Below are 60,948 nucleotides of genomic sequence, written 5' to 3' on the forward strand. Positions count from 1 at the left end.
TTTTGCTAAATAAGCTTGGGTTTCATTGTATATTTACCTGCTATTCTGCTTTCCTTCTTTCAGTAGCATTTTTTTTTTCCTGTTTCTGAGCTTCTGATTGTTTTGAAGCTATTATCATGACAATGGGAAGGAAAATGAAAACCATAAAGAAATAAGAGTGAGAGCTTTTGTGTTTCAAGATAGCAGCAAAAATGAGTGCCTTGTTCCTTCCTTTTCCTTTTGGTTGGATTATGCAAAAGGCAGAAAAGAAGGATTTTTTTAAAAGGCAGACATTTGCTCCAAAAGGTAGCTCCTATGCAGGATTTCAGACAGGTAGGGCCATGCCCTTTTACTGATGTCCAAAAAACTCAACATCTACCAGTAACAGAGTTACTGAAGGATTAGGGTTTCAACAAGTGCTGCTGCATATATTCAGATTGCAGCTGGGATTAAGCAATAGCTTGTGTAGGGTAAAATCGGGAAGGGGAATGACCTTGTCACATTGTCCAGGTCTCAAGCAACACAGCTCCTGAACCTCACTTGTGGGAAAACTAGTCTTTTGGGGTATCCACAGACAGTGGGGAGGCTTGCACTAATCAACACAGGTGCAGGGGACAAGGTCTGACTGGTTTATTGAAGAACATGCTCAGGAATAATCAAGGGAGGGTGTTTTCTTCTGGTGGGGATTCTTTTGAGGGCAGCCTGCCAAGCATTTCAACAGCTAATTATATCAGAAGTTTATTTTTTGAAGTGTTTATAAGTGATCCAAAAACAGGGAGGTTTGATTCTTCCACTTGACATGTGCCAAGTATAATTGGAATGATCACACACTGGTCAATCTGTGAACAAATTGGATTTGCAATTTTGGCAATCACCCGGCTTTTGAAAGGCCCTCTGGAAATGAGGATGGTTTGTCTCATGTAATGCTGACAGTCTGTGCGCACACACACACACACAAAAGAATAGAAAAACAAGCTCCTTCTTGCTAGATAAATAAGATCTAGGATGAAATCTTACTCTTTTGAAGTTCATGGCAAAATTCCCATTGGCCATGATTTCACCCCAAATCTTTCAGCAATGCTGAACACCTAGCAGTTCCTAGGAGATCTGCAGAAAAAAAAAAACTCTATGAAAAGTAACCTGATAAAGTTGTCTCTCCTCCTAGCAAGTATTTCCATAAACACTGTGTATGATCAAGTTGAAAATGTTCTACCTGTAAAAAAAACTTAATTTATAAAAATTAATGTGAGGGTAGTCAGTACTTTCTTTAGGTTTATACCACAGTGGCAGGAAAATACATAAATAAATAAGTCTTAAGGGACTTAAAATAAAGGCTGATGACTTCCTTGGTCTTATCTTCAGTATTTCTTCCAGTTCAACATTCTTGTCCATCTGGTCCCTTAAATTTATCAAGATGTCATTCTGAAGAACCAGTACAAGTCAGCTGTTTTTGGTAATTTATTTGCTTTTTGCTTGCAAACCTTATGAACTCTTCTGAATTGTTTTCATCCTTCTTGTTTTCAAAATCTACGGTGCCTACCTTTTAAAAGCTAAAGGGAGAAATTGAAAACAGGCAGTGATTTCTTGTTCTAAATTTTGCCATTTTTCTCTTCTCCCTGTTTCTCTTTTAAGTATTTTGTGTGTGTGTATTTTTCCCATATTGCCATTAGAGATGAAAAAATATCAAGACTAGGAAAGAGTCTTTTTTTCTTTATAAAACTACTTTGCTTAGGTCCTGGTTCATCAAAGAAACTGAAGTACCCTATAAAATAAAATATTTGTTGAATTCCACTGTGACTTAAGCACACATTAAATATATTTCTAATGAGAAATATTATATATCTATGCATCTTTCACCTATAAAGAATGAGATTGTGTGTTTTCAGCTGACGCTGTCAGTGTCTAGCAACCTTCACTCTGCTATCAACCTTGCTTTTTTGATTCCAGTGTCAACAAGACACACTTCTTTAGTTACTTCTCCCTGTTTCAGATGCTAGGTGTTAGCACTCAGGACATAATCTTAAGATCAAGAGAGTTCATTGTCTTGTAAACCTCTCTCTTTGATGCGTATTTACCTTTGTGACAAAAAAGCAAAAACTTAACAATTAATTAATCGTCTTAAAACATTTCATGTTTTGAACATGGTATGTTCAAAAGTAAAGAAATATTACAAACGTTTGTTCAAAGAAAATGAAAGGAATCCAAAACAAAACACTCTATTTTAAATGTAATGTATGAATACAAAAATGAAGATGCAATATTCTTTTCTAATTCAAACTTTCAATGATGGCAAGTATTGTCAATGTAAAAGGGAATAAAAAAATCATTTCAAAACTGTTTATTAATCCAACTGGCTAACGAGAACCTCCATCTATCAAAAGACGAGTTAGCTATTGCTCTGCTGGCTGCCACTGATCACAAAGTTTAGACTGTCTGAGAACAAGGCTCCCACTGAAATGAACTGAGCCATCAGAATTCTGCATTTTTGAATGGAAGCCAAACTATACTCAAAATATATTTCTTTTATGAAGACTTTATCCCTTCTGCATATTATTTCATTTGTAAATTTTATTCCACATTGTAAAGCCCAGATACTCAGCTAATGATGTGATAAAAAAAAATTAAAAGCATATTAAAATCTCTGAAGCTTACACCAACATCATCATTGTGACATCACATAAATTTAAACACATGTATTTAAATATTTGTATCAATTTTCTGTGTCTTAAGAATCATCTGAGATTGTGAGATAGTCTTTGTGCTTTTCCTTAAAACAAACAAACAAGCAAGCAAACAAAAAACTAATTATCTGGGTATGTTTCCTGTAATCATAGCTGTCCTGTGCTGCAGAAGTATCTAAGAAGAAAAGTGACAATAAATGTATCTTTCTGTCTCTTGCCTATGTGATGAATCTTGTATTGAGCTTAAAGCCCATTTTTCTTTGATTGTGCAAGGAAGAAACCTGGTGTATCAAAAGCAAGGGGAAAAAAATCCAATCCAGGACAGCAAACATGAAGAAATATTTTTTTTTATTTAGTTCAGATGAAGTCTGGAAATCACACATATTAGGGATATATGTGTGAAAGTCAAAAGGAGAACTGATTCATTGAGATTTCTACAGCCCATTGCTTGCATGTTTGCTCACACTCGAATGCTGTCTATTTATTGTTCATTCTGATATCATGGCAGGCTCACCCTAACCAGCAATTGAGGCAGCCACTAATAATCTGTGGGAGGGAAAGTTTTGCTATCAAAAATTACAAACAAACACATGTGAGTTGTCATTTTTCTTGACAGGGCTTCCGAGTTTTAATCATTTTGTCTTCATGGATTTCTTTGTAGTCCTTGCATGGAGGCAATGTTAATCTCTGTATTGTACCAAATTTAGTGTATATGCTTTTGGCTTTATGGGAAGGTGATGAGGAGAAATAAAAAAAGAAAATATTTAATATCACTAGAAACTCCATAAAACAGGCTTGCAGTTTATCCTTCGTTTATGGAAGAAGATAGACTTTTCAGTTCTTTTGTTGTTTTCCTCCTAGATCCAAAAGACAACTCCCAAAATAAAATGAGGCTGACACAACAACTGCAAAATATTGGGACACATTTTTGGTGTAAATCTTCTGATACAATCTTTTTTTTTTTTTTTTTTTTTTTTTTCTCCTCTTTATTCTACAGTTGGTTCCCAAGTTCAGCTCCTCATTTCCTCACAAGTCCCAGTGACGTCTGACAGTAAGACAGCAGCTCCTTGGCAGCAGACCAGACTGAAGCAGACCAGTAAAACTGTGTTAGCTACTTAGATACTATTTATCTTCTCTGTTTGTCTGGAATCACAGGAACTTCTTCCAGTAGTGCCATATTCCTTACCCCTTTCCCATTGTCCCACACAGCTTTGGCTTTGCCTCCTCCTGCTCAATGTGCATGAGGAAACTAGCACTTTGGGAAGTAGTGTCTTGTATGTCTTGCAAAAATATCTCAAGAAGCTTCCCACACTGTACCAATGATATTGATTTAATTTAGAACATTTAAAGAATTAAGCAAACAAACAACAGAACAAACAAAGAAGCAAAGAAACAAACAACAACAAAAAAACACCACGCCACCAACAGCAGAAGATAAGTGGATGGTTAATATGGGTACAACCTATGCTCTTGAGCTAACAGAGTCCACCACTGTTCTTGCTGACATTGATGGTATCTTTTCATCTGTGATTTGCCTGGGGCTGTGAATGTTCTAACTCTATGGATGTTAACACATTAGCCAACAGCTCTGTAAATTAAATGCCCTTTACTTTACCCCAAACTCTTCAAATAAGTTCAGTGAGGCAGCTCATTTCTTAAAAGAAAAAATGTCCTTAGGCATTCAATATAAAGTTAATGAAAAGATTCCTAGTGATTTCAAGAGCAATTTTATCAAACCTTTTCAGTGTATAAACTATTCTAGTTTCCCTTTTTTTTATATATAATTTTTTTTTTTTTTTTTTGCATTTCAGTATTCACTAAAAGACTTCTAAGGGCCACAATGGAAAAGGAATAAAAGTGAGCTGCTTTTTTTTTGTTGTTGTTGCTGGTTTTTTGTTGTTGTTGGTTTTTTTTTGTTGTTGTTGTTTTGTTTTCTTAGAACCTCCAGTCTAGATTTCACATTCGTGTAATACTTGATTCATGTAATAATCTGCTTTCCACAGATGTTTCAGGATAGGTCTCTCTAAGCTCAAAGATAGGATGCTTTTGTGTAACAACAATAAGAATTTTTGCCTCCAGCAAACAGTCAGCACCCAAGCTTGCTGAAGTATAAGGTGTATTTGCGTGGTTTGGCCTTCTGTTGGCCTTGGACTCAGTAATCACTAAATTATGGTCATTTTTGGAGTCTCTAAGAAAGACCTATTTTTGTAGCTCCTGTTGTCTTTCACATAAGCCAGGTGATGTTGCCTTTCATAACAAAATCATCACGTACATGACACAATTTCACACAGCACTCAGTGCTGCTGTGGACGAGATCTATTGCCTTCACTACTATTCCCCTACCATGTTCCCACAGTTCCAATGCTTATTTTAAACTTATTTTTCCTTTCCCATGTTCTTACTTCTTTTTTATAACATTCATATAATTATGAAAATATAAAGGGGCCAAAGGGTTGCTTTTGGAGTGATGGACAGCTGGGGTTTACCCAAGATGGCAAGTCTTCTCTAGGATAGAATATCAATTATTCTGTGGGTGCATAGTAAGATAACAACTTCTGTAACTTTGAAATTAACTTCCTGTGAAACTTAGGTCTGCTCAGTTAGTGCAGCGGTAAGAACAGTACTCCTGTACCACTTTTGGTAGATGTCCTTTAAGTTTTGAAGTTCAGTGTCAAAGTTACTTCCATAACCTGATTGCACAGAACAACTTAGAATAGACTCATTTGTTTCTATTTTTGTCAACGGCATGGAGACTAAAAGGAGCTCATCATGTTACTGCCCTGTGCCCTAAAGAAGTTACTAGCACAGAACCACCTGTGAAAGCACTGCACTCAAGTATTAAGTTGACCATTACTGCCAAGTTACTAACACAGTGAATGTAGAAGAGTGTCAACACAAGAGTGTTGTAGAAATAGATTTCTATATTTTAAATATGCCTATACTCAATATCTTTCATGTATTAGTCCTTGAAGTGTTTGAAAAACAGCATGTTCCCAACATTGTTTTTGGAGAAGACTGAGTAACAAGGTTGGCTGAAACAAGGGATTGTATCTAACAAATGGCAGATTCATGAACTGGACACAAATTTCCAGACTTTTGTCTCTCCCTGATGCTTTGCCATTTTCTCAGCCTTGGCTTTCTGGTTCTTGATCACTTCTGTTTATGAAAAAGGTGTCATTAGAACTTGAAGAGATTACACTTAATCTCGTACCATTATCTTCGATGTGAATGCTGCATATAAAACCTGAATTCGGTAGATGAAAAGGACAGGTTGGCAATCTTTGAGAACAACTTACTTACCATTTGCCCATGGAAGATACAAGTTTAACAGGGTTTACATCTTTCTGTGTTGATCTTACCAAATCACCGTTCTTAAAGGGACAATTCTTCTGTACCAATTCAGTCTTTGGCTTTCTTGCTGTGTACAGTAACCTGGAAGTTTGTTTCAGTTATGGGCATATACACTGTTTTATAATTGAAAGCAATATTGTTTTGGTTCTATTTTGGATTTGTGGGGTAACATCAGTGAAGGAATCACACCCAGGCGCTCAAATTAAAATCAGGCCTAAATCATATCTGCACCCTGTGTTATATTTGGCAATGTGCAAGTATCTTGAAAGTCATGGGAAATGAACAGATTGAAAAAATATGGATATTCCAAATGTTGATATCATTGCTGTAAACTTTTTCATTGCTCTGGTATTTGGAGTACTCTACACTGTTTAATTTGGGCTATTAACATTCCAAATGAAACTAGCAAGAACTCCACCATGAGTTTATCTTTCTTTGACTAATCTTAACATGCACCCAAGTCTCTGTCAAGAACCCCATGGCATGGTTATATTTCACAAGTACATTATCTACCTTGTCTTCTTTAGCCATTTTACTAACACTATCTAAGTGGCCCTCCCTGGAAGCACTTACCCATCTCCAGTGACTATGTAGGGATGTTGGTCTTCTAATTTTTCCCTTTAGAATCAAAGCAAAATTAGATCTTACAGCAGACAAAACCAAATGATGCCAAGATGTCCAACAGCATCAAGTTAGAGCTTTGATCCTTTAGATATTATTCATGCAAGCAAATCATGCTTGTGGAGTGCAAGGGAAGAGAAGCTATGTTATTAAAGGTCACAGGACCTGAGTTTCACAATGTCTATGGCTTTCGATTCTCTCAGCCTTAGAATTCCCATGCTCAGCCCCTTCCCTCTTCTGTTGTATTTCAGCCAATTTCTAAGTACTATTCCCAGCACAACATAACCCTGAACTTCAAAGCAGGCTCTTTATTTTATTTAATAATTTATATATTTATTTATTTATTACAGATTTAGTGAAAGAACAGTTATGAAAATAAACATCAGCTAATAATATAATAATGATATAAATGGCAAGACTTGATATAATCCAATGAAGGAGGTTCAGTCCAGCATTACCTCCTCAACACTTACTACATATAGATGCACACACACACAGAGGCACTAATAAAAACTGCTACATAGAATATACCCTTAGCTTGTCCAGTCCTTCCACTTTATTACCTCCTTATGCAGTAAAGCCTTCTGGCACTAATTTAATAAAGTCAAATAATATTTATAATAAAGATACTGAGGAACAGGATTTGAAAAAAAATCTTATTTCTTAGCAATCACAGTTTCAGCTTACTTCAGTGTATTAATATGCAAGACAGATACATCAGCACAATAGTGCATAGGAGAAAGTTAGAATTTTCTTGACTATAAACAATTGCTGGGCTTTTGAACTGTACTGAAATAACAATAATGCCAGGTGAACAAAAAAAAAAGTGAAAGGTCTATAATTATAAAGAGCATGTTTACAGATTTCATGACATACACATTCTGCTGCAGAGATTTCAATCCTTTTTTATACCACTATTTATGTTTCTTTGCTCTGAATGTCCATGAAATGCATAAACGCAAATCTAAAAGCAATATGTAAGAAAATTACTGAATGACTAGGATAACAGAGTTAATTCACAGATGGGAAGTTAAGCTATAAAATGTCGTTGAATTGGGAACAGTAGAAGCAGTCTCAGGGAGCTGGAACATTTGATATACACTTGAAGAATTGTAGAATCATAGAATCGCTGAATGGTTTGGGTTGGAAGGGACCTTAAAAATCACCTAGTTCTAACCCCCTGCCACTAGACCAGGTTGCTCAAAACCCCATCCAACCTGGCCTTGAACACCTCCGGGGATGGGGCATCCACAGCTTCCCTGGGCAGCCTGTGCCAGTGCCTCACCACCCTCTGAGTAAAGAAAAAATTATTTTCCCCCATTTTTATTGAAATTATCCTTCAACCTTTTTTTCACATTTTTGGAAAAAAAAAAAAAAAAAAGTAAATCTAAACACATTCTATTTTATTTAGTTTTAAAAATGGGAAATTCTTGTGAAAGGGAGTAGTTAATGGAACATTTCAGTCTGTTGAAAACTTTTGTAAAAACAAAAATTACAGATCTTAATCAAAGAATCAGAAAAGAACACACACCGAGAAATGGACATATTCCCCTTTCAGGACACAGAAAGTGAGACACTGGCCCCTAAACACTTCTTGGTATTAATGCAAGGATGAGCCCCTTGTTTCCATCATTTTAGCTATTTAGGTCTTCCCATTGTATGCACATAGCTGTAAGTTTGGGATAGAGCTCAAATAAAAATGTGATGTAAGGAAAAAAACCTGTGGATGGTTAATATAAGTGCTTGTAGTATGCTGAATTTATAATTGTATAGCCTTAAACTGAAAATCACAAGCTGGAAAAACTAGATATGAATAAACATTAATTAATATATGCACCTTTCCCACATAAATAGGGGAATTTTATAGGCATTTCACTAACATATATTCACTTGTTTCACAAAACATAGATACCATTGCAGTCCTCCAATGTCCACTGCAATGTGTGCAATACTTCCTTAAGGTCTTGTTGTTCTGGTATGAAGCCTTGCAATAGATTCTTTTCAGTTAAGTTTGCCCATTATTTGAGTGATACTTGGGAAGGTTTCATCTCACTTCACTAAAGGCTGTTTGTTTGTTTTTGTTCCTACTGAAACTTGTATGGGATACCTACAGCTTCCTTGCCCTCAGAGTGTGTGCTGATGTGATCTGCTGAACTAAAGATCCATTTAAAATATATTGACATTAGAACAAAAGTTAAATGTGACACAAAAAGAAAAATATGCAATAAATGTCAATGTACTGTCATAGGCATCTCTAATTTATTGATTTTATTTGGGCTTGGCCATTGAATTCCTTTCAGCAATAGAATGTACTGGGCTGTTCAAAGAATTATTTTACACAGTTATGCAAATTGGAAGATTCTGTAGCAAGAAAAAAACAGTGGCACAATATAAGATAACCTGCTATAGACAACTTAAGACAAAAGTACCAGTGCTCAATTTAAATAAGAAAATGCTGTTTCAGGATGCCAGCTATGTTAAACAGGTATTTTTCCAAGACAGAAACACAAGGGTCAAAAGGATCATATAAAATATTTTGAGGAAAGAAAGGTGAAGTGGATATCTTGTGGTTGTTTGAGATGAAATGGGGAACATATTGAAAGAGAAGGGTGGGGAAAGAAAAAGAAAAGAGGTATGTAGGCAATCTGACAAGCAAAAAAACCCCAATGCTACACAGAATTTACAGAACATATAAATAAAGAATAAAGAGAGATGAATAAAGTTTTTGTTGTTGTTGTTGTTGTTGTTGTTGTTGTTGTTGTTTTTTTAACTTTTTCTGCATTTATCTCTAAATGAATAAGAGACTTTGAAGAAAGCTAATTGTGCATCACTGGTCATAGGTTCACAGATGAAGGGATATTTTTTGCAGTGTCAAATAGAGCTTAGTTAGATGTCTTTCCATCTGGAAACAAAGAAGTGCAACCATGGGAGCAGTTTAAGATTAAAAGAACTGTGACGATATTCCCTGTGACAAAAGTATGAGAGAGCGGATTTACCCTGGAGCCCTGACAAATGTTTTCCACTATTTTCATTATTACATTAAAATGTATATCATTTCCTTAGATTTTAAGGTTCAAGATCACACTCTAGAGGAAGAATTCCCTTTCTTCCTCAGTCAAAAGTTACTAAGGAACATAATATCAATTCAGGAGTCAATGCACCAGGAGGGATGAGCCACATTTTTAATGTTTTCAGTTGATAAGACTCTAATTGTCTTTCATTGCACTGTGTAAGCAAGCATAAATACAGGTTAAAAAGGATTACTTTCTCATGGAATGTCAAATCTATATTCTGTTCTTTAGGCATAAGGACAACACCTGCATAGGAAGAACACGTCTTTGCAGTTTACTAGAGCATGAAGTTCTCTTGTTTTTGAGCACTGCACAGGACAGTTGCAGAAGGGAGATATACACACTTGACAATCCGTTTCCAGGAGGAAATCTGAACGAGCTCTTGAAGAGAACCTATAAATTTTATTTACTTTTGGGAAGTCAATTGGAAATCTTTAACAACTTCAGAAATAAACTTTGTTGTGTTCCACTGTTCAAAGCCATGTTTCCATGGAAGCTAATGTCAATGGTCCTGTATATTTCAGAGGATAAAAAACAAGAAGTGACTGTTAATACAGAAGATAGCGCTATATAAACAATTTTGTTATTAGAGACAACACACCAGATTTGTAAAGATGTTTTAATTACTCAGCTGCCATTGAACTAAGCAGAGGCGGGCACTGTAATAATATTCCTTTGAAAAATCTGAATCAGATTAGAGGACTTAAAGCTGTTCTAAAAATCCCTATGATCAACTAATACTTTAGATCACTTAAACTGATACTGTTCATATTTTTAACTCAAAGAGTAGGCTCAAAAATATAGTGATTTTTTTTCATCCAAGGGTATAGGTTTCTTATCTATCATTACCTATTTTCATTCTTAAACTTTTGCTACCTGAAGTAGACTTCAAAAAATAAACACAGCAAATCTATGTAATTTATGCATTTATTTAAATGTATCAGAATTTTAAGACTTACTCCTCTATTTCTATTAACCTTTACTTATCTCCTAGTCTACATTGTTCTAACATCTACTGTTTTTACACAGCAGCTTAGAAAATACTTTTAGTAAAATCCAGAAAGGAACTCTTCATCTATCATGGAGGTGCATGACTTTAGTTAAAAACAACAGCCTAGGCTTTACTAGGGAAGAATGACTTTTTATCTTTGTGACAGAAATCCTAGTTGACAGCCCTGTTTATGCTGCAGAAAGTAATGACTGCTGACAGTCTCAAGGACCACCCAGTGGGTTATTTACATTTGAAACATTTGAAATCAACTCTGTTTAGATAATGTTTCAGTTTTGCATCTGGCTTGCCTGCACATGTTGCTAGTACACTGTATTAAAGTTAGTACATCTCATTGGAACTGTAATCAATAATGTCCAAGTTTCATAATGTCAGCCAGGATCTATTAATGTGAAACTGCTGAGTTTCATGTTAAACATTTTGTTCATTTGGATTTTAGAGCCCAATTGTTAACAGAAGACTCTTCATGTTTAAAAAACTGGCATTTTAAAAATGCAAGTGAATACCATTCTGGCTTTTTATTCTGACATCACCCTCAGGAGAGAAATATAAATATAGCTTTTTAATATTATAACATGTAAAAGAAAGATATTCCAGGCTACCTGAGTTCCTTAGGCTTAGTATGCACGTTGTTGTTAGATATCTTCAAAACATTGTTAAATTCAGAGACCTAGACTAAGATGATCCATTTAACAACCTATGATTTGAACAGTTTTAAGATATAACTTCTTTTCATGATATTTTTATTTCTTCAGTTCGGGTAGTTCACTTTTCAGCTCACTATTTTCTAGTTCTTAGGTTTACCAATGATATTTCTAAACTATCAGAAGACTAACCCGAAGGGTATTAATCTAAACGAAGGGTTTGGACACAATTCTCTGAATAGGGAAAGACATCAGTTAGATATATATTTTTATCCAGCACTTGTCTTAGTACCAAAAAAGGCAATGATGAACTAAGCAGATAGCTTATATCTGTCAAAAACAGCAACAAAGATTAATATCCCATATTAATTCATATTTCTGAAGTAGATACGAACTGATGTTGCTGTTAATTATATCTTTCCCTTTCTTAGATTTTCCATTCTTCATTCACAGTGGCAATGATCCACAGTTTCAGTTCACATTCCAGTTTGGAAGCTCTAGCTAATAGGATTTGAAATTGTGTCTCCTTGCTTAATTTAGTAGGCCATGGAGAAAAATTCATGCTTACTACTGAAATGCAAGACAAGAATTTTCATGTATGGAGATTATCCTGAAGACTTGTCAGCAAAATGACATAAGAATTACAGTTTTGAGGAACAAGTCAATCTGCTCTACTACAGACTCCAGAAAGCACTCTAGAAGGCATTTCATATAACCTATGTCTCTTGACTGATTGCTTTGAAAAACAAAAATCTAACTAGGAAAGCCTTCTAAACCTACAGGTACCTGAAAATAGTTGGTAAAAATATATGTTCATTTTCCAAAATAAAAATGCTCTATGCGTGATCTGTTGGTTTGTGCTGAATATCTTTCCTCTACACGTTTCTTTGTAACATTTATCAGCAATGAGGCAATGAGCACTTCTCCACAGAAAGGGACCCCTTTGTATTGGTAGAAAAAGCCTTGTTGTAAAATGAAAATTCTTGACATTATGATGGACTCTAACTTAAGCTAAGGTAACATTACAAGCAAGGTAGTGTTACAAGCATTGCAATTACGATTACATTGCAATGAGAAGGCAAAACAAGGAAATTGCTCTAGGATTCTACTTTTTATTTAGAAAATTATTCTGACACTCCCTAAAGAGCAATTGTAATTAGAAATCTCTATAAAGAGAGTCTGCCTCCCTTAGCTGTCATATTCATGACCATACTACTATACCTATCTATTTATCTATGTAACTATATATCTATTTATCTATAAGTAAAGATGCCAAAAACCTGCAGAGGAATCTGCAAAGGTTAGGGCTGCGTCAGAGTTTCAGTTGTAATTGGCTTCAAACCTGTGAGAAGTATGGGATGGCTTTTCAAATGATAGAATCAACTAACCAGAAGAAGACAGAGATGGTAACATAAAAAATAATTAGCATGGACTGACGCAAAATAGGCATCCTATTTGAGCTAATGGAAAGCTAAATTAAGACACAGGCTTGAGGGTGTGATGGAGATGGAGAAAATATTGATTGGATGGTTCTCAGAAGCATATAAATACATCAATAATCTCCATATTACACTGCAATTTGAGCAGCAGCCTGGCTCCCAGTAAAGTCAGTGGAGTAACATAGATTTTCAGTAGGTGTACCATCATTTAACGTTTAAAGACTAGTTCAAAGCTACCAAAAGAAACCCACTTATTTCAAATCAGCTGGGACAGGTTCAAGTATTTTCATCATTGTCACAAGGAAACAAGGGGTTAGCCTGAAAAGCATGAAATCAGATATGCCAAAGAAGTGGTCCAAAACACATCAAATACAATTTAGGCTGTGAAATCTTAAAGCAACTTGTCCTGGTTCTCATTTGTAAGAATCTGATGGCTGACAAGAAACAAATTAGAAAAAGCAACTGGTGTTTTGAATTTCTGGCTTAGCTGTGGCCTTAATTTTGACATCAAATATGAAAGAAGGAAATTGGGAACATGAAAGTACAAGAGACACACTAAAGGGCTGAGAGCAAGTAATAGCCTGAGACAGGTTTTAAAAGGTAATGGGCAGATCTAGTTTCCACAAAATAATGACTACCACAGAACGTATACCTCAAATTAAAGCCAGTATTTTAACAGACATCACAGCTGTTCATTGTGGCCCAAATTTCTGCATTTAGTAAAATCTTACAGAATGGCACCTAGTTATGTGATTTGATACTTAATCAAAAATGTTTCCCAAAGAGCTGGAACTGTCAATTTGTGAGAACAGCTTTGCATCCAGGTACTTTATATATTTCCCTCAATAGCATCATCTACATTTATTGTGAGACATAAATTACATAATTAAATTACATAAAAAATAGAGTCTGAAATTATTAAAAACCATTCAAGAAAATTATTTGACTAGCATTTGCATTTGGAAAATAAAATAAAAATGAATGGAAGCAGAAGTCACTTCAAATATTGTGAAAACAGCGTATTCAGGAACTCAGAATTCTAATAACACTTGCGTTAATACAGTAGCGTTACTGATGTTTACAGAGAATCCACATGAAGTCTAGGCTTAATTGTCCTGGACATTGTCAAACATAAGTCCTCTAGTATTCAGCAAATCAGGTGTTAAAAGGCCATGAATAGCACAGGAATAGTACAAAACTGCAGAAGGATAAACAGGTGGAAAAGAAAAAGTGAGGAGAAACAACTCTTCAAAATTTTATAAAAAATTTTATAAACAGTAAGATTACAGAATCACAGAATCACAGAATTGTCTGGGTTGGAAGAGACCTCCAAGATCACATAGTCCAACCTCTAACCTAACATTAGCCAGTGCTCCACTAAATCATATCACTAAGCTCTACATCTAAACGTCTTTAAAAGACCTCCAGGGATGGTGACTCAACCACTTCCCTGGGCAGCCCATTCCAATGCCTAACAACCCTTTCGCTAAAGGAGTTTTTCCTAATATCCAACCTAAAACTAAGATTGTTTTAACTATGACTATGACCTGTGTGAATGGAACTAACTGTATTTGGTATTTGGTGTATATATTTATATATTTACTATTTTGATATTGTATTGTATTTGATAATTTTATATATACTTAAATTGACCTTCAGACATTAAAATTACAGACAATGTCCTCCTTTCATTCAACAATAAAACAATTGGTTCTTTGAGTATGTAAATCTTCCATGCAGTAGACAGTTACGTTTAGCACATCTAGGCACTTGCCTGGCATTCTTTCTATACCTTTCATATGGACTTTTATATAAAACTATTTCTCAATCAGAAAGCTAGAAACACGCTTAAGTGTGCAAGGAGTCTTTTCCATAAGGTTAGATGGAAGGTGAATTTTGCCAGGTGAAAGGTTCAAAAGTCATTGAAGAGAAAAGCAAAGACAGTACTTAACTGTAAATTTCTATACAGGTAGATCACAAGACTCAGATTAGTGAGGCAGATGGCAGAATTCCTCTGAAGTCTGCAGTTAGAGGAATTTTTATTTCTACTGTAAAAATTATTCCTAGGTAAAGAATTACAAGACAGATTGTATATACAGAAAAGCTATTGAATATGAATTCAGTATTATAGTTAATATGCACTAGTTCATACACTCCTCACATTTAGGGAAGTATTCATCCTTTGGATGAAATGAACTGAAACCTTTTCCAAAGACTGCAGCTTGCTGTTTCTTTATATGTATTTTCTTACAGTAGTTGTGGCATGGGAAAAGACCAAGAAGTTTTCTTTGCAGTATTTCTAATTCAATTAAGGGCAAGAACCAATTAAAAACTTACAAATGGTTTCACATGAACTTTTAGACTGAAGTGTTAGATAAATTTAGATTCTTGAAACAACCAAAATTGATTTCAAAATGTTCTGAGCAAGTTTTCTTTTTTTTTTTTTTTTTTTTTTTTTGAAATAGATGCTTATAGGCAGGCTGTTGAGTCTATATCTAGCAAACACAGAAGAAAGGTCTACATTTCAGAAGTTCTTTGCATCCAATACCTGCAATAAATCAATGTAAGAAGCTGTACTTCAGCTCCCTTTTACAGATCTACTGCAGAGGCTACATATATATGATCATTTTTTCTCCTCTTTATGATCTTATAGACATAAGCAGTTTATAGAATTGGTAGAAATGTATGCAGTATGTTTCTAAGACCATGAAGCTTGACACAATTTCTAAAAATCTGGTTTCAAAAGTTTTACAAGCACAATTAGAACTATTGCAGGAAATTATTGAGCTTTTAAAGGATAAACTCAGTTATTAATCAATGAGATGCCTGTGTTTTCCTGAAGAAGCAGGCAGCCCATGGCTTGGACACCTACACTCTCTGATGGGTTAAAAATTGGCTAGACGGCCGGGCCAAGACAGTGGTGTTAAACAGAGTGAAATCCAGCTGGTGACTGGTCACCAGTGGTGTTCCGCAGGGGTTGGTGTTGGGGCCCATGCTCTTTAATATCTTTACTGATCACATGGATGAGGGAATTGAGTGCACCCTCAGTAAGTTTGCAGTCGACACCAAGTTGGGGGGAAGTATCGATCTGCTGGAGGGTAGGAAGGCCCTGCAGAGGGACCTGGACAGGATGGGTTGATGGTCAGAGGCCAATGGCATGAGGTTCAACATGGCTAAGTGCTGGGTCCTGCACTTTGGCCACAACAACTCCATGCAGTGCTACAGGCTTGGGGCAGAGTGGCTGGAAAGCTGTGCAGAGGAAAAGGATCTGGGGGTGCTGGTTGATGCTCACCTGAACACCAGACAGCAGTGTGCCCAGGTGGCCAAGAAGGCCAACGGCATCCTGGAATAGTGTAGCCAGCAGGACCAGGGAGGTGATCATTCCCCTGTACTCAGCTCTGGAGAGGCTGCACCTTGAGTACTGTGTTCAGCTTTGGACCTCTCAGTACAAGAAGGGCATTGAGGCCCTGGAGCATGTCCAGAGAAGGGCTACAAAGCTGGTGAAGGGCCTGGAACACAAGTCCTGTGAGGAGCAGCTGAGAGAGCTGGGGTTGTTTAGTCTGGAGAAGAGGAGGTTCAGGCTACCTGAAAGGAAGGTGTGGGGAGCTGGGGGTTGGCCTTTTTCTCACAGATAACCAGTGACAGGACTAGAGGGAATGGCCTCAAGTTGTGCCAGGGGAGGTTCAGGTTGGAAATTAGGAGACATTTTTTCTCAGAAATAGGAGTTAGGCATTGAAAGGGGTTGCCCAGGGAGGTGGTGGAGTCACCTTCCCTAGGAGTATTTAAGGGAAAGGTTGGACCTGGTGCTTAGGGACATGGTTTAGTGGATGACATTGGTGGTAGGGGGATGGTTGGACCAGATGATCTTGAAGGTCTTTTCCAACCTTAATGTTTCTATCATTTTATACTCAGTCCTGAGGACCTTCCTCAGGATTTCTGATGGCAGGAATACCTACCATCTGACTCCCACTGTATTAAGGAAAATAGAACAGAAAATCACTAAGGAAGACATTCAATTGAACTGAACTGTTCCTTATCCAAAGTATTCACCCAGTGCACATGCACGTGTGTATATACATGTAGAGAAAAAGTGAAACAGAAGAGTTAATTAGGAAAGACATGTCTGAGCTGTTTTTATGGAACGTTTAATAAACTGGAATGTTTGGTCTGATGTGAAAACTGAGAGTGGGATTACGTATTTATATATTGCTGAAGAACTGGAGATTTCAACTACCGTGGAAATTTACACTCAGACCTAGCAAAAATATCTTTTGGTCAGAAAATAAAAGGGAAAAAAGAAAGGAGGAAAATGTCAGATCAAAAGTTTGCAGTTATTGCCTAAGTTACTTTTTAAAAGACAAGTTAAAATTTAATTACCAGTAAATTAACAGATTTTTGCAAATGGGTATTGTAAAGAGTAAGGTTTGAACATATTGTAATTATGTTTTTTGTCATGCACTTGAAATTATTGCAAATGAACATAAATGGACAAAATCATGTAAGCTGTCGGAGATGTGTTAGGAATAAATGAATAAGGTTTACAAAACATATTTTTAAATTCATGAAAGCAAAGACACCATTTTAAATACTCAATTAAAGGGGATGCCTTAATTAAAATAGAAATGGAAGAAAAGATCTCTTGATAACAGTTACTTGCAGTTTCTGTCTTAACAGCAAGCTGATTAAAAGCCTGCAAGAAAAAAAAATAATAATAAAAAAAGGAACCATAAATGTATTTTTCAGTTTCCCCCTGATTTTTTGTCTTTGGATTGTATCAGGATGAAATGAGTACTTTGTTTTCTATGCTAATCTTAATGGCTTAAAGATAACATTTAAAATTATCCTGTCCCATTACTAAAAGACAAATACTTTTTGTCTTTACATCATTTATTGACAGACAAATTGCTTAAATACTTTGAATACTGAACATTATGGATGCATGGAACAGTCAGATATTATTATTTCACTATTACAAACACTGTATAAAACTTTGCAAATATTTTTTGGTTGAGTGTGTGTGGGGGAAGTTCAATAGATTCTCTTTGCAAAGCTAACATACTTCATAGTCTGCTAATGTAAATCTTGCTAAATACTGATATTAAAACAGGTATCAAACCTTTTGAAATTTTATTTCCTGGAAAGGATGGATTTGAAGAAACTAGTTTTTTGTATGAATTGCAACCACATAAAAAAAAAAAAAAAGGAGAAAAAAAAGGGGTCTTAAGGCTAAAGCTGATGAAGAGATTGTAATCGCTAGGATCTTCCTGTGAGTTGAACTCTTGCTGGATAGACTCAGCATAGTCTTGTTACCACCAATATATGTTCTTTAGCATGCTTTTATTGGGTAAAATAAAATGAAATTTGCTTGGAATTCGTATTGGACTGTAAAAGGTCTCAAGAGAAAAACTTGTATGCACACAGTGAAAAAACTCAGAACAATGGAGAAGCCACATCATCTTAATGTGCCTAGGGCTCTGGAAGAGCCTTCCAGTAGTGATAGAGGGAGCTTAGGAACTGATTCAAAGTCAGGTTTGAAAATATGGGTAGGGTGAAATACTGCTTAGTGGAACTATGGAAACTACTAAAAGAGGAGTGATTGACTTCTCTTTATCTTTCTCCAGTTGTGAGCAGTAAAACCTCACAAATGGATATAGATGGTACGGCTTTCATAGTCCCAGATTTAATTCAAAAAAATTGTTTATATTTCTGAAGTATTATGAGAAACATCTTTGAGTACTCTGGAAACCAAGCAAACCCAAACTCATGCTGAGGGTGAGAAAATAACAGTGAGTTTTCATTCTTTTTGTCCTTCAAGCTGTGACATTTATGCAAGCATCTCAGTCTCTGAAAGGGTAAACCTTAGGCCACAGATAGAAGGAAGATGAATTCAAATGCTCCTAGCAGATAAATCATTTGATATTTTAATAAAGGGCACAGCAGGTGAAAACTTTCTTGAAAAGCTGCCAGAAATATTTGTACATGCATTAGTGAAAATACAGCAGCTAGGCAATTCAGAAGGAAGATTCTTTGTAGCACACCTGTAATACTGTCCCACCAGATTAGTGACCTAGTGACTAGCAATAATATCCAGAGAAAAACTCCTAAAGGTGCTGAGACACAAGACCAAGAGTGACATGAAATCAGGCTGCCATACATAGAACACAGACCTAAAATAAACATGGAAGGTATCTGTGTTATATATAGAGAAATTACTGTTGTATGATTAACTGCTTGAGCAATAAGAATCGTTGCTTTATAAGCTGAAGAGAACTAATTAAATAAGCAAGATGTTGAGTTGGGCCTGCCCAACACCACAAGAGAAGTATGTTGCCTGTAATCTCTGTACCTTTTATTAAGTATCTCCTTGAGAAAACCCCATGGCTCCACAACAATTTTTTCCTCTTCTAGTACAATATACTTACTGATTTGGAGCCACAGACATCTATCCTTCCAATCCCTCACTAAAAGACCAGATACCAGGCACCTCATATGTGGTCTACAAACACTTCTAATACTCTGTGGTAGAGGCACCATCTCCTCCACTATGTTTTCTTTCTTCTGGATCTGGGTCAGGCTTTCTGTAGCAAAGGAACTCATACATGAGCCTTCTTTCATGGAAAACCTTTATTACCAAATACAAGTTTCTCTGCATCCCTCTATATATCCCTTTCTTAAATTTAGTATTTTTTTGTAGACGTCCTGAAGAAAACCTGCTATATAGCTACCTGCCCTTTACAGATCTCTTAGTTTACAAAATTGTGCACACTGCCTTTTCCCATAAAGCCTGTAACTAAAAACACTTTTGGAATTAAGTCTTAGTCCACTGACGTAGGTTGATCTGGCTTGTGTCAAAGGCATATAGAATCAGGCAGTGTAGTCTTGTACCGCTTCAAGAAGTCTTGTTTTTGAAAATTAATGTCATTTCTTGCATTAGATTAACCCACTGAATTTTCTTTCCTATATTATATTTAGAGGACGAAAGAATTTTTCCAGGTATGAGATTAATTTCCATTTAAAATTTCACTTTCACCTTGGATTTAGGATTAATCAGTACTATACTGCAGAGTCTACAGACTGTCATGAACAGTTAGATTAGACAACCCTCATTTTTCCCTAGGCTAAAGCAATCCAAGAAACTGAATTTACATAAACAATAAAAAGATTTTACTGTGCAAGTCCATAAATTCTGTCAGTTTCATGGGAGCAAGCACTTGAGATGAGTTAAGCAGCTTTAACAACCCTATACAAAGGCAAGTATACTGGCTGAAAAAGCAGCCAGCATTCCGGAAATGACTAATGAAGTACTATAGCACAATTCTGCTAGTGGATGCTTCAGCTTGTACTGCATAACTGAAGTGCAGCAACAGGGTATAATAAATGCAAGAGCGATTCTTTGCAAGTATGGGGAATATCTAGTTTCTCGGTCTATGATATTATTAATTCTATTCAATCAGTCTTGATACTGGATGGCTCAGTGTTTCTTTGCTTAGTAAGCAATATATGCAGTCTGTGAAAATAGACAAACACAGAATTAGTTTTTTGGTTTACCTGAGATCGGTAGATGCTACAATAATTCTTCAGAAAATATATACTAAGACTTTCACTACAGTTACGCTAACATATCATTTTTCAGCTGGTTGGAAAATACCTTCTTACAAAAATACCGTAAAGCATACGGGTATTCAGTGGTGGTGTTTGTGTAAAGATGGATCATACACATTTACCTCATCTGTCAGGCAAAGTATAGGGAATACTTTCATTGTAATGTAGTAAACACACTTAATTTTGGTCTTGCTTCTGTCTCGTTTTTGGTTTTCTTTGTCAAAAATGTGTGACTCAGTCTGAAAGAAGTCCAGAAATTTTTGTCAATGGTTGGAACTGAATGATTTTCTAATGATAAGTCTACTGCTATACTAGGCTTAGCCTTGCCCTTCAGGTGGAATGCCTTTAAGCTAAATAGCACCTGATAGATTGGTAGATCATAATAGCAGATCACTGTTATCAGCTGCACTGATCTGTACTGGGGACCAGACCTAAAGTAGTTACTAAGAAAAACTGCAATGACTAAAGTGACTTTTAAAACTTTTAAAGTGAAGGTAATTTCTTCTGCCATACCTGAATAAATAACCGTGTGTTTAGTAAAGAACTCCAACTCAAATAGTTTGATGCAAATTTGACACTATTTTTATTAAGAGACCATAAATCATAATTTAAAAGAAGCTAGTATTTTTCAGCATGTCTAGTTTTAAATTACTTCTAAGTTTTCCCTCATTTAAAAAATACATGTATATAGCATGACAGAATTGAAACTAGATGCAAAGTAGAGTACTTTTCATATAGCAACTTGACCCAAAAGTAAAATTTAATCATAAATTGACCATCACCTAATGGTTATTTAAGAAATAAGTTTAAGGGAAAGCTAAGGCCATTACATGCAGTTGAATTTTGTGTTGAATTTGTCTTGATTAAAAATCGCCTTTTAATAAATTCTGAGAAGTTTAAATATATTTTTTAGTCTAAATATATTTAGCGTCAACATTTTATTCTATACAAGTTTAGTCATTACTCAAGGCAACATAATTGGCTGGAAAGATGCCAGTTTTATCTCCTGTTCTTCCTTCCCACCAATCAAACTGTGAACTTGTTTTGGTTGTGACCTTGATTTTCTCTCCGGCTTTGAAAGTCAGGTCACCTGGCTGTTGTCCTTCAAATGAATAAAGTGCTGTCACTTCTACGGAATTGCTTGAAGAGCTACCTGAAGTGAAAGAAATTAAAGAAAAATTACTAAATTGCACATACATTAAGTCCTTGAATAAAATATTCTTAAGTAACAGTAGAAAACAGTAACAAAGATATCAGACAAATTTATCTGAGTGTATCAACTGCAGATGAAAAAGCCCTTGCTTTCCACTGCATTCTTAGTACAGGACATTTGAAATCTAGCCTATCAACATAACCGAGTTCATAAAGTAGCACTCTGTCCAAAATAAAGATCAGCAGTTTTCTTTGTATGATTCATAATGTTCCATGAAGACAGTAGGAACAAAAGTGGTGTGCTGAGCTGAAGAAAGTGCCAGTACACTGAAAGGTTGCTCAACAGAACAACTTTTGGGTTTTGGTTTTGGACTTTGTTCCCTGTGAGTTTCCTGACACAACATCTGAAACTTACAGCAGCAATCTTGCTTTATTATTATTTTTTTTTTAATCAGTACTTGAGATATAAAATAGTAAAATGCAAAATATTCATAGCACATTCCTTCTCTCTTCTCTTTCTTCTCACTGGGCTTACAGTGTCTAGGATTTCAGCGTATCTTGCATGTTGTTTAACTTTGATTTAGTAAAATGTTAAATCTCTTGCATAAACACATCCAAAAGTGAAAAAAAAAACACCTATGAGGTGCAATGGAAGACTAGTTAAGAGGAAATAATTAAGACTTTTATGTAGCTAATTCAGATAATTCAGGAGGTATTGGCTATATGGTCATGGTGGCTGCACATATGTTCAAACAAAGGTTGAAGGTTTCCAGCATTGACTGCATCTCCAAGTCATGTTTGCTGCCGGAATTCTGCTGCAAAAGCAGAAACTCAAGATCCTCTTGGTTTACATATTTCAAGTTCAGATCAAGAAAGGATGTAGAGAGAAGCACCACTACAACTTTTTTTGTCAGTTTGTCCTCAACAAATGATACCCACAGAATTTTTCTTTTAGTTGCTTTTATCAATTCAAATGACAGAAGAAAAATCTTTTTGTGCCCTCCCCAGCCCAAGTACAAACTTCTCTCAAAAAATAACTGAGAAAACAATGACAATGACTAATACATGCATAAAAAGCATAGCTATTTTTTGCAATGTGTCAATATATATGTTCATTCCATCGACTAGTTTCTTTCCTGTCACGACAACAATTTGTAACAATCACTAAAGACTAATACAAATTTTTTTTGGCCATGGGCTAGGAGAATGTTGATTGAAATGAAGTCAAATGCTGTCTTTCTTCATCACACAACCTTTCTCTCTCTGTCTATATTCATAATTTGAAGTCACACATCACTATTTCTTTTGGTGTGAAAATAAAACCAGACAAGAATGCCTGTGTTTATTAGGTCCCTACCTCCACCAGTTACTTCTACCAAAAAAGGCAGCTTTTCTAAACATCCTTTTTACTTTCTCAGTCGAAGAAGAGAAAGTAAAGGCGAAGTATTCAGGAATTCATAATCTTCCACCAAGAATTCAAGCATAATGGAGTCAGGATGATATGATGTGTTCACATGGAAAGTATGGTTTGAAACCAGATATTATGATGGAGGAAATCATAGGGAAAAAACACAAGATGAGGGATCAGTATCTTCTCATGCCCTAGCACCTAAAGAGGTGCTAAAAATCATGATTTATTTGCATGTATAAAGGAAGATGAGTTGTGGTTTAACCTTATGCCACAAACAGGCAGCAGGTATGGCTATAAGTGCCGAGTTACAATGAAGGCCACAAATTCTTATATTACATATTAACTACAAGCGTTTCCCATTGTCTAAATGTCCAAATGGACAATCACTCAAGGAGAATTAGAGTCACTATCTATTTATTACTGCATAATGTTAATACACTTAGAAAACTAAGATAATGGATAGCACAAAAAAAAAAAAAAAAAAAAAAGACTGAGAGTGGCAATAAGGGAAGTTGACAGCAAGAGCCTCTTTTAATTACATTTAGCAGAAGAACTGTCACCATCACTTTAATATGTTGGACTCATAGCGATGATGGAAGTAGTAGTTACCTCCAGGACTAAACTTGAATTAAGACTATCATTCCTCTTATACAAACTATTGAGTATACTGAGATTGGCTCAACAGAAGTATGAAGAAAAATGAAGGGAACCTAGACAGAAAGCACAAAAATATGGAACAAAAGAAGCACGCGTGAAATGTGCTTTGACGTGTAGGAGAGTATTTGATGCACCACAATCATATCTCCAGTTATTGCTTGCTCTATCACATGAACAGGATTGTTTTACACATTTTGCTTCCCACCTGTTGCTCCCTTGCACGTTTATCTTTCCAAACACGCAGAAACCTCAAAGTGCTACAACTGATTATGAACGACAACTTCCAAATACTTGCCCCAACTGATACATGCTATCTATCATTTAAAAGCATTTTAAATCATATTTTAAATTAATGAATTTTAAATTTAAGCATTACCATCAGGTGTTTTACAACATTTCCAACTTATTTCTCCATAGCAGCTATTTCCCTACTATAGTTTAATTTTATTTCTCACCAATATTCTAATCTCTGTGCATTAATTCTATATCCTGGTGGTATAAACCACATAAAATGCATATTTATTGCCTTCAGATTGCAGCATTCCATACCTTATATGGAACATTCTAACAAAGAGGCATCTTGTGGCATCATGAAAACTGCCATATGTATTATAAGGAGGAGAGGTTTCATGTTCTTGTTTCCTCATATCAGTTTTACATAAACTCAGGTGGATATATCTTATACTGTATTATGATAGATGTGATATTCTGCAGATGAGAAAGTGAATTTTTTCAAATTGCACTGTAATAATTTTTTAGAACGTATTGTTAAAATTTAAATAGTTTTAAATGAAATCGTAGTAGATACACATGAAGATTGCTGAATGCATGTATTGGAAGCACATCTGCAGCTCACACAAGATGGTGCTACAGTGCTACATACAGCATATGATACTGAAATCATCGAAATTTATGAGTAAGCATACTGGAATAAAAACAAATTACATTGTGGAAAGTCCTTAATAATGGTATCTGAATACACAGAGCACAGTTCTACAAACACACTGGTCAAAACAGAAATATAGAAATTCTGGTTGGAGACCTACTATTGCAGGAGCCAGCATTCATATGTATTGTCCTAACATACACAGACATGGTATGTTGTCGACGGAAGGAAGACACAGACGCTCAATATGAGTGAACAATGAACTTCAACTTTAATGGATAGCTCAGTCGCCTTTTATCTAGTTTGAACATAATCAACTCATACATATTGCAAAAACTAAGCTCAGGATTGGCTAACATTTCCCGCTCTTTTCAGGTAGTTCCTCCTTCTTTTAGCCACCGTCCCGCCTTAGGGACTGTCCCCATCGCTCAAGGGCATCGTGTCCTTGAGCCTGATTGGCTCTCAGCCAGCTGTGTACGTGCCAGACTCATGTGAGTTGAGTACGGTACTTCACTAGCCCATTGCCTCTTAACTGCCCAACATCCACGTGTCCTATTTCACTTAACCATTCCTCCACAATTCCCCCGTTTTTATTTTGCGCTACAAATACCTTCTCTGTGAGTTGCTCTAGTTTCTTAGTTAGGCAGTTAAAGATTATACGTGCAGCAACTATAATCAATATAATTATAAGTAGAAAGCGAAGTCCCTCTTTAACTAACAAAACCCATCCACCCATGTTCCCAAAAACAGATTTAAGCCAACCTTCAAACCAACTATCTTGTACTACAATTTTTTGCATATGATCCCTTAACCATTTCAACTGGTCGTGAATTGACTAACCATGGTCGGAAAGATAAAAGCAACACATTCCTTCTACATCTTCACACCCATGTCCCTGAGCCAGCAGTAAGAAATCAATAGCGGCCCTTTTTTGCAATACAGCATGTCTTAGACTCTCCATATATTGTGACATTTCAGAAAGAACTTGTGTTGTTACATTTGATTGTTTAACAGCCCAACAAGCAAGCTTATTAATGTTAGTCAAAGCGTGTGCAGTTCCCACACCAGGCACCAAAGAAGCAAAGAATCTTTCTGCTGGACCCCACAATTCTACATCATCATTACAGTCAGAACCCAAAGTTTTTAGTTCTCGTTTAATTCTTCTGCTCCTTGTCGAGTTCTGCCACGAGTGTAAATCTGGAGTGAAAAGTGTGAGTCGCCCTAGGTAACACGGTCCTCCAAAAGCATTGGCTGGTACTCCTTGCCATGCACGGTCTCCACAGATCAAAAACATGCCAGAGAGAAGCAGCACAGCCGCCGCTGCTTCCATGGTTACGTCAGACAGGCTGCAGGGTCCTGATGTCCGTCCCTCTGCTCTGTGCCGACTCGCCACACGGTGAACTCCAAGCGCAGCGCTGCTCGTGGCGGTGACTGAGGGGGGTGGGGAGGCTCCCATTGCCCCGTAGCCCCAAGGCAGCGTTATCATTCTCTCTGAAGGCGGCAGTGGGCAATGCCCAGCTCCAGCACTTCCCGGCAATCCCAGTCGCTCTGTAGCGGCAACAGCGACTCTCTGCTCAGCCTGATGTGTAGCTAAAGCGCTAGTGACTCTTCTCCAAGGCTTCAATAAATTTTTTAGCAGACTTAATATCATTAATAACATCACCAAACAATTTATCTCCAAATTTACGCCACTCTGTTTGTTCAAAAAACTGTATCAGGATTTGTAAAACAACCCTGCGCTACTGCATATGCTAATAACCCTGGCAAATCTTTTTCTACAATCTATATCTAAAATACTCCGCTTTTCTAAAAAGCATCTGAGCAAATTATACGCCGCTTGTTTTTCATACCTTTATATATACAGTTACAGCCTTTCCAAAGACCTCGGCAGCGCTTTTCCGGCGGGACCCTTTATAGGCTCATCCCGAGTGCGGGGACTCCCTTCCACCTTCTGAGCTGCGGGTGCGGGGACTCCTGTCCCTTTCACCTTTCAGACCTTGGCGACGCGTGACCGTCGGGATCCTCTCCCGGGTGCGGGGACTCCACGTCCCTTTCACCTTCCCGACGCGGGTGCGGGGATTCTTGTCCCTTCCACCTCCTGGGCTGCGTTGCAGGACCAGTTCCTCCCTTATTCCGTCAAACACGTGGCCCAGGATCACTGCCAGCAGTGTCCAAATCCCGTTCAGACTGGTCCCTGTTCGGGCGCCAATTTGTTGTCGACGGAAGGAAGACACAGACGCTCAATATGAGTGAACAATGAACTTCAACTTTAATGGATAGCTCAGTCGCCTTTTATCTAGTTTGAACATAATCAACTCATACATATTGCAAAAACTAAGCTCAGGATTGGCTAACATTTCCCGCTCTTTTCAGGTAGTTCCTCCTTCTTTTAGCCACCATCCCGCCTTAGGGACTGTCCCCATCGCTCAAGGGCATCGTGTCCTTGAGCCTGATTGGCTCTCAGCCAGCTGTGTACGTGCCAGACTCATGTGAGTTGAGTACGGTACTTCACTAGCCCATTGCCTCTTAACTGCCCAACATCCACGTGTCCTATTTCACTTAACCATTCCTCCACAATTCCCCCGTTTTTATTTTGCGCTACAAATACCTTCTCTGTGAGTTGCTCTAGTTTCTTAGTTAGGCAGTTAAAGATTATACGTGCAGCAACTATAATCAATATAATTATAAGTAGAAAGCGAAGTCCCTCTTTAACTAACAAAACCCATCCACCCATGTTCCCAAAAACAGATTTAAGCCAACCTTCAAACCAACTATCTTGTACTACAATTTTTTGCATATGATCCCTTAACCATTTCAACTGGTCGTGAATTGACTAACCATGGTCGGAAAGATAAAAGCAACACATTCCTTCTACATCTTCACACCCATGTCCCTGAGCCAGCAGTAAGAAATCAATAGCGGCCCTTTTTTGCAATACAGCATGTCTTAGACTCTCCATATATTGTGACATTTCAGAAAGAACTTGTGTTGTTACATTTGATTGTTTAACAGCCCAACAAGCAAGCTTATTAATGTTAGTCAAAGCGTGTGCAGTTCCCACACCAGGCACCAAAGAAGCAAAGAATCTTTCTGCTGGACCCCACAATTCTACATCATCATTACAGTCAGAACCCAAAGTTTTTAGTTCTCGTTTAATTCTTCTGCTCCTTGTCGAGTTCTGCCACGAGTGTAAATCTGGAGTGAAAAGTGTGAGTCGCCCTAGGTAACACGGTCCTCCAAAAGCATTGGCTGGTACTCCTTGCCATGCACGGTCTCCACAGATCAAAAACATGCCAGAGAGAAGCAGCACAGCCGCCGCTGCTTCCATGGTTACGTCAGACAGGCTGCAGGGTCCTGATGTCCGTCCCTCTGCTCTGTGCCGACTCGCCACACGGTGAACTCCAAGCGCAGCGCTGCTCGTGGCGGTGACTGAGGGGGGTGGGGAGGCTCCCATTGCCCCGTAGCCCCAAGGCAGCGTTATCATTCTCTCTGAAGGCGGCAGTGGGCAATGCCCAGCTCCAGCACTTCCCGGCAATCCCAGTCGCTCTGTAGCGGCAACAGCGACTCTCTGCTCAGCCTGATGTGTAGCTAAAGCGCTAGTGACTCTTCTCCAAGGCTTCAATAAATTTTTTAGCAGACTTAATATCATTAATAACATCACCAAACAATTTATCTCCAAATTTACGCCACTCTGTTTGTTCAAAAAACTGTATCAGGATTTGTAAAACAACCCTGCGCTACTGCATATGCTAATAACCCTGGCAAATCTTTTTCTACAATCTATATCTAAAATACTCCGCTTTTCTAAAAAGCATCTGAGCAAATTATACGCCGCTTGTTTTTCATACCTTTATATATACAGTTACAGCCTTTCCAAAGACCTCGGCAGCGCTTTTCCGGCGGGACCCTTTATAGGCTCATCCCGAGTGCGGGGACTCCCTTCCACCTTCTGAGCTGCGGGTGCGGGGACTCCTGTCCCTTTCACCTTTCAGACCTTGGCGACGCGTGACCGTCGGGATCCTCTCCCGGGTGCGGGGACTCCACGTCCCTTTCACCTTCCCGACGCGGGTGCGGGGATTCTTGTCCCTTCCACCTCCTGGGCTGCGTTGCAGGACCAGTTCCTCCCTTATTCCGTCAAACACGTGGCCCAGGATCACTGCCAGCAGTGTCCAAATCCCGTTCAGACTGGTCCCTGTTCGGGCGCCAATTTGTTGTCGACGGAAGGAAGACACAGACGCTCAATATGAGTGAACAATGAACTTCAACTTTAATGGATAGCTCAGTCGCCTTTTATCTAGTTTGAACATAATCAACTCATACATATTGCAAAAACTAAGCTCAGGATTGGCTAACATTTCCCGCTCTTTTCAGGTAGTTCCTCCTTCTTTTAGCCACCATCCCGCCTTAGGGACTGTCCCCATCGCTCAAGGGCATCGTGTCCTTGAGCCTGATTGGCTCTCAGCCAGCTGTGTACGTGCCAGACTCATGTGAGTTGAGTACGGTACTTCACTAGCCCATTGCCTCTTAACTGCCCAACATCCACGTGTCCTATTTCACTTAACCATTCCTCCACAATGGTACATACAATATCATTTTCATTCATCTTTATATTCTATAATCACAGAATCACAGAATTTCTAGAATGACACAAACTTTTTGCTAAGGACTTCTGACCACTGGTGTGGATTAAGGACTTGAGACAGTAGGTTCACTCTAGTTTATACCTCATCATGTGTACTCTGCAGTACCAGCCCCACAGCAAATGAGAGAGAAAACTATCCTAAATTACAGTACACTTAGGGCAGAATGAAAGTGTTCTCAAGAAAATTGTTATAGGAAAGGTATACTTGCTACATTTACACTAATTAGTTAAAGAAGCCCTATAACTCAGCTGTCACCTCAGTCAAGTCAACTGATCAAGGGTACTGATGACTGAGATTGTAATCACATTATTGATTGTTCATCTATTATGCACATTTCCCTAAATCTCTGCTTTGAAAAATGGGCTGTGGGTCTGGTTTCTTTTGAAGTTGAAAGGTTGTAAAATTGTTTCCATTGCCATGCAACATAATGTATGAAAATACAATAGTCTAGCTAGGTTTATTTTTCCTTGAAACTGAAGAGCCTGTCTACCTTACTCAAAGTTCTTGTACAACCTTTAAAGCATATGTCTTAAGTTTTTGTCACTTACAAATCAATCTGAATGAGTAGTATGTTCAATGTACTAAATTCTATTTTCTCTATATTTTGTAAAGAAATAGGGAGAAATGACTGGAACTGCCACACAAAATGGTAGAGTTAGATGAATCTCCAGCATTAGACATGACAGAAGTTGTATACTACTGACATAAAAGCTCCACCAAAAAGTATCAGCTTACTGAAAAGCTCCAACAGAATTCTCATTGGTTAGATGGAGACCTAGAAAACTAAGCAACCACATGAACCCTGTTTGTGCAGCAGAAGTAACAGAAAATCAACAAACAGACAAAACGATGGAAAACAATTAAGGGATTGAGATGGATACAAACATCTATGCTTTGAAAAACAAATATATCAAGTATCACAAAGTTTTATTATCACTAGTATATAGTGTTAACAGGGACTGAAAGCCTCAGTTACTGCTCATGAGTTTAGGATGAGTGCTGTATCTAACAGTGAACAGACAGAAATGTTAGTTGTTTACCTGTCATAGGACACTGCACTTTTGTTTGGAAAGGATTAGTATTGAGTTTAAAGTTCAAGAAGAAACGTAAAATAGGCTGAAGAACTAGGTTGCTTGGTCCTGCAACTGGTGCCAGCAGCAGTGAAGAGTTTATAATAAGGTTTTAATGGCCAACTTTAGCAAACGGTTTGGACAAAACCACCAGCAAAGATACAATTGTACGTATGAATACTACATGTATGCATAGATTAAATACACTAAACTGTCTGAAGCATGTTTACACCAAACTACCACGTTAAAAAAGAAGACTATTGTCAGTTCCCAACAGGACATGTTAAAGAGGAACACAAGCATTTGCTCAATGGAACAGTAACAGATAATCCTCAAGAAGACTTTTGAAACTAAGTCACTTTAATAAGTATAAAAGCAGCATGAAAATTTGCAGTTGTGGGGAGAGAGTCTGGACTGGAAACAGCAGTAGTCAAAACCCGACTTGATACCACTACAAGTTACCCTGCTGGAATCGCCTATGCCCAGGCCAGGCAGAGCAACCTCCCCACCAGGCACTGTGACCAATCTGCACCTATTTACAGGAGTGACAACATGGGGTGTAAGTAGTAAAGACATCTCTTCATGCACATGTGGCTTTGTGGTGGGGCTTTCTTGCCAGCTTATGGATCATTGGGTTGTGAGAGCACACAGAGCTGGAGTACCCACATCTCCAACAAGAGGTGTGTGCAAGTAGAACAACATGCACTGCCAGAATAGATGGTGTGTGTTTGTGTTCGCAGCTTACACTGCCTGTGAGGCTGGATGTGCATGAATGGAAAACTGCACATTTGATATGCATGCATGCCTGTAAGTGCCATTACAATTACACGTAACATGAAGTGTATGCATGCCTATAAGTGCAATTAAAAATGTGGAGGATTAGTTATAAAGAGCACTCAGAAAGTTGAGGTGTTTATTAACATTTTGCAGTTACCTAATATTTTGGTTTACTTGCTGTAACACTGATATTGATCACATACTACCAGCACATTATCTGTAACTAGCGAATTAACAAACCACTTTGATCCTGGTTAGGTTTCAGCTAAGTGAACTAAGCAGTATTTCTCTGTAACAATTCTTGCACAAGTGTCCACTCTCACAGTGAAAATTAGTGTTCAAACTACTCATGTCCATTGGTGAGTTTTAATTAATAATTTTTATTAAAGAGCTTAATTAACTGCTCATCTGGTACGAGGACAAGTATGCACTGTGGTGATAATGCTAGGCTGAGAACAGAAATTCCAAATGCAATGCTAAAACCACTAGCAGCCCCACAAGAAGCTAGGATGGTTACTCTTTCTTCAGAAGTAAATCAGTTTACCCTAGGTCTGAGAGGGAGACTGAGCTACTGCTAACGTTAAGATTGGGATCAGCGTTCAGTAAAGTAAGGGGAAAAAAGAAAGATTAATTGGTGGACAAGCAATATCAAGAATGAGATGAGGCATTATATTTCTGGATTTGATGTGCTTACAATGAATAGAGATAGATCTGGATCGTTGCAAGACAAGCAAAGGATAGAGTAATACCAGCAAATTAATTACGGTTCATTCTGAATTAAATATGAGTTACTACATTACAGTCAAAACTTTAAAGGTGGAATTAGAATTTGATTACAGGATCCAGTTAGCAACAGTTCCTATTTCCACATGTACCAATGAATGTGCACAGTTAACTAGATTATGGTTTATAAAAGCCCAAAAAAATAATGATCAGCCAAATCCTAAAGTAAATGTAGAGTTTGATCAAGTGAAATTAAAACAATACATTTTGAACTTGTCTAGTTGAAAGCGTGCTGCTGTGTTGCCCTGCAAGGAGAAACAACGTGAAGGTGGTGGTAGGGGAGTTGGGTTTGTTTGTTTTAGCTTTTGAAACTGCAGCAAGAAAAACTTGATAAAATAAGTAAAATAACATGCTGGAGACTCTTTAGTTCTTACTGTTTCTGTGGAACTACTAGTACGTGGTACTTTGTTCCATTCTTATAGTTGTGGTATGGGTGCCCGACAGAGCTCAAGAAGCATTTGGACAATTCTCTCAGACATATGGCTTGGTTTTTGGGTGGTCCTGTGCAGAGCTAGGAGTTGGACTTGAAGATACTTGTGAGTCAATTCCAACTTGAGATATTCTTTAATTCATTGTTAACAGGGGTTTAAATAGGTTCATTTCTTATAGTGATGACTGCTGCTGCTGCTCCTTCATATTCTGATATGGCATACTAAGCTATATTCTGAATACAATTTGGGTAGGAACTGCAAGGATTGAAGAGATGCATTTTCTACTGGATCCAGCACATTGTTTTAGTGGAACACAGGGTGTGTGCAAAGAAATATCCTGTAGTAAATTCTGAGGATGTCAGGGTCACTGCTGATGACAAGAACACCTTTTGAATTAGGGTTAGAACTCAGGACAAACAACCAAAGACCTAAAATTTTTACTTAAGGAATGCAGCAGTGCTGGGCTATGATTAGGTTTGAATGTAGGCAGAGAAATGGCTTAAGCTTGAATAGTAGGCAAACCACTAAATTCAATCTGTAAAATTCACAAGAACAAGATGAAAGCTGGGTCTGACAGAGAGATCTTACAGTTCTGTTTGAACTACAAGACACACTTAACTTAAAAAAGAACTTAAGCAGTCAAAGAGACAGGGCAATACATTAACTTTCAAGTAAGAACCAAATTTAGGTGAGAGTAAAGGAATATTGAATTTGCAAAGGTCAGAGAAGAATGTTCCAACAACGGAATTGTAACAGGACAAAAAGCAGGAATGGAAAGAAAAGGCTGCAGCTGAAACAGTATCCAGAGAACAATACGTAGGACTCACATTGCTTAGAAGATGAGAATTTCTAAAAACAAAAAAATTCAACTTGAAAATCACACATGCTCTATAGTGATCAGCAACAGGCAGTTTCATATCCTATTTCATCATTTTTAGCTTGAATTAATAATTAGTTAATGAAGGAGTAGCAGAATAAAGCAAAGAGAGACAGATCTTGAACAAAGGTAGTTATGAGGAGTTTGCAGAAAATTGTTTCTAGTAAATGAAAAAGGACAAAAGGTAGCTGGCTGGGAAATCCTAACCAAAAATGAAGGGGTGTTCTCAGTGACACACAATAACTGTAGACATAAAGGCAGTTATAGACTTAGCCAAGCAATAGAATTTAGGGAGCATGAATGTTACAAGGAAAGCATATGATCACCATCTATCAGGTTAAGGGAGGAGAGAATACAATATCTAATACATGATTACAAAGAGGTCACCAGAGACTTGGAACTACCAGTTATATTTATATCAGTGAATGGAGCTGTACCAAGGCCAAATGTCAGAGTATGGCCCTGTTCACGTTATTGCACTGTTTTGAAACCAAGGTAGCTTCATTCAGATCGCCTACTGGGGACAGCTACTGGCACATGTAACTTCCAAAACTAGTAAGGAATCATTTGACATCCACTGCCTTTCCCAGATCAAAATCATGCCAGGGACCTGCTGAAAATTCAGTAGAAAAAGTGATAAATTCTCAGTACTCAAGTACATTTCTTTACAACGTTTAATTTAGAAGCATAGCTGGAGCCTATGGTTTCAGCTGTGTGCAAGAGATACTGCTTTAAAGAGGGTTAAACACAATACTAAGGAACTGCAAACGGAAACATAAAAGAAGATAACAATATAGTTAACTATAGGCTTTATTAGATGAAAGACAACCTGTATATAGATGAGATCAGGAACATGGAACTAAATGAAGCACATTCTCTGAGACTTTGGTTAGTGTGTTGGCAGACATTAAACCAATTTTCTGGCCACTCTTTTTGCCCCCATTAGCCATTTGGAGAGGCTATTTCAGAGTCCTGCTCCCCTAGTGGCTAAGACAACTTTCTTAATGTCCATTTTTAATGATCATTTAATGACCTTTCTTAATGTCCAAGTAGTGTCCTAATTCACTACTAGTTTACATCTGCATTTTTTTTTGTTGTTGTTTGTTTATCAACATTAGCCTTTGGTTGAAACCTTCCTTTCTTGGCATTTACCTTCCTTATGCTTTTACAGTCAATCATTTTTCAAATCTTCAGGCTATTGCATTAGAAATAACTTAGTTACCTCGTATCAGTGACTTCTTGCTCCAGTCACCATACTTACTCTTCTCTGCACCTGTTCAATTTTCCCTAATTCTCCTTCAAAATGTAGAAACAGAACATTACCATTCCATATAAGGTGAATTCCAAATGTAAGCGTCATCACCCTAACTCCACAGAAAGATGCCCATAGGTAACTGACTGTTACACCAGTAAGAACAGAGCTCTTTATGCAGAAGAGTGACAGAACTTAATGAACAGAGAGTACATTCTGCATAGACCATGGATTTATTTTTGAATGCGAAAGGATAAAAAAAAAAAAAAAAAGTGAGATGAATCAGCACAGAGGACTGTCACAACAGATCTTTTGATGAGGAGATAAAGTCATGAATGAAGAAATCAGCAGACAAAGAAAAAAATGAAGGGGATGGACAGCAGAGAACACTGGAGAAACTGGAAGCCACGGAAAGCTGAGATAGAAGAACGAGAGAAGTATTAGTGACACAGCAGCGAACCAAGGCTGCAGAATAAATGATAGACAACACAAAGCTAATGGATCAAGACCTCTAAGATCATCTGGTCCAACCCTTAACCCCATACTGACAAGTCCACTACTAGACTATGTTACTAAGTTCTACATCTACATGTTTCTTTAAAGACCTCCTTGGATGGTGACTCAACCCCTGGGCAGCCTGTTCCAATGCCACACAACTTTCAGGAAAGAAATTTATCCTAATATCCAGCCTAATGTATACAGAAGAATGATAATGAAGTTACATGTCTAACAATGAAGACTAAGAGAAATCAAAAGAAATCAGATTGAAGAAACTTCAATGTTGAGAGCTATAGATTTTGAATGTGAATTGATGTATTCCACACCCTAGAACCAGAGTCATATAAAATAATACAATTTTGAACACAGAAATGTTCCTCATTAGTTTGACATCATTAATCTAGGAAAGCCATCAGTTCCGTAAACTGTTTTAATATTAGCAGGTTTTGAAAAAAAGAGCAGTCTCTGTATACAGTAATGAAATCTATTCCAAGGTTACAGAACAGACAAAAAAGAAGCCAGCAAACGGAAGATTAACCATAGAAAGGAAAGATATCTTTGCAATTAGGGCCTTTATCTCTTCCCTGACCTCAAGAAGAAATACCAGCACATGTATTAAATAGGGCAGCTATTTCAAAGAGTAAGGAAACAGGCCTAAAACATACCTGATATTACATTAGAAGGCAGCATTAACCAGGTTGAAGTCAAAGCACTAAATTATGTGCTAGATCACCAATATGGACAGAGTAGTTGGACTGCCTGCTGTCTGATATAATGCTCTTTTCTCTGAAGAGTTATAAAGCTGAAAATGTCTCAGTGGTAAGGCACCTTTTTCAAGAACATGAGGAAAATCTGAGGCTTTGGTTATATATGATCAGGCATACTCAGAAATATCTACCTTTTACTAGATCTAAACTTACCCTCTCTGTTGCCATTATATTTGAGTCCTGAACTATCATGTAAAACAGCACCTATAAAAATAATCTATGAACACAAAGTTATGCCCTGCAGCGATTTGAATTCTTAGGTGAATTGTGTCAGAGGTAGTCCAAGAAACAGTGTAAAGGGTGCACGTGTAACAAAGAGGCAAGGCTTTGCTGGATTTTGAGGGAACCGTTATTTATTCCTACATACCGGTTTCCTGCAAGCTGTTCAGTCCTCTAGTTTTATGTACCACATAACCTACCTCACTACTAAATTTTTAAAAATTCGAGATATGTGGACTAGCAGTGGTTTTGACCATAAAAAAAACTAGATATTCTAAATGGCAATGTTAGAAAAGTTCAATTGTCTCAAAGAACACATGTATGCCTCTAAATATGTCTCCCTAGAAACAAAACAATGGAAACTATTTAATTTATGTTATGACAACAATAAAAAATGCATAGAATACTTCTGAAAACGCAGAAGATACTCTGGAATGTATAAAAACAAAGTTATAGAAGTATGTAGTCTTATGTTTATTACTAACTATGAGCACACACAAAACAAAGGAAAGTCCTTTGTTACAACTACATTTTCCAGTCAAGAGTTTAAGAAACAATCAAAATTATGAAAACTAGAACAGAAAACAGTATTATTTTATGGAAGTAGAGAATGTATGGTTTGCTTGTGATGTGACTATCATTTTGAGTATTCCCTCAAAAAAAAAAAAAAAAAAAGTAATCTTGCATATACTCTATGACTAATTTAATAAAAAAACAAAAACAACAACAACAAAAAAGAACACTCACTTGGCTGCTGGAATGTAAACAAAAATGTATTTTCACAGCGAGGTTATAGAATATTGAAAAAGCACTGCCTCAAAAATATCTATTTATGATCATATGCAATAATAAAAACCTAACTGATACTGTTTCTTACTTCACATGACTTCTGGCAAAGCGGCATCTTGGAGATTAAGAACTTCTGAGGTTTAATTGACTGTATGTGTATACTTCATCATGTTTTATGGATGTAGAAGTTTAATGCAGATAATGGCCCACTCTTTGATGTTTTTAAGTCCAAGGCTTTGCTATTCATAACAGCTATTGTTTAGGTAATATCAACTTTGGCCCAAACCCACGTAGGTGATGTTGAGTTCACAGATATGCTGCCCAAAATTTAAGTCAGCTTCCTGCATTATCTAGGTTACAACATCACGATGAAAAGAAACAAAATACCTTATAACATTAAAGCTCACTACCGGGTTTTTATTGGGCAATGTCCATTTTATGGTTTTATCACCATGCATAGTGAAAGATAGGCATCCTTAGAATGTGACAATTCCTCTGTTTTTAAAGACAAGATGGAGTTGAAGTAAGGAATATGTGAAAAGGGGTAAAAGAATATGCAATACAAATTGTTGAGCAGAGAAGAAGCAAGACAAAATGAAAGATCAGGCGATGGTGGTACAAACAAGAGTAAAGCAAAAGCATATTTTGCTATGTTACACACTAGAACTTTCTGAAGAAATTAACTTTTCAGGCCCTGTATGGCAATAAAGTATTCCAGGTGTTAATGCCTACTTACAAAAAAGCCTGTGTAAAACTCTCATTCACACAGAAAAACAGCAGCTCAACTGTATCCTAAATACTAAGTTATGAAAGTAATTCTTTCAGTTCTTGAAACACACCAGAACACTGATCAGTTCCTTTTTCAACCTACTGCAATTCTTTTTCCATGTTCTTATACCACCTCTCTCAGCCTTTAACATGAGAAGAAAGGGTTTTAAGCTGAGCCTCTAGAGCAGAGCAGACATACAGATACTTAAAAATTTCAGTTTAGTTGTTTCTGAAGAAATTCTGAACCATTTGTTTGGGAAATGGATCTGAGCTAAATGTTCCATGTCAGGAATCTTACAACTGAACTCTCAAATGTCTTATAGATATTAAACTGCTAATTTTCTTAAAAGCACTTTTTATTTATTTTGAAATGTGGAGTCACCTCAAAAACCCTCAGCATGTACAAAACAACAATCAGGTCTCACTGAACAGATGGTTGAGAAGGTCTAAGACATTTTATATCTACAGGTACTAAGCTGCTATAATCAGATATAAGCATAGGTCTTTCTGTGCAGATACTTGAAGTATGTCATATGCCATCATTGATCCAATTAATCCCTAATAATGCTCATCTGATCAAAGGTCAGGAGACATGATATTCAGCAAATCATTCTCAGAACAAATATTCCCTTGCCTTAGCTGTTCTTTTTACTTAAAGGAGACCGTAGCTTGAGGTAACAAAAATACTTGTCTTTCTCTACTTTTTGATAAAAATCTTCTTGTACCCAAAAGGTTGCAGCCCAGAAGTACCCTGGGCTGCATCAACACGGGCATGACCAACAGGTTGAGGGAGGTGATTGTCTCCCTCTAACTCTGCCCTCGTGAGGCCCTCACTTTGGGTATGCAGGTCTGGGCCCCCAACACAAGAAGGACGTGGACCTGTTAGAGCAGGCTGGGAGTGTTCAGCCTGGAGAAGAGAAGGCTCTGGGACGACCTCATTGCAGACTTTCAGTACCTAAAGGGGGCTTACAAAAAGAGATGGAGGATGATTTTTTTTTTTTTTTTTTTTTTTTTTACATGGGCAGACAGTGTCAGGAGGACAAAGGGAATGGTTTAAATATTAGGAAATATGTAGGAAATGTAGGTTATATGCTCAGAGGAAATTCTTCACACAGAGGGTAGTAAGGCACTGGAACAGGTTGGCTAGAGAAGGTGGGGATTTTTTGTTTTAAGAGCAGCTGTATATTTAAGTGTATATTTAATGCAATTTCATGAAATTTTTTCAAGGTAGCTTGGATAATATCAAGAAAGTTGTGTATCATTCCAGGAATTACACTCTCTAGTAAGTCTCAGTACTAAATGCACACCCCAGTCTTGGAAAAGCAAGTAAAACCAAGTGTTGAGCCCTCTCCTACTTTCATGGGACTTGTCTGAGCAAACCCTATTTTCTGAATTACTTGCAGAATTAGATACTGCATAGTAGTTCAAGTAGGTACTTCATCCAGGTTTTCAGTGCTCTTTCTGGTTACAAAGCTTTCAGGTTGATTTTGGGAATAACCCATGTTCTACATTAACAAAGAAAATGGTGACTGGAAAAATTCATCCAGGTTTAATATTAGATGTTAAAGAGAGCACAAAGCAATGCTAGGCACAGATGTAGCCTGCAAGGTGTACTATACACAGAGATGCTACAGAGACTGAACAGATGGAAGTTCAGCAACAGATGAAAAAAATAAATGGAGATTACACATGTCTTTATGTGTATATGTACATATATAAAAATGTATTTATACATTTCACACACACACAAAACAGAATGAGGCTCAAGTATTTTTGAATTTTTCCACATATGCTGGAAACAGACCACTTTAAAGAAGCTTTCATGCCAACAGCTTGCATCACACCTCAGACAAAACCAATGGTTTTATTGGTAGTTGAAGCAGACCTGACTATATTTAAATTTTAAGTTACTGTGCAAATTAAGCTCATTCAATAGGAACACATTTCACTGTTTTTGAGTTTTGAGTTCCATGAGGAACATGCTGGCTCATCATCTTCATCTGCTGATGGAACGCTTTCTATCTTTGTTTCAGCACACTCAGCTTTTGCATTAAAGAGTGCCTTTTTTGTCAAGCATCTGTGGATGTATTTGATATTTAGGATATAAAAAAACACCTCCTGCTTGTAAGAGTCAATTCCATAACAGTACTTTTGCTGATTACTTTTAAGATTTTTTTTCTGCCTTTTCAAGAAACATTTAAATTTTCATTCAAACTGAAATGGTCAAATAAACTGTATCAATGTCAAGGGTTTTATTATGCTCAAGATAACATTAATGCAAATAAAGGTTTGGATGAAGTCAGGCTGGAAAATATGAGATGCAATGCAAAGCATAGCATTCATATTCTGAAAAATACAGTACAGTAAAGAGAACTGAACAATGTTTTATTCAGGTCAGCTTGACTGTTTAGGAATGATTTTCAGATCTTTTATCATGTTTACAAGATGTTCCACATTTCCACTACACATGCTGAGTTAACATCTCAACCTGAGTACAATGTCTCTTTATTTTGGTTCTTAAATCTCTACTGTCAGATTCAGAAGTTCTGCTACTGTGTTACTGAAACATGCACTGGTTTACCTAATAGCAAGTTTAGCTTTTACCTTACTCTGAAAAACAATTTACAGCTTGAAAACAAACAAAACCAACAGCAAGCCCAATCTCATTCTAGGTAATTTCCACACAGAATCTACGCTAACATTTTGTAAATATTGACCAATTAATTTTTATTTTTTTTCCAGCCTGGCATAGACAAAAACTTCTCTGGACTGTTTAGAAAAAAAGTTAATGAGAAAAAGAGATCTTATATGGAAACATAGAAAATAATATTATTGTACAAGGCATTGTTTGAAGTCCTGTTGACAATTCCCATCACCAATGTTCAAAACTGGATGAGGAACACGATGACGAAGGATAGAAAGCTTGTTTCCAAGGGAGAAAAATAAATAGCTTTAAAGAATAAAACTCAGATGAAAGAATCTGAGAATCTGAGATGAAAGAATCTATTAGCAAAAGAATAAAACAGAAAAGATACTTTAGCTAAAGAGCAGGAAAGAATGGGACAAAACTGATTTAATCTTTCCACAAATAAATTTAGACGAAAAGCACAAAAAGATTTCAAGTCATTAGTAAAGAAAGATTCACAAACTGCTTTCCGTAGAGAAAGCCAGTGAATATCTAACTATTTTAATGTGAAGTCTACCACTTTCATAACAACAATATGCAGATATCTACAACGTTCAGAAACCCCTTCTTCAGTTTAGTTGGGTCAACGGGTTTAGGAGCTGCTGAAATCTATGCTAGGGCTTATTCTTGACCCAACAAGTATGTTCTCATTACTATTATGTTATTCTACTACCATTCAGGTAAGAAGCTTCTTGAAATTATCTCTTTTTTGTAAAAGTGAGAAGTATTTTTTTAAATCATTCATAGAACAGTTATTTGCCATTCTAAGTTAGTCTATATTGGTGTTTGATTTAATTTTGCAAGGCCTTCTGTTTCCTTTTCAGGAACTGAGTATTTTTCCCAAAACACCTTCTTTGTTCAATCTGACTGATCAACATGATGCAATGCTGAAATAGCACAGCAAAGGTAGATGCAAGACCCCAGGTCCCTTGGATGGTCCTTCTAGGATAGTGAACATCACTTTTGGGGGAAATACTATTCTTGCCCTATTCATTTTGCTGCTTGTGGAAAAGTATGAAGTGCTTTTTTGAATCACAGGAAATCCTAATTAATTCCCAAAGAAATTATTCCCAGTATTTATTACCAGAGCCTTCCTTTAACACTAGTGTGAATTTGATGTTCAGTATCCTTCCAGGAAATAGTATGTAGCATTTCCTCCCATGTCTTACTGGCCTCCCATCAGATGGGAACTGTGTGGTAGACAGGATGTTCTCAAAAATGCAGTCTTCAGACGTAGAAAAAATTTCTAGTTCTTGCTATCAAGATAGATTAAAAGCTTCATCCTATCCACCCAAGAACAACTATAAAATGATTTGCATCTCTTAGATGAGTATCAGCCTTTATCACAAGTCAATCAAACACTGTGCAATATCCTACAGTCTGGATAGAAATCTTGCATACCTATCACTTCCTACAGGTACTTAAGTCCTGCTTGGCTTCCATTAGTATTAATGGAGCAGAAATTCCCATAATCCCAGTGGCTTTTTTTTTTTAATAGATAAATAGATAGGAAAGCAATCTGAATTTGTCTTTGTCCTACTACTACAGCAGAACAAAAATACTATTTAATGCTCTGAAATAAATTTTTAAGCATATATTTCATAAATATGCTAAAACATCAAGCTGTGGGCTTTAAAAGGGCCTCAGACAAAGGCTTTAGCTGACACTAACATGCATGTTCACATGAACAACTTCAAATTTTAACTACTGTGAATAAGAATTATCTTTATGCTGCTTAAAAAGAAGCATATACCACACTATCATTTTCCTACAAATTGGCTCTAACTTCCTAATTTTTATTCCAAGCCATTAAAAAAATCCAAGAAAACAACAACAACAAAAAAAAACACTGCACTTCACTTAGGTCATATTTAGCATGACACTTCTCCACCAACACATGCACATACCAGGAAGACCCCAATATCATCCTAACACATTTGACCTCAATTTCTCATGCCTCATGCTTTGTTGTATTTTGAGTTAGCTGATTATACGCAGCAAGTTATTTCAGTATGACCAGAAGAATTCCTGCATGCTATGTTTTCCTCTCAGCTTGCCACAACATAAGCCATAGGCAGCTTGATTATCTGATTTATAACATTCACAAGAGTAATAGTATGATCCTAGAAAAGTGATTCAGAGATAAAAATAGTCTCAAAAATAATTTCCTGGGATTTCCTGGGTTTGGTTAGTATTAAGAAAGAGCTCATAATAGCAAGAAAGTTAATACCGTGGGGACCACCAGATGGATGTTTTATTATTCCAGTAACTAAATACAAACATGTCAGAAGCCTTGTTATTAAAAAAAAAAAAAAAAAGAAAAGAAAAAAAAAAAAGAGAGAAACAAAACAAAACCCACAAAAATAGACCAAACTCAGCTAAAACTCAAAAGATCAAAAGAAAAGAAAAGTTACTTTAGGTACTTTACAGGGGGTTAAGCATTCATGACATTGTCTATCAACTAACTTAGTAAACATGAAAAAACTTAGACTTCATATATCACACTCCATAACTTTTATTTTTTTCAAAAACAAATACGCATTAGTCTAACCTTCCTATTCATTTTAGGGTCAGCAATCTATTAGTGTTCCTCTTCATATAAAATAGAAGGAAGAGATTACACAGCCCGATGAGGGTTCTTGCTTCCAATGTGAAATAGTTCTACTTGATTCAACAGCAAATTTCTGCCTTTTTTGGAAAAGGAGGAATCCATGTACTGAAAAATGAAAAGCTTTTTCTTCCCCACTTCCAACTACACAGCACACATCCACAGTGCCCGAAGGAATATGGACATAATCCAATTTTATCCAAGCGTATTACTTTATTTTACCCACTTTTTTTTTTTTTAAATCATTATCTTTCATTCAAGTCTACTCCACATTAACATGAAGAGACAATGTGAAAACAACTTCATTAACCAGTTAACTTTCTTACCTAACAAGAAGCTAGAATTGTAACATCACAGAGATCATGGAAAAATATGGGAAGTTTGACTGAAAGAATTACTTCCTTTATTAGCACTTCATCAGGTGGAATATATTATTCTGTTTATCTCAAAGCTCTCATACTCCCATTATTGAATAGATTTAAAGTGTACAAGCTAATACATATGAAAACGACTCAGGGCAAACGTTTCTAAAATATAAGCCAGTCTCAGTGACAGAAATAAGTCATGTTTCCATGGATGATTTCATTTTCAGATCAAAAAAAAAAAAAAAGCAAAAAACCACAAAGGTGCCTCATCAAGAGAGGATTTAGGCCCACTTGCATTTCTTTTGTAGTGCAGTTGTCAGATGTTATTTACTTAATCAGTGGATTTCTAAATGTGGAACTGCGTAGCTGATATAAATAGCTATATGCCAGATTTCCAGTTAAATTTGAGTTGTTCTAAGCTAATACTAGTTTTGTTAAATCTAAGAGAAGCTTGTAGAAAAACAAACAAACAAAAAAACAATGAATGCTTCAATACACACTTCGTAAAGCAAGCCTATTGTGAAGTTGCAAACACATTCACAGTGATGCCCTCTTTCAGAAGCTCTAACTAAAAGCTTCATTGTTTCACTACACTATGTTAACCAAGCTCAGCAGTACATGTAGTTTGAGGTACTAGTGCAGAGAAATCTAGAATGGTGTCACAGTGCCACTATAGATTTCATCTTTTCCCTGAATTTGATCAGTATCACCCTACTAGGTAAAAGTACAAAAACGCCAAGATCATAAGTCAGATGGAAACAGAACTGCAGAACACAAGCATAATAAATGAAACAGGAGGTGGTCACAAGTAAAAATGATGATATCATACTCAGAGAGCTGCAAAGCAGTTTAAGCTTTACATCTCTTGGACTCTTAGTCCATGTAATTTTGTTGGCTTAATTACCAAGTCTGTAACTGGTAACAGACAACCCCATAACATACAAACAAAACAAGGAAATATACAAACCCTAAAATTTTCTTGATAAAATATGCTTAAGGAGGCATAAAGTCTTTCTTAGAATTCTCACAGCAAGCAAATTTTCATAAATTTATTCAACCAGCTTTCATTCAGAGATTTTTGAAAGACAATTGAGATTATTGAGATCATCTCTAAAATTATAGAGAATTGCATCAGACCTGATTCTTGGAGAACTGTAACCATGAAAAGCAGCATCTCAGTGATTTAGTAAACACAAACTGAGTTTGCCAGAACTTCATGGCACCACTTACTCAGAAAGGCTTGATATTGGCTCAACTGTATTAATGTGGATTAGCAATACATAAGAAGGTTTAAATAATAAATCAATTACTAGGAGTAAAGTTTTGTCTAAATTCAATAGGATTTGGGCTTCCAAAAACCATAGTGATGTCTGTGAGCTCACATCTCTAAATTTGCTACTTGTAGCACTATTTAAAATTTGAGAGGAAAAAAAAAATACTTAGGAGAAAGAGCTCATCAGTCTGTTTAGAAATCAAAAGAAAGACCTAGGAAGATCAAGAGGTGATTTGATTACAGAACAAGTGTCTCAAAGGGAACAAGAGGGAACAAAGTATCTGAAAAGCTGCAGATAAATTAATATGTGAAGGTATGAATTTTTTATGATGTTAAAAAAAATCACTCCAACTATCACTGAAGATTTTTTTTTTTTAGCTTCTAAAACATTATGAAAAATTTCTTGTCTGCCTCCACTTCATCAGAAAGCTTGATATAACACTTCTTTCAGTATACAGGAATACAAACATATGCCTAATGGTGCACTAACAATCTGGTAATATTTTCAAAATGAAAAGTTTCTGCTGAAGAAAGCTAGTTACAATTCATGTTCTGATTTCCTCAAATTTTTACTGTAATCAAGTTTGAGAGTGATGATTTTATACACAATAGTGTTAAGGAGTCAGTATCTGCAGATAGATAATTCATTCAGTTCAAAAAATCCAAAGAGGGCACACATTTTCCTGAAGATAAAATTAATTTTATAATATTTGATTCTAGTACTTATGAAAGCTAAGAAAGCCAATGCATCCAAGAGAAATCTGAAAACAAACAAAAAACCACCACCACAAAAACCAAACCTCAATCACTTAGAAAATACAAGCAGAAGTTCTCAAGATTTTTTTAAAGCAAGTCCTATGACTTCTTAAAAGCTGTAAACCACACCATTACTTTTTCCTAATTACAAAAAAAAATAAAAATAAAAATGTATATTGTTACAAGGAGAAGCACTTAAGTTTAGAAATACCATTTTGTCTTGTAATATTGTAGCCCTAGACCCACTCTTGTTCATAAATGCTCCTGAAAGGGAACACATTACCTATCAGATGCAAAACTTCAAACTTCACTGAATCACAATACAGGCCAGTTGTTTTTCTTTCTTTCTTTCTTTATTATTATTTATTTATTTTTGTTCCAGAATTGCAAAAAGTCTTTTCAAATTATTATTCTTTAAATAAAATTGTGATATTTCTAAATATCTGAAAAAAATTTAGAGCATTTCTGAACCTCGTTTTCCAGCTAAGTGCATTAAGTTAAAGGGTTATTCGGTTACATGAAAACACTACTTGCATCTGAGTCAAGCATCGCATTATCAGTTTAGAAAAACATGTTTTTCATGTAACATTCTTCTTGCATTTGAAAAAGATTATATTACATTACCTACCTAGATAACTCAGGTCTACATAAAATATAATTAAAAATGTTTCATCTGCAAGTCTAGCTCTTCGTTCATTTAATGAGATGGATGAATGCTTCAACCTTTCTGTGATTTTTGTAACTGCTGGAAAACTAAAACCTCTGACCATAATGTCAACCTTAGCCCTCCTCCACCCACACCCCAAAACTGGAAAAACTCATCTCCTTTACTATTTACAACCCAGACAAGTTTGTTGCCCAGTATCAAAACTTACCCCTGCACTGGCCATTATACCCACCTACACCTAGGAAATGTAGCTAACAGATCACACGTTTCCAGATGATGGGCTCCACAGCTCAAGAGTTACATTGCAAATACTACAAGTAAGATTCACTATTAGAGCTGAAACTGCTTTAAGCTTAACTGAGTCAGAATAAAATACCAAACAAGTAGTACCTTTTTGGTACAATGCAGAGGTATCTTAAAAAACTTGAGGAGTATAACCACAATGGAAATCTGTTTATTCCAGCATCATCAGATATGATCTGTGGAAGTAATTCTTAATTAAAGCAGGAATTATAATGCCTTGCATAAGGGTCTGGACACAAGCTTGTTATATCATCTTACTTTTTCACTTCAATTGGATGGCAATGTAAAACAGTTTTGCTAATTTGGTTGTATTTTTCAAGCTCATTGAATAAAGCAAAAAAAAAAAAAAAAAAAAAAAACAAAAAAAACCTTTCGTTGCTCAGAAAAAAGAAAATAAGAGTCATCTTTTGTTGGAACGTAAAGCCAAGGAATAAGATGCATATTTATGAAATATTTTCAGGAAAGCATATACAACCAAATCTCATTTTAACACATGGATAATAAAGGAATGTGCAGACGTTGGAAGATGTCTTCCGAAGTACTTTTAGGACTTCTCAGATTCACATTGTATTAATAAAACATGTGTAAGTTCAGTACTTACCCGCAGAGGCATAATTAGTTGGAAGTTCAGGATAAAGCCTGTTTGAGCTCTTTTCAGCTGAAAGAAAATTAAGTAGCAAGTTATATGATATACCAACTTTTGTTGTTATATTTCATACGCTGTTTTTCTAATGTGTTCAATAGTTCCAAAATGACTGCAGTTATCTAAGGAGCAGCACAGGAGAAAGAAATAAGGGTCTTGCCTTCTATCCTTGCCCATAGAAATAAACCAAGTTAACAACAGAAGCTGCATACTGCCTTACATTCCATGTGAGTATTTTGGCAGGTGAATTATTAGAGTCAAAAATTGTCTCTTCTACTCAGCTGTAAGAACTGTTCAAAGAAACAACAGCCTAACAGAAAACTAAGTTTCTGAAAACCAGAAGTTTCTAGAAGTAGAATTAGTAGTTTCTAGTAGAACTATGACTTTTTACTAAGAAATGTCATTGTACTAAGGGGCTTCTATATATCCAGTAAACATGTATGCTTTAGTTGAATAATTACTTGTGTAACTAAACCTTCAGTAGTTTTATAGATCTGTCAGAGAAAATATTTGTTAATATAAAACAAACAAAAATGCTTTACCATTTATTGCTCATGGCACTATCTCAACATGCTCTCAGTATTAGCTCAAGGGAGAATATATAAAAAAAAATGTTCTCCTACAGACAGCTACTACTACAGTAATTGCAAAATTTTCATTAGCCTTAATGCTCTACACTTATAAAGAGATTAATTAATCATTATCAAAATGTTTTCTAACCTGGTGGTGTTGGCCCAACAGCAGGTTTATGTGGTTCTGGTCCTGATGTTGGTCTAGCAGGTGGGTCATATACCTAAAACGTATACATTTTTAAAATAACTTGCATCAGACCTGGAAGTAGATTTTAACTTCATACTCTAGAGGTATGTCAAGTTACACTGAAAATGTATGAACTCAAGAAGTACACTACAGAACTAGTGACATACACATGACTATAGAGTAATTCATGATGGGTTTAACAAAGACAAAACTAAATGATTGCCCATCCATAACATCAATCAAAAAAATCATCCTCCATAATATTGAGAATTATATTATTTTAAATGTCATTAAATAGAAGCCAGAAAAAGTAGAAAAATTAGAAGAGTACCAAATCAAACCTGGTATGCTCATTATTTAACTTGATTAGAAATAGGTTGAAAAAACTTTGCTAATCATCACCTCAAATTTGATTATACATTGTTCTGAAAACAAGGATTTTTCTAGATGATGTAAAGCCAAACCAGCAACATACTTCTCTAGAACAGCCTAGCAGGGGAATACTGCAGAGTGTACTTCAGTGGGCGTTACACACAGGAAGGTGTCCCTGTCCATGGTGGGGGGGGGAGGAGGGGGTTGGAACTACATGATCTTTAAGACCCTTTCCAACCCAAACCATTCTGTGATGATTTTATGAAGTATCTGCTATGTGTTACATTTGTAAGCATCCAATAGAGATCTTAAGAATGCCACAAGAACACCAACATTACCACTACCACTGATTATAAACAGTTTAAGAAGAGAAAAAAGCCTGTGAGAAAGAAATGCACAAACCCTTCCTTGTACCGTTACAGTTTTTCCTGGATTATTTTTTTGCTCTTCATTCTTGTACTCTTCAGTGAAGGATGCTAGAATCTCATAAAGATCTTCTGCTTGAGCAGGAGAAGGAACATCACCCAACAGGATAGCACTAGCACGTATATCCTGCCCATAAAACCTGATAAAAAAAAAAAAGAGAGAAAAGATTACAGTTTTTTGATCACTACTATATTTTAGTGTCTAGATAAGCCCACCTTATGCATTTCCCCTTCTCTCCTATTCTTAATAGAGTTCTCCTATTTAGAAGTGACATCACTAGCTTAGCAATACATTCTGAATGATAAATAGCTACTGCAAACTTGATTGCCTACCACCTTATTTCAAAATGTTCTTCACTGGTAATATTTCATTCCTGGTCACGTAGCATGTATCAAGGAAACCATTTAAAAGCCAATCATGCAGCAAACTGAAGAAATACATAACACTTCTAAAAAATGTTTTAACAGATTCCTTAATGATGCAGTAAAATTGTTTAATAATGCATCGGCACTGCAATTTTATGAACTGACATGCTGTCATTAAAATTAGTAATAGTCTTTGCTGGTATTAGCAAAACCAAAGTTTTCATAAACAGATTTACAATACAGCAGGCATCTCACAGTTACTGTATTTTAGTTCTTGGAATTATTTGGTTGATATTTTAGGATCTGCAGCACAGTAAAACCATTTTGAATATTTCCACCCATTTGGAGGTGCCTTAAGTAGTTTAAATGTAATAGGCTATACAAAGGAAATCTGCAGCATTTCACAAGCTGTTTTCTCAAATTCAGTGACAGTCTAAAACAGTTGTGTGTTGTTTTTTTTTTTGTTTTTTTTTTCAAATGACTTGAAATATTTCTCAATATACAGTAAATATCTCTATAACTACCTTTTTGAACCTAAAGTCTCTTTAAACATTCACTATCTTTTTAATACCTGTTGGGTAAACTGAAGACACCCTTACCTCTTCAGAAACACTAAAATAAGCATGGAATGGAAAAAGAAAATTAGTTGTGAGAACAAACTGAATGCATCCCAGTTCATTATGTCACTGTTCCTTCACTGAATCCTCTAACTTCAAAGAAAACTTACTTGCGATTGGTTTCTTTCCTTTCAATTAAACAGCTTCCTTCCAGAGATACACCTGCAAATAGTCCTCGAGATTTGCAGTATGTATAGACAGCAGCAGAGCTTCTCAGTGAAACATCCCCTTCTAAGTTTCTAGAAGGAAAAACAAAAAAGCTTGATAGTCTTCAGTATGGCGTCACAACATGAGCAGCCATAGCCTTTTTATCTTAATCCCACCAAAAGCCTGCAAGGGCTTCACTTTTCTCTGTTCTCACATTCTCTGCTGAATATGCTCAACTGGGTCAGAGGTAAAATCCACTTTCAGTTTTCATTTCGGACAGAACCCAGCACAAAGTAATTAACATGGGCGATAAGGTTTCCTCCAAAGCACAGAATAATGTTGCCTCATGAGAATACTCTATGGTAGACCTCCTCTTGCATTCACAAGTCTGAAAAATTACTAACCTTAACACAAGAATTTCATAAAATTATTAAAATTTACCACGCCAGCACAATAACATAGATACAAAGTTCATATTGGTTGCTTGTTTCAAATTGTCTTCCAATAACACAGATTCCACATTTTCAATGGACAAATTTGCTACTTCCTTATTTTTTTTTTCTTGGCCTTAAAGAAGCCCTTTTTGCAGCAATAATCTCTCTGATTTTGGTCTTGTCTGTCATGGGGAAAGGGGACTGCATTGTTCCTTTTCTTTTTCTTGTGGCCATTTATACATTTAAGGACATTAACACCTCTCAGTCTCGTCTTTAATCAGCTCTTTAGTCATTCTTCATAGACAGTGTTTAAAAAGCTGTGATTACATTTGTTGCAACATGTAACACTACTCAATATATCCCAATCTTCTTGATTTTATGGTGCCCAAACCAGCACAAAATATATCAAGTAAGGCTTTATCAGACCTCAACAGAAAGATAAGATTACGAAGTGTAATATATAAACTTGAAAAGGCTATTTTACAGCTGTTCCTTCAGGTCACTGATGAAGATTATCAAGCAGGAAAGGTCCCAGAATAGCCTCTTGAGGACTTCCACGAGAACCTGGCCTCTGGATATCATGTTAATCATTTGCCACTGCTCTTCAAGCCTGACGATCCAGTTTTTCACCTATTTGTGAATCAGTTCTGCCTGTACACCTAAACCACAATGTCCCAACATAGACACAAGGATGCTGCAGGACAGCATGCTGAACACCTTGCAACACTAATGTCATGCACTGCCTTCCACTGATCCATATATCTGTCTCATCAGTGGAATAGGTAGCATCTTACCCTATTTTGTCAGAAAAAATATGACAAAATATCAGCAAAATCTTCATCATAAAAACAGACGCGAGAAAAGATACATGCTCCAAGAGAAGAAACTGAGGCAACTGGGCTTGACTAGACTGGAGAAGTCTTAGGTGGGGGGACCTATCAGCAGCTTTCAATTATCTATGAGGAGGCAATGAAGAATATGATGTCAAGTTCTTCAAGTGGTGCATGGTGGAAAGACAAGACAATAGGCACATTGAAAAAAATAAATATTTTGACTGTCTGTAAGGCACAACTTTTCACCATTAGAATAGCTGAGCAGTGGAGTATGTTTCCCAGAGAGGCTAAGCAGAGGTTTTCAAGACCCAATTGAAATAAAGGCACGAGCAACCTGATCTGAAGCCATAACAAACCTTGCTTTGAGCAGGAAGTTGTACTAGAGATCTCCTAAGGTCCCTTCCAAATTAAATTATTCTGTGATTATATCATCTCATCCTTCAAAGTAAGCTGGCTTAATCACTTAAGCTTTAAAAGTAATTGCTTGGTGTAGTCCTTTTTTTTTTAAACTTACTGCCAGGCAGATCTGCAGTAGCAAAGCCCACAGGTCAATGAAAATAACAGTTCACTCAGGCACTGTAGTACTTGTGCTCTTTATTGAGCCTAGAATCATAGACAATGGTTCAGGTTGGAAGGGACCTTAAAGTTCATCTAATTCCAAACCCCTGCCATGGGTAGGGACACATCCCACTAGACCAGGTTGCTCAAACCCCATCCAGCCTGGCCTTGGAACACATCCAGGGATGGGGCATCCACAGCTTCTCTGGGCAGCCTGTGCCACTGCCTCACCACCCTCTGAGTGAAGAATTTCCTCCTACCATCTAATCTAAATCTCCCCTTTTAGTTTAAAGACTTTTACTCCTCTGTCACTTCACTCCTTGACAAAGAGTCCCTCCACAGCTTTCCTGTAGGCCCCCTCTAGGTACTGGAAGGCAGCTATAAGGTTTCCATTGAGTCTTCTCCAGGCTAGACAATCCTAGCCTGTCTTCATAGGAGAGGTGCTCCAGCTCTCTGATCCTCCTCATGGCCCTCCTCTGGGCTCCCTCTAATAGGCCTATGTCTTTCTGGTGCTGGGGTCCCCAGAACTGAATGCCATACTCCAGGTGGGGTCTCATGAGAGCAGAGTACAAGGGGAGAATCACCCCCCTTGACCTACTGACCATGCTGCTTTTGATACAGCCTGGGTTGGCTTTCTGGGCTGCAAGCACACATTGCTGACTCATGTTTAGCTCTTCACACCAACCAACACCCCTAAGCCCTTTACCTCAGAGCTGTTCTCAATCCATTCTCTGCCCAGCCTGTATTTGTGCTTGGGATTGCCTCAACACAGGTGCAGGACCTTGCACTTGGCCTTGTTGAACCTCATCAGGTAGGCACAAGATGGATGGCATCCCTTCCCTCTGACACGTTGACCACACCACACAGCTCAGCGTTAATAGCAAACTTGCTGAGGGTGCACTCAATCCCACTGTCCATTTTGCTGACAAAGATGTTAAACAGGGCTGGTCCCAATACTGACTCCTGAGGAACACCACTCATTACTTATTTCCACTTGGACATTGAGCTGTTGACTGCAACTCTGAGTGCAATCATCTGGCCAACTCATTCATCAACTTGTCCATCCTTCAAATCTGTGTCTCACCAAATTAGAGGATATCACGTAGGAATATCAAATGCTTTGCACAAGTCCCGTTAGATGATGTCAGTTGCTCCTTCTCTATCCACCAATGTTGTGATGCCATCATAGAAGGCCACCAGATTTGTCAGGCAAGATCTGCCCTTACTGAAGCCATGTTGGCTGTCATTAATCACCTCCTCATTTTCCACATGCCTTAGCATGGTTTCCAGGAGGATCTGCTCTGTGATCTTGCCAGGCACAGAAGTGAGACTGACTGGCCTGTAGTTGTCCTTCGGTCTTTTTCCGCACCCCCCCCCCCCCCCCCCCCCGTTAAAAATGGGGGTTATGTCTCCCCTCTTCCAGTCAGTGGGAATTTCATCATATTTGAGAAGTTGTTGTGACAGTTGGGTGACCAGGTCTTCTGTTTCTTTTTTGAGAGGGCCCACAATTTTCCCTGTTCTTCTTTTTATCTCTGATGTACCTACAAAAGCCTTTCTTGCAGCCCTTGAAGTCCCTTGGCCAAATTTAATTCTAAAAGGGCTTTGCTTTCCTAGCCTGATCCTTGGCTGCTCAGATAGCCTGTGAAGAACACAGAGAGATTATCTGTCCTCACTTACCCCCTCTATAGGCCTCTATTTTTCTGCTTGAGTTTGGCCAGCATCTCCTTGTTCATCCATGCAGATCTCCTGGTGTTTTCACCTGACTTCCTCTTTGTTGGGATGCATTTCTCCTGCATTTGGAGGAGGTGATCCCTGAATATAAACCAGGTTACTTGTGCCCCTCTTCCCTCCATGGTGTTGTCCCATGGAACTCTACCGAGCAGGTTCCTGAAGAGGCCAAAGCAAGCTTGCTGTGCTCCCTCCTTGCTGCCTTCAGGATCCTAAACTGCACCATTTCATGGTCACTGCAGTGGAAGGCTGCCCTTGAGCTTTACATTCCCCATCAGTCCCTCCTTGTTAGTGAGAATGAGGTCCACCATAAGACCTCTCCTTATTGGCTCCTCTATCACTTGGAGAGGTGCGTTATCATCAATGCATTCCAAGAACCCCCTGGATTGCCTATGCCCTGCCGTGCTGTCCCTCTAACAGATATCAGAGTGGTTGAAGTATCCCATGAGGACCAGGGCTTGTGAACGTAAAGATGCTTCTATCTGTCTACAGAGGGCCTCACCTTCTTGGTCTTCCTGGCCAAGTGGCTTGTAGAATCCCACTATAGTGCCACCTGTCCTCCCAGTAATCTTGACCCATATGATCTCTATCAATTCCTCATCCAACCCCAGGCAGAGCTCTGTGCACTCCAGCTGTTCATCGATATAGAGGGCAACATCCCCTCCTCATCTCCCCTGCCTGTCCTTCCTAAAGAGCCTGTATCCTTCTATTCCAACACTCCAGTCATAGGAGCCATCCCACCATATCTCTGTAACGCCAGTAAGGTCATAGCCCTGCAGGGGTGCCTACAACTTGTCTGGTTTATTCCTCATGCTACGTGCATTAGAATAGAGACATTTGAGTTGGGCCCCTGATGAAGCTGCCTCAATGGCTGGAGTTCCTTTGTGCTGATCTTCAGGCACTCTCCAGCTAACCCATGACCCTTCTCCAGGCTTTGTGCATCTATCACCGATACTGACATCAAACTGGGAGGAGCAGGATGGATTGAGATTCCCCTCCCCCAGCAACTCTCCAGCTTGGTGAGCCTATGACTGATAGGTGAGAGACACCAATGCTCTTCCCCTTCTCTGACAGACAGACCCCATCAGCCCCCAGCAGACCAGGTTTCTCAAGCAAGTCCCATGGTCTAAGTAGCCAAACCCCTGTAAGTGGCACCATTCCTGTAACCATCTGTTATTTGCCAGATTCATTTGGCCTTTTCAATCTCCTTCACTTTGACTAGAATGACTGAGGAGCCTACCCAAGCAGTATCTTGCAAAAATGAGAGTAAGTTTCAGAACATGTTCCTTCTGTGAATAAATACCTTTATTGAGAAAGGGTAAAAAAAAAAAAAAAAAAAAAAAAAAAGAAACAAGGAACTAAAAAGTCATAACACTATAATTATGCTACCAAAACAATATGACCCAGTCAACATACAGGTTGCCCAGCTTGTTTTTTTAAGATATCAGAGAAAGCCATGCAAATATTTATACAGCCTTTAAAAATATTTTCCATATTTAAAGCTAACCCATATTACGAAGGGATTTTACTCACCTCCCCAGAGGTCCAATTGCCACAGTAAGATTTCCTCCGAGTGTAAGGTTCCCTCCCTTGGCAAAAGCTTCTACTGCTCTCTCATGGTTCAATATTATTACTAAGTCTGAAACCTACAAAAACATCAAAAAAAGTACCATGCTTTTTAAGAAGTTTGAACTCCATGGGAGAAGAATCTTCTTTTTTGTGGGAAAGCAGGTGGTAGCATTGCAGACATTTCCTTCCCCAAATTAAAAACTAGCTCCAAATTTATCAAAGTCTTAATTCAAGTTAGAATCTCCCATCCTATTAGATAATTACTTCCATTCTTGCAAATGCTTCTTTTGAAACAGTTTTCATAACCAATTTGATCACTTTTCTGCAAGAATGGATACTAAAATTTACATTTTAGTTTTTGGAAACTAAAAATCCTTTCACTTAGTTTTTTTTACTTAATTGTATTTTCTTGACACAAAATCAGGAGTTTTATAAACATAACTATAGACACACATAAAAAAATAATCAAATATTGATTTATATATAAGTCTTGAATTTATGAGGCACAGACAGCCTCTTCAAGAACTATTGAAACACGTCATTGGAGAGAGAAAGTATTTTTGAAAGATAAAGCTCAGTAAATATACTACATGCACTAAAAAAAACACGACAAATATGGGTGAATTCAACATTAAACCCGGGACTCCAGCAGTGCCAGCTTTTTTCAGAGTTCAGCAAAGTAGATTATACTTTGCAGCTTGCTTTTTTCAACAGATGGCCTGTGTACCCAAGGACTACTGTGCCTGATCTTCCATCAGATGGATGTGACTGAAAGTCAGGTACAGAACAAACTTTCAACTTACCCCAAATTCCAAACAGTGACAGCAGGGAATACAAGAGGAAATACCAGATTATTTGCAAAACAATTCTGGCCCGCGAGTATTACGCAGTGCAAGAGGCCTATGTTATTAGCCCCCTGATAACCTCCACCCCATCCCAAACAAAAGACATCTGACATGAGTAGTTTCTGAATCATCCAGGGATGGAGACAGAATGTCACTCAGGATGCTGCTACCTCCTTTTACCCATACAGATAATGAATCCACAGCTAAAGCTAAATGAATCCACAGTGATAAAACCCTCAAGGAAAGCACGAATTTTAAAATTGGTGTTTAATTTGAGGTACCGAATTTTTTCATTTGGAAAAACCTTATGCAAATATTATGACTTATGAAAACTGTGATTTCCTTCTTAATGTTCAAAACCATCCATAAGCACAAATACAACTATGTTAATTATGATCTCTCCTACAGGAATAGGATTCAACCAGTTTCTACAATGTATAAGTTCTTAAATTGCTAAAACAGTGCTGAAATTGGAGTCTGGACTCCTAAGCCACTCAGGTATTTCTGAATAGCATCTCTTCTCTAGAAGAAGAAAATAAATTCATGTTATAATAATGCTAGTAAGAAAACCTTATTTTGTAAGCTGGGTGACTAAAATTTCAAATGAGATTGCTCAGAAAAAATGTCCTCTTGGAAATAGCTTGTGTATTTAAATTATTTTAGTAAATATCAGTAGTAAATGGTTATATTATCTAAAAGACCAGATGGAGATGATTAAAGCAAAACTTTCATTGATTTATCATAGCATCTAAAGAGTCTGTTTCATTGTCATAAAATGAGAATGTACAAAAAACCCTGGGGCTCATCAAACTCAATGTTTTGTAATGTATTCAGATCCTGCAGTCATGAAAACCAAAGAAAAACCCTTACAAAAATTAGTAATTTTGTATTCATAGTGTTCTTCAAAAAGTACACAGTAATAATACCCAAGATCATGCAGTGAACAATGAGGATCTAACAAAATATTGAACAGTTGCTCATTATGTGAGTACCAGGTGACCAGTTGTCAGAAGAGGGGTAACTGGGGATGCATGAAGCATACTGGGGGCTCGCGTGCACCGTCCAGATCAGCTTTACATGGATTCTTCTGAAGAGCAGAATGCCCATAGCAAGAGATCTTGCTGGCAGAATACTGTCACATTTGATTTCATTTGGGAATCAGTGAACAGAGGCTAAATAGAAAGAAAATAGAAGGATGGGACCAGAGGGCAGAGTGAGAAAGAGGAGGACAGATGGCAAAAATGTTTAAGAAGCTGTGAGGAAGAATAGGTACAAAGAGGCAGAGGGCAGCCAGGGCACAGATCAACAGGATTTCTCTGAACACACTGAAAGTCTCTCCTTTAAGTGATTCTGCTGGCTGGAAACTGACTTTTTTTCTGTAGCATTTCTTTAGAGGAGGCACCATCAGTTTTGGTGCTCCCAAACTGAAGGGTGATACCAAGAATCACAAGCTTGAGTAGGGAACACATGAAGTACGGTGGCATTAGCTAGGCTCCGTTTTACATCACCTTCAGTTCCTTTCAGCATTTATTGCTAGATGGAGTCCTTGTGGTCTTTAACAAAGCACTTGATACACTTAAATATAGTATACTTTTAATTAATTCCATTTGGCTTATAATGGAATGCTGAGTTGAATTTCCCCATTAGGGAAAAAATTCAGTCTTCTATAAGTGAGAAATCAAGGAAATAAGGAAAAAGCTAGTATTATTTATTTATTTTTAATTTCTTCATGCAATGAGATTGATAGGATCAAAAAAAAAAAATATTTTGTTTGGCTTGTATAAATCAATCTTAGAATTGCGTCCCCCACCCTCCTTCACAGAAAACTAGATTTCACTCTCTCACCAACATTTAGATCTTTATCAATGCATTTAATTGCTTGGAAAAAAAAAAGAAAAAAAAGAAAACCAACAATAAACACACTAATAAATACTTCAAATGCAAAATAATACCTCAATTCCAATTTCAAATCCACCACCAAGGCCAGCAATTCCTATTGCAGAAGGAGCAGACCAAGCTGTCAAGAAAAAAGTACAGAAATTTTACTACATATTACAAGAAATACTTATATGGTTATTGCAGTTCAAAAACGCTAGCAAGTTCTCCACTTGAAACTATATTCATACATACTAGAATGCAATCACACAACCACAAGGGTTTATTCCACTGGTAGGAATGGAAGAAATAGAAATCCTCATTTAAACAAGTCTCTGTGTTACAAATTTATCATACAGTTGTCCATTACTGGACATAATTCATTTTTAAAATTAATTTTATATTATGCTTTTACATTTCATACTTTGATACAAAGATACTGAGAGCATTTACATTTGGCCAAAAACAGGTATAGAACTCTGAAAAAAAGCTTTCCAACCAGATGATGTCAACTACTAGCTTGTTTTATGTTACAAAAAGAAATAATGAAGAAAAAAAAATAAATATATATATATATAAATATAAATAAGTTAGAAAAAGTTCTTCCATTTGTACTTAATGGGAGAATTAAAATAATGACTTACAGCCATTAGGAAGACGAGCTAATACAATTCCACTTCCACCTCGAGCAGTCACCAAAAATCCAGCTTTGATAACAGACAAAACTGCAAGGCCTTTGGCTTTAGCTATTACATGGGCTGAAAAAGGAAAATAATTTATTAGAAATCTTGTAAGTGACATTCAAAGAATGGGAAAAAGGAAAATTTACTTTTAACAGTTGTGATCATAGAACAGTCAAATAGAAAAATCAAGAACTCAAAAAAAACTGCAAGAAAACTGAACTAACAATGATGACACCTCCACTCCTCAGTCAACCATTAAGCTAGCACTGTGCAGATCTCTGCACTGCCACAACTGCTTCAGCTATCCTGGTTAGCTCACGCTGAATTAGCTCGCTTATTGCCACGAACACTGTCTGGGAACACACTTGTCAAGATAACAAGGCAGTGAATAGTTGACAAACGGTGTCTCTACAGATTTTTGGAGGAATGAGGTCTGAATTTAAATCAGTGATACACAGCAGCCTAATCAGCTTATATCATTAGACAGTGTTTGTGTCAAATACAATGTCATCATCCTGCAAGGCTTATTACAGGCCTCCTGGAACATAGTAGTTATAAATTCAAAGCCACAACTAGCAACACCTGGTGAAGGAAGACACTAGAAGAAACAGAATAACCATGGCAGAAATAAAGAGGACAGCAACAAATAATGGTGCTTAAACTGTATCAAAGGAGAAATGTACCCTGTTCTTTCCTGCAACTTCTTTTCATCTAGGTAATTCTGATAAACACAGATATTCAAAAACTACTGCTACTGTTCAAGGTTCTCCTTATGAACAGACATTTACAGGGTGATCACCTGACACTCCACCCCAGAAAGAAGCCTTCCTCTGTGGATACCCTATGGCTATAAACATGCAAAACGTTTTTCTCAATAAGCAATATCTGTCTAGAACCCAGCAAATTGAACCCCTTTACTTTCCAAATCTTTTTTACATTAGTTTTAATGGCCCAGTTCTTCATTCCTTCCCAAGTTAAGGTCAGTGAAAACAGAGGGCATTGGTAAAAAGAGATTGATTTCAACACAGGTGAGAATTAGAGGTTTTATTTGAATTAAAACGTGTTTCTTTACTCACGAGGTATGATTTTATCAGGTCCATTTCTGGAAGTTATTTCTGTAAATTCTCGTAATATTTTAGCTGCTTTTTTAGCTTCTGACTTCAAGTTGGAAGGTATAGGATTATTCACTGTAAAACATGAAAGAAGCATATCTACGATCAGTTCAGTATAACAAAATAAATCAGTGTAACTCTATGGGAAAAGTGACTACTAAGCAGAATCAATTAATATTATGCAACATTTTGAATATCATTTTATGTATGAATAGTAACATTTCACCTGTAGAACTGCAAAGAGAGGCCTTAAAGCAGATTAATATATATATTTTTTATATATATATAAATATATATAATTTATATATTAATATATATATATTAATATATATAATTTATATATTAATATATATAATATTTATATATATATATATATATATATATATATATATATGAGTCAGTCTTGATTGTTACATTTACTAAAAACCCTCAAAACTCTCACTTAAATCTTGTTTTCTTGTCTGGAAATAACACCCACCAATTGCAAGTTTATCAGCAACAAATTGTCCCAGTAGTAAGCACATAAATTGTCAGATCCACATAGCATCATGCTCTGTCTCTGAAAAGAGCTAGTCATAGTATTCCAGTAAGAGTCCCACTGTTTCTCAGTTTGAAAAAGCACGGAAAAGACTCCATGCATAGAGAAGTAACTTGCAGTCAAAAGTGGCCTAGTTTTTATAATTAGTGTTCCCTGAACATTCATTTACCTCCTCATTCTGGGCAATGTTCCCACCCAAAGCCATGAAAGTGAAGACTAAATATATTTTGAGAGGAAGTCAATGAAGCTCGAGGAGCAAGTCAGCTCAGACTAAGTGAAGCACCTAGGGCAAGCCAGCAGAGTTTCTCTCCTGACTCTTCTGACCAGAACTGGAGTTACACATCTACTTTTCAGTGAAGTATATCCTCTACTATGTTCTGCAGTCAAGAAAGGACACTTCCAGAGCAAGAGAGATTTTGAGAGCTGAGACTCCGAAATACCCTATGAAAGCTTGTAGCAATGCTTGGCTTTGGTAAAAACACAACACTGGAGAGTTTGAAGTGACAGAAGTCATCACAAGGTTGTGCAAAAATATTGATCTCTGAGCAAATAAGGAAAGATGCATGGAATGCAGGAGTACATTGGGCTGTGATAACCAATAGAAGACGTGAACTCCACCTCCCGATCCCTTCTGTTTGTGTTCAGAAAGTTCAGATGATGGCCAAGTCTCCAAGTGTGGAGATTGGAGAAGGTAAAACACTAAGAGCTCATGACTTTCAGAAAAGCTGTTGACACATGCAGTTTTCCCAGGCTGTTACTGCCCTAAAATTGAAAGCTGGCTTGCAGGAGTTCAGAAGGCGTCTCTTCCTTGGTTCACCTGGCAGGAAACTGGCTGCATGGACCCCAGCAAGAGAGGACAGTGCAGCCCAAGCAAAACATTAAAGGCTAATTGCTTTTGGTAGATGAACAAACTAGATTAGAACAAATGTCTCCATTACTTCTGTTGCTTGTACTTAACATCATATTTTCACGGTCAGAGGGAAAACATTACCAGTATGTTGTAAGAAAGAAACAATATTTTTGATTTTGTATGTAGAAAGCATACAAAATGTCGATCATGACAAACATCTTGCAACACCAGTCTTCCCAAGAAGGCATGAGTAACACTTTCAGCTTGCTATAACTTACACTTCATAAGTAATGTTGCAACACAGTGCATGCCATTGCATAATCAGGTAAATGATTATGTATGTAGGCTTTCACTTACTGTGTTTTGCGAGTTGAGAGGTCTTGATTTTGGGAAGGGTCACTTATGCAATCTTCCCCAGATACAAACTTCATGGTACGGTTCAGTAAGATTAAAAGAAAAAATGAATTAAATGGAAGACATGCTTTATTTTAACTCTGGTAAAAGGGACAGTTGCATGTCTGGCCATGCTGAACTCCTAACAAAGTCATCAAGACTTTAT

The 60,948-nt window shown here is 37.1% G+C and overlaps 1 protein-coding gene across 1 annotated transcript; it reads right to left on the reverse strand.

The window, feature by feature from the left end:
• Positions 1 to 21,350: 21,350 nt before the first annotated feature.
• SH3YL1 (SH3 and SYLF domain containing 1) lies at positions 21,351 to 59,098 on the reverse strand (the record flags this gene model as incomplete). Its single annotated transcript, XM_084284466.1, has 9 exons — positions 21,351 to 21,550; positions 46,637 to 46,693; positions 47,399 to 47,471; positions 48,230 to 48,374; positions 49,328 to 49,456; positions 54,451 to 54,563; positions 57,284 to 57,348; positions 57,851 to 57,964; positions 58,966 to 59,098. 9 exons carry the CDS (start codon positions 59,096 to 59,098, stop codon positions 21,351 to 21,353), a joined length of 1,029 nt encoding a protein of 342 aa, XP_084140592.1.
• Between the last annotated feature and the right edge of the window lie 1,850 nt (positions 59,099 to 60,948).

Source organism: Netta rufina (genome assembly GCF_964035555.1).
Source record: "Netta rufina genome assembly, chromosome: 3".
Taxonomy (NCBI): domain Eukaryota; kingdom Metazoa; phylum Chordata; class Aves; order Anseriformes; family Anatidae; genus Netta; species Netta rufina.